Source organism: Lampetra fluviatilis, chromosome 32 (assembly GCF_964198595.1).
Source record: "Lampetra fluviatilis chromosome 32, kcLamFluv1.1, whole genome shotgun sequence".
In the NCBI taxonomy this organism is placed as follows: Eukaryota; Metazoa; Chordata; class Hyperoartia; order Petromyzontiformes; family Petromyzontidae; genus Lampetra; species Lampetra fluviatilis.
The window spans coordinates 6,087,136-6,159,224 of NC_136306.1; the positions used below are offsets into that span (position 1 = coordinate 6,087,136).

At 50.9% G+C, this 72,089-nt stretch overlaps 2 long non-coding RNA genes across 2 annotated transcripts; both read left to right on the forward strand.

Annotated features, from left to right (window-relative positions):
* The first annotated feature begins 19,969 nt into the window (after positions 1–19,969).
* Positions 19,970–27,241, forward strand: LOC144943827 (uncharacterized). Its single transcript, XR_013639536.1, has 3 exons — positions 19,970–20,241; positions 23,332–23,433; positions 27,182–27,241. It is a non-coding gene; the product is annotated as an uncharacterized LOC144943827 (long non-coding RNA).
* A 5,020-nt stretch (positions 27,242–32,261) lies between these two features.
* LOC144943828 (uncharacterized) lies at positions 32,262–35,932 on the forward strand. Its single transcript, XR_013639537.1, has 3 exons — positions 32,262–32,284; positions 32,755–32,830; positions 35,816–35,932. It is a non-coding gene; the product is annotated as an uncharacterized LOC144943828 (long non-coding RNA).
* The last annotated feature ends 36,157 nt before the right edge of the window (positions 35,933–72,089 follow it).

Below are 72,089 nucleotides of genomic sequence, written 5' to 3' on the forward strand. Positions count from 1 at the left end.
GATGTCCCTGTGTATTTGCTAATTGCCCTGCCAATCATCATAATCACTTACGCTACAATTTTGGCACGGCACATTTCTCTTAAAAAAGCCCCGCGGCGCCCATATGCATGGGGGTTTTTACGGAAAGAAATCGAGGAAGCGCGTAATCCGATGTGTTTTCCACAGCCATCTCCAAGATGTTGAGTTAAACATTATTCAAATTCACAATTCCCATGGCAACTGTGACCTACAATGCACGTGGTCAGTAATCCAGGGGCTGCGTGGAGGCAGCGGCGACGGTTGGCGGATCGCCGCGCACAATGTTGCGAGACTCGCTGCGTTCCCGTGGACGTTGAGGATGAGCCTCGAACCCGTGCATGGTTCGCTGGGAGAAGGCGGCACAGCAAAGTGCAGACGAATATCATCCTGCCGCGTCTGTATGGGATACGAAACTTACACAATTTTTTTTTATTTGAGAAGGGAGGATACGGTGTTGGTTGTCCCTTCGCACGCGTGGGTTTCCTCCGGGTACTGTGGTTTGCTCCCACGTGTGTTGTAATTTTAAAAAACCTCATTAATTGGCTGAATGCATCTTGATATGTATAGGACCGCAGAGCGTGGAAAATTGTTGGTAGCACCGGCTCAACGCCTGACTGCTGCTGCATTACAGCTCGTCTGTGATTCCTCAGTGATTGTGAGAGATGCAATGCGATTGTGAGAGACGCAATGCGATTGTGAGAGACGCAATGCGATCGTGAGAGATGCAATGCGATTGTGAGAGACGCAATGCGATCCTGAGAGATGCAAGATATTATACTGGTAGGAACCTCCTGGTTCCACCAGCCCACAGGAGATGATTGTGTCCGTCCGTCGTGCATCCAAAAATGGGAGGGGTGGGGCTGGGTGGAGAGGGGAGGGTGGGGAGGGGCTGGGTGGGGAGGGTGGGGCTGGGTGGGGGGTGTGAGGGGTGGGGCTGGGTGGGGAGGGGCTGGTCACCCCGTGGTGCCCTTATAAAACTCAACGTTTAACCTACTCACGCCGGCTTGTGCCCGCCCTCACAGTCGGACATATTTGCGGAATACACCACGCCGCCGTTGACCCTGGCCATTGACCGAGCAACCCAACGTTCCCACCAGCTCTCTCCGCAGGAATGTGTTAATGGGAGAGATACAATGTTTTACGAACGACGACAACGCGACATACAGTATACAACTAAACTGTAAACATCGCATGCCAATGGCATAGCCTTAATCATAATCGGTGCATTCACTGGTGAAATAGTAAAAAAAAAATAGTTTTCCTTCAAAGACACTCTCCAGTAGATGGCGATGTCTCCCTCTGCATTCAGAAATTGGAAAATCAGAATCCGCCCACTCTCGATCGGTTAGGAATGTGGCATGCGCTCAGATTTATTACATTCATATTGGACTTACGAGGCTGGGATATGCTTTTAAGCCTGATTCATAGTTTAAAGGAATGTTCTCTAAATGGTGCCAGACATTTTAAAAAGCGCACCTACACAGGCTGGTGCAGTGGCGAGTGGCGCGCTGCACTTCGAACCCGATTCCCGCTCACGACCACCACCAGCGACGATTAATGTAAACCGGTGCTGGGCCTCTCCTAGGTCGACTCGGCCTCAAACGAGTGCCTGGTGCCGTGTGCAAACATCGTCACTAGGGAGACAAAGGTGGGCGGGCGTTGCGCCGGACAACAACCCCCAAATGTTCCGCGCCAGCCTTCATAGGCGCTCGCAAACGGAACTTGCCACGTGAGGCGTGACGATTAGAACGATACCCTCCCTCCTCTCCAGTGATGCGCCTTTGAAAAAGAGACTCACAGCTCACGGATTTCTGCCGGATAAATACAGATTCTGATTCTCAAATATTCAGATTCTGCCCTGCAGTGCAACACAACGTGGATTTAGAGGGCAGTGGGGGCAGCGGAGGGACAATGAGCGAATTCCTACTGGTCCCAAATTGACTGGAGGCTTCGACAGAAAGCCCTGGTTGCGAGAGTGGAGAGTGCGTGGAGGGGAGTGGAGTGAGATGAGAGGGGAGAGGTAGGAGAGTGCGTGGAGGGGAGTAGAGTGAGACGAGAGGGGAGAGGTAGGAGAGAGCGTGGAGGGGAGTGGAGATGAGAGGGGAGAGGTAGGAGAGAGCGTGGAGGGGAGTGGAGATGACAGGGGAGAGGTAGGAGAGTGCGTGGAGGGGAGTAGAGTGAGACGAGAGGGGAGAGGTAGGAGAGTGCGTGGAGGGGAGTGGAGATGAGAGGGGAGAGGTAGGAGAGTGCGTGGAGGGGAGTAGAGTGAGACGAGACGGGAGAGGTAGGAGAGAGCGTGGAGGGGAGTGGAGATGAGAGGGGAGAGGTAGGAGAGTTCGTGGAGGGGAGTAGAGTGAGACGAGACGGGAGAGGTAGGAGAGAGCGTGGAGGGGAGTGGAGATGAGAGGGGAGAGGTAGGAGAGTGCGTGGAGGGGAGTAGAGTGAGACGAGACGGGAGAGGTAGGAGAGAGCGTGGAGATGAGAGGGGAGAGGTAGGAGAGTGCGAGGAGGGGAGTAGAGTGAGACGAGAGGGGAGAGGTAGGAGAGAGCGTGGAGGGGAGTGGAGATGAGAGGGGAGAGGTAGGAGAGTTCGTGGAGGGGAGTAGAGTGAGACGAGACGGGAGAGGTAGGAGAGAGCGTGGAGGGGAGTGGAGATGAGAGGGGAGAGGTAGGAGAGTGCGTGGAGGGGAGTAGAGTGAGACGAGAGGGGAGAGGTAGGAGAGAGCGTGGAGGGGAGTGGAGATGAGAGGGGAGAGGTAGGAGAGTGCGTGGAGGGGAGTAGAGTGAGACGAGAGGGGAGAGGTAGGAGAGAGCGTGGAGGGGAGTGGAGATGAGAGGGGAGAGGTAGGAGAGTTCGTGGAGGGGAGTAGAGTGAGACGAGACGGGAGAGGTAGGAGAGAGCGTGGAGGGGAGTGGAGATGAGAGGGGAGAGGTAGGAGAGTTCGTGGAGGGGAGTAGAGTGAGACGAGACGGGAGAGGTAGGAGAGAGCGTGGAGGGGAGTGGAGATGAGAGGGGAGAGGTAGGAGAGTGCGTGGAGGGGAGTAGAGTGAGACGAGAGGGGAGAGGTAGGAGAGAGCGTGGAGGGGAGTGGAGATGAGAGGGGAGAGGTAGGAGAGTGCGTGGAGGGGAGTAGAGTGAGACGAGAGGGGAGAGGTAGGAGAGAGCGTGGAGGGGAGTGGAGATGAGAGGGGAGAGGTAGGAGAGAGCGTGGAGGGGAGTAGAGTGAGACGAGACGGGAGAGGTAGGAGAGAGCGTGGAGGGGAGTGGAGATGACAGGGGAGAGGTAGGAGAGTGCGTGGAGGGGAGTAGAGTGAGACGAGAGGGGAGAGGTAGGAGAGTGCGTGGAGGGGAGTGGAGATGAGAGGGGAGAGGTAGGAGAGTGCGTGGAGGGGAGTAGAGTGAGACGAGACGGGAGAGGTAGGAGAGAGCGTGGAGGGGAGTGGAGATGAGAGGGGAGAGGTAGGAGAGTGCGAGGAGGGGAGTAGAGTGAGACGAGAGGGGAGAGATAGGAGAGAGCGTGGAGGGGAGTGGAGATGAGAGGGGAGAGGTAGGAGAGTTCGTGGAGGGGAGTAGAGTGAGACGAGACGGGAGAGGTAGGAGAGAGCGTGGAGGGGAGTGGAGATGAGAGGGGAGAGGTAGGAGAGTTCGTGGAGGGGAGTAGAGTGAGACGAGACGGGAGAGGTAGGAGAGAGCGTGGAGGGGAGTGGAGATGAGAGGGGAGAGGTAGGAGAGTGCGTGGAGGGGAGTAGAGTGAGACGAGAGGGGAGAGGTAGGAGAGAGCGTGGAGGGGAGTGGAGATGAGAGGGGAGAGGTAGGAGAGTGCGTGGAGGGGAGTAGAGTGAGACGAGAGGGGAGAGGTAGGAGAGAGCGTGGAGGGGAGTGGAGATGAGAGGGGAGAGGTAGGAGAGTGCGTGGAGGGGAGTAGAGTGAGACGAGACGGGAGAGGTAGGAGAGAGCGTGGAGGGGAGTGGAGATGACAGGGGAGAGGTAGGAGAGTTCGTGGAGGGGAGTAGAGTGAGACGAGACGGGAGAGGTAGGAGAGAGCGTGGAGGGGAGTGGAGATGAGAGGGGAGAGGTAGGAGAGTGCGTGGAGGGGAGTAGAGTGAGACGAGAGGGGAGAGGTAGGAGAGTGCGTGGAGGGGAGTGGAGATGAGAGGGGAGAGGTAGGAGAGTGCGTGGAGGGGAGTAGAGTGAGACGAGAGGGGAGAGGTAGGAGAGTGCGTGGAGGGGAGTGGAGATGAGAGGGGAGAGGTAGGAGAGTGCGTGGAGGGGATTAGAGTGAGACGAGAGGGGAGAGGTAGGAGAGTGCGTGGAGGGGAGTGGAGATGAGAGGGGAGAGGTAGGAGAGTGCGTGGAGAGGGAGTAGAGTGACAAGGTTCGTTTTGTGTATACATTGTGGTGAAAGCTGCTGTCCCTAGTGGCTGCAAGATCTCCGTGAACCTATTCCATGTGAAGTGTACTAATTCAGAGACACGAGTAGGAGGCGTTATCCCTCTTGTTCATTCCGGCTCTCACAGCCGTAGGGGATAACTCCATCCCGGGTCGGCACAGCCAACATGCTTTCAGACCCACAGCTTGAAGAGGCGAAGACCACGACGACAGCAGGACGACGAGTTCCACACCCGATTACAGCAGCCCCGACTGTGAGTCGGAGTTGCCTTTTATTCTCCCCAGCGTGGCCAGGCTCCGCCCTCGACCACGCCCCCTTCTGGATCCCCCAGAAGGCTCCGGGCTTGGCCCACGGGTCCAACTGGTAGAACGGGCCGCTACCCCTAATTCCACGTGCTCCAGTGACTCATTCAATGTCTCCACACATACAACACGCGCGTGCGGCGGGGCTTCTCCAAGGGAAATATGCCACGTCGGGAGATAGAACCGGCAACCACTCGATTGCCAGTATTTTCATTATCCACAGCAGCATCTCTGTGGTTACGTAATTGGCATTATGATAATGAATTATTCATTCATTATTATTATTATTTAACGCGTATGCCGCACAGGGTCCGCTGTGTTCTTGTAATTCCCAGCGAAAAAAAAGCAACAACAAAAACCCACACGGGCGAACCGGGCAGCCGTAGGCAATGAACTCTCGACCCCTGCGTGCAAAGTGGCTCAGTCACGGCTAATGAGAGAGCTAAGCCGACCTCAAATCCACTCGAAAAAAACATACTGTATATCATGTCCATCATCATCATATCCATCATCATCAACACCACCACCGTCGTTATCGTCATCATCACCATCAACAACAACAACAGCAGCGTGGCGATCATGGCTCCCGGACGGCCGAGACACACAACTCGCCGCGAGGTCACTTCTGCGTGTCGTGTGTTCTTCCTCCTTCTCGGCGCCCGGCGAACGTCCAGACGCGGCGTCGTTGGGGTAGCGCGTTGATTGGCGGCCGTCTGGGTTCGACTCCAGACTCGGGCGCCTTTCCGCGTGGAGTTTGCATGTCCCCACCCCCACCCCGCTCTCTCTCTCCCCCTGTTGTGCAGGGTCAATGAGTGTATGGGGTTGTGTAGTGGGGAGCGGTAGTGTAGTGGTTAGCGCGCTACGCTACGACCCGAGTTCGATTCCCGCTCACGGCTAAAACCAGTGACAATTATCTGTACCCGTCTTGGGCCTCCCCTAGGTCGACTCAGCCTCAAATTAGTACCTGGTGCGGTATGTAAATATTACCACTCGGGAGACAAAGGCGGTCGGGCGTGGTTGGTGGCCACCCACCCTATCGTGTGCCGTGCCGGCCTTCATAGGTGCTCGCTAACAGCACTTGCCCCAACAGTCTGTTTAGGCTATACGGGGGATCATTGTCTTTTATTTTGTTTTAAGGTTGTGTATGTTCTCACCTTGTTCTGCAGAGTGTCAGTGAGTGAGTGGCGTTGAAATATGTTCACCCTGTTCTGCAGAGTGTGTGTAAGTTTGTGGAATTCGTATGTGGTTCCCCTGTTGTGTAGTGCCAAGTCATGTATGGCGTTTGTATGTTCTCCCCCTGTTCTACAGTGAGTGAGTGGAGTTTTTTTTTATGTGTTCACCCTATTCTATAAAGAGTGAGTGAGTGGAGTTTGTATGTTCTCCCCCTGTTCTGCAGAGTGTGATTGTGTGAGTGCGTGACGTTTAGATGTTCTCTCCTTGTTCTGTATGGGTTTACAATGGATTTTTCCAGTTTCCTCCCATCGCAAAAAACCGACCAACACATTGTAACTGGAATTGGCCAAACATCCGAAAATGATGAAAAATTTACCGGCAAATTACTGAATTGGGATTCCACATCGCCCCCCTCCCTCTCTCTCTGAAAACTTGGCAGGACCCTCCTGATAAAAGAAAAGTTTGCCAATTCACCGGCAATTGGATTGAGCAAGCCTGACCGACTGATGAGACACTGCATGTCAAAACCCCGCTTCAGGGTTTGCTTACGTTATAATAATTATTATGATTAAACAAATGCAGCTGAAGATGAATCACGACCCAGAAGGCCGTGCGTGCGGTTTTGTTGGGATGTGCGCAAAAAAATAATGTTTTTACTTTTTGACGAGGTGAGACGAACACGGATGTGAGGGGGTAATGTCGTGCTTATCTATTCCACGGGTCAGGAAAAAACCACGGGGTACTGGTGAGCAGAGGTGGGACAAAGTCATTGTTATGCAAGTCCAAGTCGAGTCGCAAGTCATCAAATTCATGACTCGAGTCTGACTCGAGTCCAAGTCACATGACTCGAGTCCACATCTCATAGGTGGGACAAAGTCATTGTTATGCAAGTCCAAGTCGAGTCGCAAGTCATCAAATTCATGACTCGAGTCTGACTCGAGTCCAAGTCACATGACTCGAGTCCACACCTCTGCTGGTGAGGTAGCAACGGAAGCAGGTGAAAAGTGCGCAAAGAAGGGTGGACAGGGGCGTGCTTAAAAAAAATCGCACAGCGAGCACAACTGAGAAACTTCGCTTACGCCGTACGAACAGCAATTGAATCGTAATAAAACACACAGTGTTAAGTTACTACTGTTATGAAATGGGAATACATATATCCAAGCCAGTGTGCCTAATATCCCCCTGGAGAATGCTGACAGTGCCTAAGCTAAGAATGCACTTTCTTCTTAAAGAGGATTAGGGAATAACGCGGGGGAACAGAAGTCCCCCCCCCCGCCCCCTCCTCCTCCCCGCACTCCCTCCCCAACTAAATAACTCAAAAAAATATCGTCAGACGCAGTAGTTCTCTCGATTCTTTTTCTTCTTTCTACATTCCTACGAAGCCGTGACGTTTAGCTGGAATGAAATAAAAAGTGTGGGGGGGGGGCAAAGAGAGGTGGGGGTTGGGGGGGGGGCGGTCAGAGCGTAGCGGGAGGCGCGGGGGGAGGGGCTAGAGCTTACAAGCAGTAGCACGAGTGAACAATCAACAGGGCAAGAGATGACATGAGTTTTGCTACAATCGTTATTGATGCTTGCGAGTGAACGATATATAAAAAAAACGTGCTATGCCCCTCCCCCGTCCCTCCCGCTCGGCGAATGTCAACAGTGGAGAAGGCTCGATGTGAGTTTGTGGTCGAGCAGGGAGCGAGCGGTTTCGTCATTGTTGCTGCTGCTGCTGCTTGTGCTGTGTGCTCCATTGCTAGTTCTAGTGCAGTGTTCTTCTTCGCAAGGCGGCCCCTGGGTGGCCTTGAATGTGGCCCCCGAAAGTAACCGAATGTGAAAAGACGCCTTGCAGGCGGTGCGGCCACCCTCACACTGAAAGTGCCCTCCCCCCCCACCACTTCTGAGTACAGGACTCTTGTTCTGGGTAGCATAGATGTAGGTTAGCTTCTAATAAGCTCAGATTTATGAATAACAATAAAACACTCACACGTGACTTAGGTAAGGCCTCCTTCCCGTGCCCGTGATGGCAATGGGTGTTTGACCACCGTGGCTATACAGTGCCGGATTATCCTAGTAGCAAAAGTAGCAAATGCTACGGGTGCCGCACTTTCAAGGGCCCCGCGCTAAATGCTTTCAAGCTATCAATTCCGATTCAGTGATTCTGCACTTGCTCTATTACTATAGTACTATACTGCCTTCAACTTCTATGAACGACTGGGTGTTTAAGGTTGGCGATTTGTCGTATTATCTGGCTGTATAGCAAATGAAAAAATACAATTACTTTACTATGCAAGTAATACAATTGTGTTTAACATTTGTGTGTGTTTTTTTTATTTAGGGCCCCTTTATAACACATGCTACAGGCCCCGCACTAGCTTAATCCACTGAAATTGTAAATTGTTGTGGATTTACTCTCCAACACACCGGTGGGGTGAAGTGGTAACTATTTGTCGTTTTGTGTACGTGACAAATCCCTTACTAATTGGCTGTGTCGGGTGGTGGAGGGTTACGACATATTTATACTTACGCGATCTAACCCAAAAACTTTTATTATGAATCTCTTCATCTGACCTCTTTCCCACGTTAAACAAACCATTTGGTGATGCTGCATTGGCAGTAGTGCACAAGCACACGGAAAATAAACGTAATAACTCAACACATTCGCCAATAACACCATGGCCTTAAAAAGAAAAATCTAACAGGCGACGTTTCAGGCAATAACCCTTTATATAGCACATGACAATTATGGTTAACTTTTAGTCTAACCCTTATGCTATGAAGAAGGGTCATTGCCTGGAACGTCCGCTATTATTTATTTTTTCTTTTTCAGGCCGCAGTGTTTTTAACGAACTTGTGGATTTTTTTTTTATTCTAAAGGAGCTTCAATTGCATCGTTTCGTAGACCAGGGGCAGGCTGCTAAAGTGTATAATTAATATATTTTCGTTACTTGTTAGTCAAACCAAAATGTTTAATTCTCAGAGCTGGAATAAACTGAAACAAAAAGGAATAACGTGTAATACGGCGGGGTTCTTTGTTGGTGTGAAGTCATTGGTAATCTGAGCTTCGGCCATCAATTCGGCAGATATTGAAACTTCCCAAGATAGGGGGGTGGGGGGCGCGGGTTGGGGGGGAGGGGCTGTGGTGGAGGGGGGTGGACAACTCTGAAATTTAAGGTTTCAAAACAGGGCCCTGCATTAATAAAACAAACAATGCCCTACATTGATAAGAATTGGGCCCTATATTAATAAAACAAACAATGTACTGTATTATCTCTGGTTAATATCAATCATATACCAATTTTTAGGATCTCTAGGGGGTGGTGGTGATGGGAGAATTACTCCAATTGCCCCCACGCAACTGACATTCGAGAATCTCTCTACTAAAACTAAACAAAGATATCTATTTTACCAGGTAAGGCCCACTGAGCTATATAGCTCTTTTTCAGAAGCAGCCTGGCCAAAAACGATAGCTCAACGAAGTGGCTGATCACGTGGAAATGTATAGCAGCCAAATGCTCTAAATGGATGTTTCTAAATGTAGAGGGAAAATCTGGAAGACCCGGAGAAAAAAAAATCCACGCAACCACGGGGAGAACATGTAAACTCCAAATATACAGCAGGCGTCGGGGTCGGGATCGAACCCATGCGCTCCTGCATACCAGGCGAGGTTTAACCACGGCAATGTCTAAAACGCATCATTTTCACCCAGAATCTCAGTGGTGTCCGCTCAGTCTCTGATTCCTGAGCCACCCGGCCATCTCTCCCCATAGGATTTTTTTCATCTAAACATGTGACGAAGGGTAGTGTTTTTAAGGGTTAGAGGAGGGTGGGGGTGGGAATGGGTAAAAATTGGGGTGGGGGGGGGTCATAGGGGCGTGGGTGGGGAGGGATCTGCCTGGCTGTGCTAATTAACGAGATTAGTGTCTGGTACGGATTTAAGAAGCTTGTGTCTGTGAATCCCAGGTTTAGTTTTTCACATCAGATAAGTTTTTTTTGTGTGAAAGAATCTTTTCAATTTTAATTTTTTTAAGCGTGGACGTAGCGGGGTGGGGGGGCGGGTGTTAGAGGCAGCCTGAGTCAAGGAGACAGCCGGAAGATTTGTGTGTTGTTTTCACACGTCGCGTTACAAACTCGGCGACCTCCGTTAGATTCTCACTCACGGCTCACTCCAGCAGGGAATATCATCTGAATCTGATCCTGAGCTACTGGTCAGCCGCACCAACCTTATCATAATAATAAAAAACTCCTATCCAGGGGCCTACCCTGGCTCCTCCCCCCTCAACCAGTATATATACAAGGTCGGATCTCTTGGAATTTCCCATTTACTTGATACAGCAAGCGTGCTGTGACGGTTCCACCTGAAGACGGAAGCTTGTGTTGTCTCCGAAACGTCGTGATTTTTATTTTATTTTTTATTTTACTTTTATTAATTTTATTTTAAATTTTTAACTACGTGACTTTACCGAAAAAAACCTAAGAATATATACTCCTCGCTGACCATCATGGTGAAGTATTGCTGAACAATCCCCATGATCAACACGGTGTGGGGAGGCCTTTATTCTGCATTGGATTGTGCGGCTTTCTCCCTGCAAATATCTGTGTCAGCGTAATTCTGATCGCGTGATCGTTTGTGAAGGTCTATCAACCTAAACTCTCCTCCTCCCCATAGTTCAGGCGGAATCCTAAGAAACTACGGCCCACTGAGCTGCGCAAATCTTTATAAGGAAGCAACAAATGATAGCCTAACGAAGTGGCTTATTATGTGGAAATGTGTATCACAGCCAAATACTCTAAACGCATGCTTCTAAATGGGGAGGGGAAAACCAGAGGACCTGGAGTAAAATCCACACGACCACAGGGAGAACATGCAAACTACACATATACAAGCTTCAAGGTTGGGATCGATCCCACAACCTCCTGTATACCAAGCGAGACACTTAACATCTCGCCACCACGGCATAACCTAGTAAACATGCCAACATTGGGTAATCGTTGGCCCAAGGTTCCATGTTTACCGGGAATGATGCTTCTGGTAGAAGTTTAATTTATTAAAACGATCCCCCTAGCTTCAAGAGAACAGGAAATAGTCAAAATTGCAAGAGTGACCTGGGGCATTAGTCTGCCAGTAAGGGGGCAATGATTGCGGCTGTGCATAATCCTCGAGTAATTTGCGGTGTAATTTTCGAAAATATAAAGTTTGGACTTAATGAAGGGGGGGGGGGGGTGTAAAGTTATCAGACGTAGGAATAATTTTCATGAGAAATCTTTCAGGCAAACGGTACAGTCTTCCAAGCAAATTTAAACGAGGATTCGCAAACTTTATTTGAAGTTTTCGTGACTGCAGAAATTACTCTTTGGTTCTTTCGGTAAAGTCACGTAGAAAGAAAATAAATTAAATAATAAAATACGACGTTTCGATTGCGACGTTTCGATTGCAACACAAGCAACCGTCATCATTTGCTTGCGTTGCAATCGAAATGTCGTATTCTATTATTTAATTTATTTTCTTTCTACGTTACTTTACCGAAAGAACCACAGAGGATTCGCAACTTTCAACCCCGCGGAGGTTGGCGTCCATCTTGTGGAGACGCCATTTTGACAGAGAGTGGGGCACGAAACTTGAACGAGCCTGGAGCTGCACCACACTCGGCTTTGGCGAAATGTACCCGGAGACCGCCAGAGGTCACCCACCTGGAGACACCCTGACTGATTCTGGCCACCTGCGGACAGCTTGGCAAACTCTGCTGTCAACTTTGACCCGTGACGCCTTTGAGGCCTGCGACTTGTGTTGTTCAGCCCTTGCTCTTGACTGGAACTACTGCCTGGCGAGCCGCGATGGTGAAAGTCACTTCGGAGTGTGACCTTGTTTGCACCTCGGGCGCTATCTTGTCAAGTGCCTTTGGCGCTATCTCATTAAACATCGCAGATGCCTCAGCTCAAGTATGTTGGTTGCTACCGCACCAAGTACCTCCTGGACATCTGTGAAATAGAGCTTTGTAGCTCATCGGATTCCCCCAGTATAAATAAATATTCGGATTCTGGCCTCAGGTGCCACATCATCAAGCACCTTGGACAATACCTTGTCTGAGTTTGCTGATACCTAAAGATGTCAGGAAATCGTCAACTCACCAGTATCTGGCAATGACCGAGGTGTGACAAGAGAACCCTCGTCCCAACTACAAAACTGTGACCTGGGACGCAGCAAACCTCTCTTAGAAAAAGCAACGACAGACCTGGGCACCTTGGTTGAAAAGCTGTGTTGTGAGTTTCGTACCAATTGGCCCTGGGGTTTATTAAATTTCGGTGAAAACTTGCAATGTCCCGGCACTTACAGACATATCGACAATGGATGGACCTGCAGATGAAGGAACGGGAATAATATTGCCTTCGCATAGCAGTAAGTAGCTGCGTTGGCTCCCATAACCACCGCACACCGCACGTTTGTCCCCTTTCACATCCATGCTCATTCTCTGTTGCAGCTTAAGACTGCCTTCTGCACGAATTCAAAGGATGGTTTAAACTCCTGTTAAATGCGTCCATAATCCGCGGTGTACTTTTTAGTATGCATGGCCTAATTGGTTAGCTTCTTTGTGTCTTTTTAAGATTTGAACTTTCTTTTCCAATGTGCGTGAACCCAAAGCGGCACATACAAAGCCACCACCGCCACCACTAGACCAACACCACCACTGCCACCACCACAACCACCAACAACAATAATGATAACAACACCCGCCATTCGCCACTAAGTGGCAGTGACGTGACCACGGTACTTGTGCCAGGCTAGGTGCACTCTGCCAACTCCTGCTAGGAGTGAGCAGCAATTACCAAATCATCAGAATGATCATGATGATGAGCTATGCAATTTTAAATCTAGATTGAAACTAATTTATTTTCGAACAGCTCTTTCTGCTTAGCTTGTTGTCCTTCTCCCGTACCTCCGATTAGCATGGTTGGCTACATATAGTGCAAAATAAGTTCAACAACATACAGCATATATAACGTAAGGTTGACCAGTACGGAGCGATGCATTGATCAAAGCAGAACAACCACTGTCGCCACTACTGCTGCCAACACCTCCAACCAGCATTGTGACACCGCAGTTAGCCTTTTAAAACTTGTTTCGTGTTGTGTTTGGAGTGGGGAGGGGGGTGCTGCTGGCGGATTATTTACATCTGAGCCGCGAGCGTGAAAATGGAAGGCGTAGTCGTAGAGGCAACCAAACCGCCGGGCAAAAAAAAAACAATCCGCAATGTCTAGCGTTTGGAACGCACTCAAGTTTTGTTTTAAATCGACCAAAAAACAAAGCACGACCTCCCCACTCCCCCCAATAAGGGCATCGACAACTGGCTCATCATGCAGCAGCAGCGGCAGCGGCCGTCCACCAGCCCCGCGTCGCCCGCACATCCCGGCCAAACGTTGGAACAATTGCAGCAAACCCCTTTCTGTTTGGGGTCCTTTTTGGGCAGGGTATTTTGAGAGGGGCTTCACGTACGTGATTTTTTGTTAATTCTTTTCCTCCGCTTCCAATGTTTCGGCAAGCTGGAGTACGGGCGGAAGCGACGGGAAATTTGTGGCGAGAGGCATGGTGATGACGACGCTCCATTCTGACTTGACATCCCAGATTGCTCGTGACGGACAGCAACACTCGTGCTTGATGTTGCGCCATCACAAAACGCCTCAGCGCAGTTTTGTTTTCTATTCACCTAGGGGACCCTTCTATTGGCAAATTGCCCCGGTGAAACACAGCGCCGGTCTGCAAGTGAGCGTTTCTCTGTAAGGGTGGGCGATGTTGACAATCGTTCTTCCAATAATGTTTGTCTGTTCTGCTATAGCGCGTGTTTTCATTGCGCGAATTGGATAGAACGCGATGAATGTATTCGGGAACACATTTTTCTAATGACGCGGATTGGATACAATGCGGTCGAGGGAACAGAACACGTCGCGCGCGTAGTAATACGCGGTTGTTGTACGGGTGCCTCGGGGTAGCATTACGCAAGTGCGGGATGCTGCTGGATGCTTCTCGATGCTACCCACGCACTTCGGTCTTTGTTCAGCCTGCGGACGCATAATGTGTGTTATCGCGGACTGTGTTTTTACCCTAAATTATACATTATTTATAACGCAATTTTCCCAGACCACAGTGTTCTTCAGGAACGCGACTGCCGCACCACAGGAGAACGGACGGTATTTGCGAATCATTTCCCGCGTTTGGCAAATTCTGATTCATGATACCCCCACACACACACGTGACCTACTTGTTGCGACGTGACATGTTCACTTGACGCAGAGCTGTCCGCACTCTTCATAGAGAGCCACCCTGGAGGGTATTTGGCCTACTCTTCCACGCTGGCCTAACTTTATCCCACCGCACCCGAACTGCCGATCGGCTAACTGGTGGCAAACTCATATATTTTTCTGGGTGGACTGTTAAAAAAAAGATTTCCGATATCCAGGCAGCAAACGCTTCTATAGCCGGGCATGCAATACGGCGCGGTGCCATTCTCGTGTGAATAATAGGCAACTGAGGAACCTCAGAAGTAGTTCTGCGACATCAACTTTCTCCAGCGCAAGGTGGTGCACTGTTCGCAGCGAGGGCGACACGAGCTCCTGTTCTGATGAAGGTGCGCAGCTCTGGAATTGTCTGACGTCGCGATGGCCGATCGCATCCATCCATCGGGTGCGGTGCCCGGGTATGCAGTGACTAAAATCGGCGCTGGCGACGGTGAGCTGTGGAGCCCTTAATCCTATTTCTCCACATTAGCACGGCGCTCCTAATTAATTGGATTAAATTGTCTCAGTGCGGCCCGACAATACGGCAAATCTGGGAATGCCGAGTTTGGCTCCGGTGGTTTTGCCCGGTTGTCTGCGACGCGTTACAACAGATGCGTTCCTCTAAATCGTCGTCAGCCATGGTCTGTCACTGCTGGATGAAGGCCTCCGCCCTACATCGAGTAGATCATGGGGGTTGTTTGACCACACTTCAACCATATGTCACCTCGCGCTGCGTGAGCAGCCGTTTGAGAACATTCGAGCGAATCTTTATTCGGGCTTGCAGCGGGCAACAAAAGGCACGCAATGCAATGATTAAGTTGTGGGCAAATTATATCAGGATTATATAATTCGTCGCGCCGTCGAAACGGACATCGCATCGTGAAACATGATATCACGCGAACGCTCGCTTTGAGACGTGAACAAGTTAACGCCACTTCACTTTAGTGAACGACTTTTGCTCATTTTGGCTGATTTCTTTCCGTGAAAAGCGTGACGCTGGCTTGCGCCGAGCGTGCCAACTCAAGCAAGAGGCGCGGACATTGATCAGGAGGCATAGGGACGAATTCTCACGGTTGGAACGAGCGCAGCGGAACGCATTTTACGAGTGGAAATGTCATTCGGGGTAATAAGAGGGCTTCAGGGCAGAGCTGTGAGACATCGGAACAAAAAAACTGGAGAGAGGAAAGAAAAAGACAAACGCGTTATTATTTATTAATTTAAGAATCAATTCACTTTTTAAACAAAAAAATCCTCCCCTTCAATGCTTCTTGGTCCAGAAATAGACGCCGGCAATCTGTTTGTTCAAAAATGCGTGACGGATCTATATTTAGAAAGCGCGATGAGAAAGTTCATCTTCTGTCTCCGCGCATTGGCGAGTTTTTTTTTAAAATAAATCTTCAGTTGCTGCAATCGCCGAGACGTTGCGAGTCTTCGTGGGACTGCCGACAAATGCTCTCGTTCCGTGGCGCTCGCGTCACGTGCGACAAGCATCGGGCGCTACATCGCCCCTCGCAAACCAAATTTACCGGCTCGCATTCAAACACGGCCCCCAGGCAGCACAACCACTGGAAGCCCGACTCGGGTACAGAAAGAGGGGGGCTAGGCCCCCCACTAGCGGAACGGCCGTGGTCGATCGACACAATCGCTGAACCTCTTCTCATGCCTGGGTCCACCACGTGTTTTTTTTTTCTTCCGCAATTGGAAATTCATTTTTGTTTTATGAAAGAAAGTAAAAAAAAAACGGATTGCTTAAAAATTATGTTTTTATTTGTTTTACTTGTTTAGACATGTAATGTGCAAAGTTGAGAGGGTGTAAGATTACTACTTTGGCAGGACTCGTTACATGGAGCAGTGCATTGCTCTCCTCGAGAGGTCCAAATGAAAAAAATATATCTTAAAATGTAATTGTTCGGCAAATTGATCTCAAATTGCTTTGACCGCCCAATGCACACCTGCGTAGTCGTGCAAATAAAAGATGTGGCTCATTAGTCTGAGAAAGTCGAAGCTGGTTACGTTTTCCTGCTTTAAACATGCTTCTGGAGTTTCGGAAGTCTCCTAGGCAAATGGTTAAAAATTATTTAACTTTATCAAATGTAAAATTTTGATTTAAAGCTTTCGTGACTGCAGGGATTCATATTCTTGGTATATTTCGGTAAAGTCACGTAGAAGGGAAATAATAAAATAATACAAAAAAACTATCAAAATTATCACGACGTTTCGACTGCAACACAAGCAATCATCATCAGGTGTGAAATCCACAGCAAGAAAATTTGAACGCAATTTTTCTTAATAAATTCAGACAACAAACAATGAGCTTGTGTAAGGTATTGCTCTTTGCATTGTGCAGTACCATAGTTTAAATCGGGTGATCCTGCCAATAAGATTTGTTAAATGCAGCAAAGGCCTGCTGCTTTTTGCCAACGGGACCCAGACGGTCGAAACAAGCCCAGCGTTGGCTTGCTTTAAACAAAATCCACTTCGTAATATTCGTCTGCAAAACCTGATGGAGCACAACGCCAATAGCCTGATGGATTATACACTAATACAATTCATTGCATATGCAGAGACATAATTGAGTTTCGCTTATATTACGTGCTTTTTTTTTAAACAATGACAAATGGTACAACACAACACATTTGTAACGTTGCACAAACAAATTTACTGAGTCACAGTGACTTGAACTTTCTCCAAGTGCCTCTCATTTAAATTATTTTTGACTTTTATATTTGCATTGTCCCGGGTCATAATTTCTGATAACCCGTTCGTTTTCTACGAACAAGGGGGGGGGGGGCCCGCGTGCCCCCCCCCACCCCCCGTCTGCTATAAATAGGAGACAGCACGGCCTCGGCCAAGGAGTCACGCGTAAACACACACACACGCAAAGTTTCCACGCGTCGTCGGAGCACAAACAGTCGCGACTGTGTTAAAAGAGCGAAGAAAAATTTGTTGTTAAGCGTTTCCCACTGCTTTAAGCTCGTGGGCCCGCCGGCTCCACGCCTCTGAATTAAACGCTGTGTAAGTTAGCGGACCCCTCGCGCTCATGCCCTCGGGCAAGTGGTGAGAAAAAAATTAACGTTTGTCAGAATGCATGAATTCACGTGATTGAACCGTGGTGATGGTGGGTGGGTGGGTGGTTGGGTGGGTGCCCACAAAAACCTAAACATGAAACGTCCGATTGGAAGGTTGGTGCCACGTCATTCCACAACAGGTATTCCAAAATGTTTGGGATTTATTTAAAAAAAAATTTGTAACATAAAAAAATTGTTGCACACGTGACTTAATTCCACAAGTACATTTCTTTTTTCCTGAGATGCTGCTCGATCCGAGAAAGGTGGGCATATACGACTCGCTGCCACAGCGACGGCCACATCTAGATGTTGACTAGGTGTGAAATATTTTATGGGTCGCCGACCCGGCTGAAATGAATCCCTTGCCGGAGTTGTGGTCTCTCAACGTGGTGGAGGGGTGGGGGGTGCAAAATCTGTAGAGGGCAAATCCAACGAACCGATTTATTTATTTTTCCTTCCGTCGGCCAATAGGATTTTGGCGGAGGCGAGAGCCCGATTGACCAATGGCATTGGCTCGGCCCAGCTGTTAAAAGACTTGGTCGGCACGGGCAGCAGCTGGCACATGACTCTCAAAGCCAAGAGCAACACGGACACAACGTTGTTTTGTGTGTGTGTGGGCGGTAGTGGGGAGGAGGGAGGGATAGCGTTACATGTTCGCCGATCGACTGGGATTATTATTATTTTTTATATGAAATTCGTTCGATCGACTAAGAAGAAGAAGAGCTGAATCGATGTCAGCTTGCGCGTATGAGCGTCGTCGAGTCGCTGTGCCCGGAGTGGCGTGCGTGCCATCGCACGGAGAGGTGAGGGCGCTGTTTGTGGTTCGTCACCGGCTGCTGCTGCTGGTCGTGAAAGGTCACGCCCAGTAGTCGATCTCGAAAATGTGACAGTGGCCTTCAAAGGGCTGCTGTTGCTGCTGCGGCTGCTAATAAGGCAGTGTCGTTGCGGTTATAATATTTTGTCAACGGATTGAATTCAAAACTCATTCGCCGTTTGTTTTTGGACGAATGTAATAATGGATTTAAAAAAACACACGTGAGCACGGACCAGCGTGGTGATGTATGGTTAAACCAGCCACCCGTGACCGACGCGACATTGGGAGGTCGTCATCCACCAAGTGGATCGCCAAAGGGGACTGCAAATTACGTTTATTTTCCGTTTATGTCAAAGAAAAGCTAACCAGTGGGTGGGTGCCTGCATTAAACGTAACCGAGATAACGTCCACGTTTAAACAGTGCACCTTCAAGGTCACTTATTTATTATCGCTACAATCAGCGGCAACGTTCAAAAGTAAACTCAACCGCGTGTTTATTAGGATTAAGAGTAATACGAACAATGTCCTTTATTTATCCAGGTAAGCCTCACCGAGCCTCAAGACTCGTTAGTCAGGAGGGTCCTGCTCCATTGGGATGTTTGGCCCATTACGTTAAATGAGACTTTGGCTTCGTGTGACATCAACCCGGAGAACCCGAGAGAGAATCCACAAACATGATGGGATTAAACTCAGGAAAACAACTTCTGATTATGTTTCTAAACACTCAGAGGTATTTGTAGTAAATGAGAACTGCTGTGTTTCATACTGTACTATGTATTTGTCATATCAGAATGAGCGAACAATGTGTGTAGTTTATTTGGGTGACGTGCGTGCATTATTGTGTTACTGAAAGTTCGGGTTCGACTTTTGTCCCAGTTTATATTTATTTATCTTGTGAAACTTCGTCTGACTTTGCGGCTCTTGACGCAATTCCATTCTTCGCCACCGAGGTGTTTCTGTGCTGCCCGTTCTCTGTTTGTACCCCAGGGCCTTCCGAGCAATAGACGCCTTCGTCCCAATGGGTTCTCAGTTATAATTTGTATTGCTTGATTACTCCGATTTGTTTACCCAAGAAAGCCGAGCCAAGTCTCATTACCCCAAGAGACTCACGCGTTCGTGTGTATGTCGGCCGGGCGTGATGTTGGCCACCCACCCCCTCGTGCGCCGTGCCGGCCTTCATGCGTGCTCGCTAAAAACACTTGTTCCAACAGCCTGTTCAGGCTATACGGGGGATCTTTGTCTTATAGCTAGCATCGTTTTTAGCGCACCCCACCTGCTCGGCCGAGTCTACGTCTGACCACAGCTAACATCTAACATCATTGGCGAATTATATCCGAACCGATCCTGGGTACCCCCCCCCCCCGCCACACACAGATGTCGCCAGTTCAATCTCTCCCGCTGTGGCAGTTGAAACACGGAGCCCTTCCACCGGCAGTTGCGCGAGCAATGCGTTTCAGGGCTGCACCTTTACCTCTCCGTCCAATCGCTTTCGTCGACGGATCGTCGCGGCTGCGAATTAAACCTTTGCTTTCCGACCCTCCTCTGGAGGGGGCCTCTCTCCAGCGGGGAGGCCCTTCCGCCAGCAATGCAGCAGCGACACGAGCAAGCACATTTCAGGGCTGCGCCTTTATCCCTTGTAGCTGGATTCCAACCCGGGGAGCTTTTCCCTGCACCCGGCGACCTCCGCGAGCCCGGACCCCGCGGAGCCTGACGCGGCACACCCGCGTCACGCGCTCTCCTCTCCACCCCCCTCCAACCACCAACGGCCCCCGCACGGCTCCCACGGCCGACCTCTGCCCTTCTGCTGCCCGCTGCCCTCGACTCCCCGCCACGTGCCGTACCCGGCGGACGCCCGTCACCTCCGCCCGGGGCAGCTGAGCCCAGCGGAGAGCGACGAAGTCCGTCTCTCGGCGTGGGGTCCGCTGGATGGAGGAGGCGGTGGCGGCGGTGGTGGCGGTGGTGCCGAGCGGTGTCAGCTGGCCCCACCGCGTGGGCCGCTTTACGGAGACCTTTCGGGCTGGGCCGGGGTCTATGGGCAGCAGCAGCAGCATCACCATCAGCTTCCTCTGCTGCCCCATCCCCCGCCACCCCCTCCGCTGCCCTCCCTGGTGTCTGCGCTGCAAGCCGAGGGCCCTGCCGTGGCCGAGTGGCTCGCGATGGCCGCGGCGGTGGCGCACAGCCCCGGAGCTGCGTCAGAGGCTGGGTCGAGCCATGACGGAGAGGTGATTTATTGATTGCTTTATTGATCAAGTAATTAATTAGTTGCTTAAATGATTGGTTTTACGATTGCCTGACCGGTTATTTAAATGGTTGATTGATTTTTCTGGTCTGATCAATTGGTTTGTTAGTTGATTGGTTCATCAAATAATTGGTTTATGGATTGATTAATTGGTTGATTAGGCGATTGAGGGGTTAATTTATTAGCTTGATTAATTGTTTGCTAAATTAGTCTACTGATTGAATGATGAACATTCATTCTAACGCTCACGGCACAATCAATTCACACGTCTAAGAATCGATTATTGACAACGTATGCAAATGCGTCATTATATGCTCATGGAAATCGTACGGCTGACGGAACCGAGAGAGAGAGAGAACATAAAACACCGGAACGGGTGAGCCGGACAATCCAATGGGGCAGAGTTTTCCAAACTCCGGTCCTCGCTACCCACGACCACCACGGCTCCGTCTTTCCGCGCTTACCGAATTCCCTCTCCCCACCCAAATGCAGTGTAACTAAAACTCGTTCCACTCGGCGCGCGCGCCGGATTATTGTTAAACACACGTCCCACGTGACGCGCTGTGCAATTAGCGCTGTCTGCGACAATCGAGCCGATTCAAATAAAGATTGAGATCTGGTGAGGTCAGCCGACAACCTCGCTGCGAAGGTGTTTTGAGTTTAAGCTCACGGGCGAATAACGAGCCCTGCTGGAGCGGCGTGGGATAGGGCGCCACTGTGGCGAGGTTGAGGACGATCTCGCCAGTAGTACAGGACGTTGTAGGTTCGATCCCGACACCCTGGCGCCTGTATATTTGCAGTTGGAATGTTCTACCCGTGGTCGCGTGGATTTATTTTTCTCTGGGTCCTCCGGTTTTTCCATCCACATTTAGAATCAACGTGCGTTTAGAATGAGAATAGGGTTGCCCCATTTTTTTTTTATCTGGCAACAGATAAAATGAATCATGTTTGCATTTTAACCACAATACTTGTGGTCAAAATGCAAAAAAACATACTCTGATAATGAATGCATTGTCTTTGAACCTGATTGGTCCACACCAGAGACAGCTTTCTTTTGGGCCTCGTCTCAAACGGTGTTAGACCAGAGGACGCCAAAAAGGCGTACAGCTCAAAGGCAATGCACTATCAGAGTAATGAGAGCTCGGGCTTGAGCATCTACATCATGGGACCTTCTTTGCCAGTACCAAAATATGAGAATAGGGTTTTCCCCATTTTTGGCTGCTGTAGATTTCCACGCGATAAAAGCCACTTCGTTGGGCTTTCATTTGTGGCCAGGTGGCTTCTGAAAAAAATATCTATATAGCTCAGTGGGCCTTACCTGGTAAAATATTATTATTTTTGTTTAAAAGAGTTGCCCAATCTCACGAAATGTCATCGCTGATCGTGGTGCATGTTTGTCCAATGGGGAGAGGTAAGCGTGAGGATTGGCAATGAGTGCGGGGCGGTGCGCGGCAAGCTACATTGGCGGCCCTCCAATAGCAGGGTGGATATTCCACATTCCTGTGGCAGTGCGCCAGTTTATCTCGACAATTACTGTTGATTTCAAGCAAAGTGCTGCCACTCGTATGACCAAATCACCGTAGAGCTGGCCCCATCTCGTGGGATCTCATAAGCTAAGCAGGTTTCAGCCTGGTTACTATGAGCAAACTAGGCTCAGCAAAGCCACCAATGGTTTGTTTATGGGTCCCACGTGTAGTATGTGGGTCCTGTGTTAGTCTATGGGTCCAATGTTAATCGATGAGTCCCATGTGTGTCTATAGATACTATGTTAATCTATGAGGTTTATGGTGATATTTGGGTAATGTGTTATTAGGTGTATCTTATGTTAATGTATGGTACCTCTGTTAACCTAAATGGTCATGTGGGGCCGTCCATAAATGACGTCACGCACCTAGGAGGAGGGGTCAGACATTTGTTACGCACCTAGGGGGAGGGGTCAGACATTTGTGACGATGTGTGACCGGGGGGGGGGGTTGAGAAATGTGACGTCACATCAAAATGGGCAACTTTAAATAAATAGACAATTCGTTCCACTTAATTAAATATACTTTTTAATAAATGTTTTCTCCCACAACATCAGAGTGCAGCGGCACATTAAATACGCACTACAATAACAATAGTTTAAAGCGATTTGAAGCATGTTTTATTTTTTTTGGGGGGGGGGGAGCTTTGTGACGTCATATTTGAGGGGGGTCTGACTTTTTGCGAAGCTGTGTGACATTTATGGACGGCCCCTTTGTACATCTATGGATCCGATGTATGTTTATGGATCCTATTTTATTATATGGGCCCTATGTTAGTATATGGGTCCTGTTCATGTTAATAAGTTCTATGTTATTATATGGGTCCTATGCATGTCAATACGTTATATGTTCGTATATGGGTCCTGCGCATGTCAATGGATCCTACTTATGTTATCAGTGCATATGGGTCGTGTGTATGTCTATAGGTACTGTGTTTTTTCAACTCACAATTGCTGAGCACATGCCTCAAGACGGAAACAATTCGCACTGTCAAAGTGGCGTTATATTCTTAGGTTTTTTCCGGTAAAGTCACGTAGGTAAAACATCAAAATTAAAAAAATAAATAAAATATTATTATTATTATTTTATTATTATTATATTATTATTTTTTATTTTTTTTATTAATTTTGATGTTTTACCTACGTGACTTTACCGGAAAAAACCTAAGAATATGAATCCTTGCAGTCACGAAAGCTTCAAATCTAAAAGTGGCGTTAGTACGTGTTTTGCATTGAGGAGTTGATTCGTCTCTTACATTGAGCAAGGCCACAGGAACTTGGGAGAATAATAATAATAAATTACATTCATTTGACTGGCGCCTTCCACTAATGTCTCAAGGCATCATGTAAGAACAAGAGAAGGTTAAGATGAATAGAATAAACTCGCTTAAGAAAATGTACAAGACTTTAAAATATCCGCATTAACGATGGTGGGAGATGGTGGGGGGGGGGAGAGAACTGCAGCAACTTCAGAGGTTGGTGACTCATCCAGGGATGGGCACGGCGGTGACGGTGGCTCCTGCTCGCTCCGCTTGTCTCCTCGTGCGCCAGATGATGATGGGTGACATTATGGACGACATCATGGGGCTCGAGTCGAGCTACAGCGACGAGGAGCTGGGCCGGGCGCATGCGGCCCTCGTCGCCGCCGGCACGGTAAGAGCGGCGCGGTCGTGGTGGTGGTGGTGGTGGTGCCATTGGTGGTGGTCGTGCCATTGGTGGTGCCATTGGTGGTGGTCGTGGTGTCATTGGTGGTGGTGTTGCCATTGGTGGTGGTGGTGCCATTGGTGGTGCCATTGGTGGTGGTGGTGGTGGTGCCATTGGTGGTGGTCATGGTGTCATTGGTGGTGGTCGTGGTGGTGGTGGTGCCATTGGTGGTGGTCGTGGTGCCATTGGTGGTGGTCGTGGTGCCATTGGTGGTGGTCTTGGTGCCATTGGTGGTCGTGGTGCCATTGGTGGTGGTGGTGCCATTGGTGGTGGTGGTGGTGTCATTGGTGGTCGTGGTGTCATTGGTGGTGGTGGTGGTGGTGGTGCCATTGGTGGTCGTGGTGTCATTGGTGGTGGTCGTGGTGTCATTGGTAGTGGTCTTGGTGCCATTGGTGGTCGTGGTGCCATTGGTGGTTGTGGTGGTGCCATTGGTGGTGGTCGTGGTGCCATTGGTGGTCGTGGTGCCATTAGTGGTGGTGGTGGTGCCATTGGTGGTTGTGGTGGTGCCATTGGTGGTCGTGGTGCCATTGGTGGTGGTGGTGTCATTGGTGGTGGTCGTGGTGCCATTGGTGGTTGTGGTGGTGCCATTGGTGGTCGTGGTGCCATTAGTGGTGGTGGTGGTGTCATTGGTGGTGGTCGTGGTGTCATTGCTGGTCGTGGTGCCATTGGTGGTGGTGGTGGTGCCATTGGTGGTTGTGGTGGTGCCATTGGTGGTCGTGGTGCCATTGGTGGTGGTGGTGGTGCCATTGGTGGTTGTGGTGGTGCCATTGGTGGTCGTGGTGCCATTGGTGGTTGTGGTGGTGCCATTGGTGGTGGTGGTGCCATTGGTGGTGGTCGTGGTGTCATTGGTGGTCGTGATGGTGCCATTGGTGGTCGTGGTGGTGCCATTGGTGGTCTTGGTGCCATTGGTGGTGGTCGTGGTGTAATTGGTGGTGGTCGTGGTGTCATTGGTGGTGGTCGTGGTGCCATTGATGGCGGTCGTGGTGCCATTGGTGGTCGTGGTGTCATTGGTGGTGGTGGTGCCATTGGTGGTGGTCGTGGTGTCATTGGTGGTCGTGATGGTGCCATTGGTGGTCGTGGTGGTGCCATTGGTGGTCTTGGTGCCATTGGTGGTGGTCGTGGTGTCATTGGTGGTGGTCGTGGTGTCATTGGTGGTCGTGGTGCCATTGGTGGTGGTCGTGGTGTCATTGGTGGTGGTCGTGGTGTCATTGGTGGTGGTCGTGGTGTCATTGGTGGTGGTCGTGGTGCCATTGGTGGTCGTGGTGCCATTGGTGGTGGTCGTGGTGTCATTGGTGGTGGTCGTGGTGTCATTGGTGGTGGTCGTGGTGTCATTGGTGGTGGTCGTGGTGTCATTGGTGGTGGTCGTGGTGTCATTGGTGGTGGTCGTGGTGTCATTGGTGGTGGTCGTGGTGTCATTGGTGGTGGTCGTGGTGTCATTGGTGGTGGTCGTGGTGTCATTGGTGGTGGTCGTGGTGTCATTGGTGGTGGTCGTGGTGTCATTAGTGGTGGTCGTGGTGTCATTGGTGGTAGTCGTGGTGTCATTGGTGGTAGTCGTGGTGTCATTGGTGGTGGTCGTGGTGTCATTGGTGGTAGTCGTGGTGTCATTGGTGGTGGTCGTGGTGTCATTGGTGGTAGTCGTGGTGTCATTGGTGGTGGTCGTGGTGTCATTGGTGGTGGTCGTGGTGTCATTGGTGGTGGTCGTGGTGTCATTGGTGGTAGTCGTGGTGCCATTGGTGGTGGTGGTGGTGTCATTGCTGGTCGTGGTGTCATTGGTGGTGGTGGTGGTGTCATTGGTGGTGGTCGTGGTGTCATTGGTGGTGGTCGTGGTGTCATTGGTGGTGGTCGTGGTGTCATTGGTTTTGGTCGTGGTGTCATTGGTGGTGGTCGTGGTGTCATTGGTGGTGGTCGTGGTGTCATTGGTGGTGGTCGTGGTGTCATTGGTGGTGGTCGTGGTGTCATTGGTGGTGGTCGTGGTGTCATTGGTGGTGGTCGTGGTGTCATTGGTGGTGGTCGTGGTGTCATTGGTGGTGGTCGTGGTGTCATTGCTGGTCGTGGTGTCATTGGTGGTGGTGGTGGTGCCATTGGTGGTGGTCGTGGTGGTGCCATTGGTGGTCGTGGTGGTGACATTGGTGGTCGTGGTGGTACCAGTGGTGTGTGGGGAGCGTTGGCGCAGTGGTTCGCGCGCTGCGCTTCGAACCCAGCGAGCCGAGATCGATTCTCGCTCACGGCCACCACCAGTGACGGTTATTTGAACCGGTCCTGGGTCTCCGCTAGGTCGACTCACCCTCAAACAAGTACCTGGTGCGGTGTGTAAAATTGCCTCTAGGGAGACAAAGGAGACCGGGCGTGATGCTGGCCACCCACCCCCTCGTGTACCGTGCTGGCCTTCATTGGTGCTCGCTAACAGCACTTGCCCTTAACAGTCTCTTAAAAGTTATTCGGGGGATCTTTGTCTTTGGTACCATTGGTGGTGGAGTCAGTGGTGGTAGCGGGGGTGGTGGTGGTGCTGATAGTGATAGTGGTGGTAGTGCCAGTTGGCACATTAGGGAGGCACAATTGGTGCATCTGTCAGTCATCTCAGTCAACCCATGACACCTGGGTCTGTGCCATGACCTCCTGTCAGCGAGCCTTCGACACTTCACGTGGTGCACCTGGCCTGGCACCTGGCCTGGCACAGGCGCCAATGTGTCGTCACCGCCACTTAGTAGCGAATGACAGATGATGTTGTTGTTGGTCGTGCCGGTAGTGGTGGTCGGTGGTGGTGATGGTGCCTGTGACGTGGTAGTGGCGGCTGTGGTGTCGGCGCCGGTGATGGATCTTGGATGTGGGATATATTCCTACACAAAAAATCCCAGAGTGTAAATTTGTTTTAAAGTTTGCTGTAATGTTTGCATATGTTTTAAGTGCTAGTGTATGATTCCCATATATCAGTATATGGGTGCTATATTCATTGACATCTAAGTCTGTATGCCCAGTACAAGTCTATTGGCCCTTTATAATTCTGTAAGTCCTGCTGTCAAGGACTGTGGAAGTGTATGGGCTGTATGTCGGTCTATAGACATTACGTAATTATGTTAGCCTCTGGGCTCTGTGTAGGTCTATTAAGTGTATGTTAATCGATAGGTCCTGTAGGCCATATGTAAGTATATTGATCTATTGATCCTTTGTGTATATTTTCTATGTAAAGCTACAGTTCCTATTTAAGCCGATGGGTCCTACGGCAGTCTATGGGTTCATCTTCTTGGTTCTTTCGGTAAAGTCACGTAGAAGGGAAATAATAAAATAATACAAATAAATAATAATAAAATAATTCTCACGACGTTTCGGCCACAACGCAAGCAGCCGTCCTCAGTTGAAGAACAGGTCTGTCGCTGTCTTTCAGACAGAAGAACAGGTCTGTCGCTGTCTTTCAGACAGACCTGTTCTTCACCTGAGGACGGCTCCTTGCGTTGTGGCCAAAACGTCGTGAGAATTATTTTATTATGTTTTATTTTTATTATTTTATTATTTCCCTTCTACGTGACTTTACCGAAAGAACCAAGAAGATGAATCCCTGCAGTCACGAAAGCTTGAAATCGTCTGTTGATGCTGTGCTAGTCGATGGGTTTAATTATTAAGCTGCAGGTGCTGCGTTAGTCTTCGGGCTAACAGAGGCTGGCGTCTGCCCCGTGCGCCACCCTCTGCTGCCCGCATGCAGGTGACACCGCGGGTCCGAGCGGGCGGCTTCAGGGGCCACCACGCGGCACTGGGACAGATGCACACGCTGCCACCCATGGCGTTCGGCGACTCCATCAAGGTGGAGATCACGGGTGAGCACGGCCCGTCGTGTGAGATCGATCGCCCGTTTAGGATGCGACGAGAAGGAAAAGCCTGGGAACCGCTGCGGTTTGCGAGGGTTTGACCGGCCGCCGTTCACTTGCAATGAGGTCTGATAACACTGGTCAACACACTTTTTCTGGCATAAGGTATTCCAACGGTTTTAAGGTAATTTTGGGGTGCTGATTCCAAATCTGGCATCAGTTTTTGTCTATTACGTCAGGTTTTTGAGATATCAAATATTGCATTTTCAATAAAAACTGCATAAGAAAAATATTAAATAAATGTGAATATCTACATAAAATGATATTATAAACACACTATTCTAAAAATACAGCACCATATTTTAACACTAAAGCAGTCACTGACTCGCAACAACTTGCAATCATAAGTGACAGTGTTAATTTCGGGTAAAATCAATGAAAATGAGTTATGATGATAGCATAAAAATGAGATGTGATAGAGCAAATCAGATTTGGAATCAGCACCCTGAAATTAGTCTAAAACAGCTGCAAAAGTCCAGGCCAGAATTTTTTTTTTGTTGACCAGTGTAATTAATTAACCATTCCGCCATTCCGACAATGTATGTGTATGTCATCAAAACTAAACCGGAAGAAAAACTGAAATGAAATTACTTCACCGGTACCGAGGCTCCCACAAGGCCGTGCAGGAGGGCGTGTGGCACAGTTTGGCGCCAGCTATCATTGAGTGCGGCGGTCGTGTCGCGACAGTTCTCTGCGGTGAGTAGAGTGTCTTTAAAAGCAACGGCGCAACGCCACTCTAAATAAAATAAACGCTGAGCCGCGTACGCGTTCCGAGATTCAGCGGTGAACGGGGACGCACCCTGCAACTTACAGGCGACTCGGAAACGGGATAGGGTTCATTGAGGTGACTCGGTCGCTCAGAGGTCAGAGAGTGCCGAGCTGGCACCGCTGAGATCCCGGTGTTGAATCTTGGCTTCAGTCGCCTGTGTAGTCCACTCAGTCCCCAATGATTGTAAACATTTTCAATTGCTTGAGGTGGTGTTGCTCTGCGCTGACGACGGCGTTGGTCGTGAATTCTCACTCAACAGTGTGGGCCGCGCGAAGGCCGTTGCCGTTTCGTACTCCCTGAAAATTTGTATTTCACTAGAATGAATTTGTCTACGTTTTGTTGACTCCCAGCACACCCTCAGATTAGCACGGTGTGCTACGTGCGGTGCAAAAGCAGTTCAATATGTGTGCGTACATAAGCGCTCAGGGTGGTCACCGATGACTGAGCGAAAAAAAAAACCCCCATCGCATTAAGCTTGGTTCATCGCTAAATTTGGATAAATTCCAACCCATCAAGCCACTTTGGAGCTCATCGCCGACCCCACGAATGTGACCTTAGTCCTCTGGCCTAATCGGACTTTCGCATGAACAATTAGCCACGTGTGCTCCCAAGACTCATTTCCATAATCGCTGCGTTTAAGATAAGATGCGATCGGCGGCAAAATCGGCCCGTCGGGGACGCGGCAGATAACAACAAAGCAGAGGCCGTTGTAAATCGCTGCTGCCCCCTTTTTTTTTAGCCGTCGCTCCTGCGCTCCGTACCCAGCCGAATCAGTGGTGCTTTCAAACCGCTTCCCAAAATATTGTCTCGGCTACGCCCGTCGGTTTAGCCCGTCGGTTTAGCCTCGCTCCCAAAATGAAAGAAACAGGAGGGCGGCCGCAATAATATGCATAACCCGTACAGCCTGGCGGGCGATCGGGAGAATCATCACATCTCCTCTTAGACGCGTGATGTCAAATCAATTAGTCACGTGGCTGAAGTGCGTGCACGTGTGTGCGAATGTGTTGTGTTTTTATTTTTAAGCAGTAGAGTAGTGGTTAGTGCGCTGCGCTATGAACCTTGTGAACCCGAGTTTGATTCCCGCTCAAAGCCAACACCAGCGATGATTATCTGAACCGGTCCTGGGCCTCCCCTAGGTCGAATCAGCCTCAAATGAGTACCTGGTGCCTATATGTATTGCTCCACCATGTTCTGAAGTGAGCAGTGGCTCCATCGCGGCAGCTGCGTTGGGTTACAGCTACTTTTGACTTTCAACAAACTGCTGCTCATTTTGTTAATCACAGAGGGATGATGGGCCGAGTGCTCTGAACCTGGCCACCTGATTTTGATTCCGGGCCGTGGCTTACACATCAGCGGCGAGTGATGCCTGAACCAGTCCTGACCTCCCCACCACATTCAATCCACACTGACCAGCATGGCGAAGTATGGTCAAACAATCTCCGTGGTGGGATGGGGCGGTCTTCATCTCGCAGTGGATTGACAAAGGATGGTGAAATGGGTGCCACGGTGGCGAGATGTTAACTTCCTCGACTTGTATCCAGGAGATCGTGGGTTCAATTCCAACTGTGACGCCTGTACAGTAAAACCTTGGATTGCGAGCATAATTCGTTCCGGAAACGTGTTTGTAATCCAAAGCACTCGTATATCAAAGCACTCGTATATCAGTTGTGATCACGTGACGCTGGGCAGACAAAGCGTACACACGTACTACTCGTATTGCAAGACCTCGCTCGTTTATCAAATTAATATTTATAAAAAAAAAGTGCTCGTCTTGCAAAACACTCGCAGACCAAGTTACTCGCAATCCAAGGTTTTACTGTAAATTCGGTGTTTGCATGTACTCTGAACATGTGTTCAGTGTATTTGCTTGTTATAAACTTCCACAAGATCAGCCACTTCATCGAGATAATCATTTGTGATGGGCAGGTCACTTCTGAAAAAGAGCTATTAGGCCTTAGCTGGTAAAATAAAAACAGTTTAGTCGTAGCCGTGCTGCTGTCGCCAGCTCTCGCGAGATGTTAACCGCTTCGCATTGTATACAGGAGGTCATGGGTTTGATCCCGACTCTGATAGCTGCTGTATATTTGGAGTTTGAATGTTCTCCCCATGGTCGCGTGCGATTTGCTCCGGGTCCTTCAGTTTTTCCCTCGCTTCTGAAAAAGAGCTATATAGCTCAGTGGGCCTTACCTGATAAACAGAACGTTTAGTTTAGTTTTAATTGTTATAATCAGTGATACCAATACATCAGTAAATTTTGATTTAAAGCTTTCGTGACTGCAGGGATTCATATTCTTGGTTCTGTCGATAAAGTCACGTAGAAGGGAAATAATACAATAATAAAAATATAAACAATACCATTTTCTTGCTGTGGATTTCACATCTGATGACGATTGCTTGTGTTGCAGTCGAAACGTCGTGATAATTTTATTGTTTTATAATTTTTCTTTTATTTTATTTCCCTTCTACGTGACTTTACCGAAAGAACCAATAATATTAATACATCAGTAGTTATACTCTGGGATTGGTGATGATGCAGTGGTTGGCATATTGCACTTTGAACCCCATGACCTGAGTTAATCCTTCACCGACCAATGCCGACCAGTCAGGTGAAGTATGACGTTTAAATTAAACCACAACACTGCCATTGTAGAGCTCGCCCTCAGTCGAGGCTCTTGTGGAAGCGGTGGCGTTCGCTAGTAATTGCAGGGCTGCTCCTTTACCCTATTGCCTTTACAAATGATACATTTATTCGAAATGTTTTTTTAAAAATCAGAATTGCAACGATTGCATTTTTATTTTTCAAAAGATGTTTGTTTTCATCGTCGTCTTTGTCGTCACGACATCCTCGTCATATTACGACTAATGACGAACTGAATGATGTTTCATCTTCTTGGTTCTTTCGGTAAAGTCACGTAGAATGGAAATAATAAAATAATAAAAATAAAACACAATAGAATAATATAGTATAATAATATAATATAATAAAATAAAATAATAATAAAATAAAATAATAAAATAGGGTTAGGGTTAGGTCCATTCTACGTGAATTTACCGAAAGAACCAAGAAGATGAATCCCTGCAGTCATGAAAGCTTTAAATCGAAATTTGAATGATGTTTATTGGTCATTCCGCCGTAGGGCGGCATGGCGGGTGCAGTGGTAACGCTCGTGACAATAAAGGGTTCTAGGTTAAATTCCTGACTCCGGCGCCTTTCTACCCGGAGTTTGTACGTTCTCCCATGGTTCTGTATGGGTTTCCCCCGTGTTCTCTGCTTTCCTCCCATAGCTTGACAAAACGGTGACAATTGTAACTGCTGTTGGTGACAAAACATCCCAGGGTTGAAAAATTACCTGGGATTACGCGCAGCAGCGGTAGCAGCATCATCAGCCACCTCCTTGCGAAAAACCTGGCAGGACCCTTCCTGATTAAACGAGCGTAAAACATTATAACAGGACCGCTTATAAATCAAGAACTAAAATTGGCACCGGGGGTGAGCTCCCGGGTCCACGAAGGCAGTTCACAAGAAATAAACGGTTCAAGTGCCAAACGTCAATCTGGCTGTTTACCCACTTGCTGACAAACACAATCATCGCAGCACACACAGCCACGCCGTTTTCCTCGAGGCACGCCGTGACACGGTGTGACACGCTGTCAAGTAACGAGCGTCGTCCCCATGATTTACCGGCAGCGGAAATTAAATTGTGCTGGCTTGGATGGATCGCTGCATTTTGGTGGCAGCAGTCCGTATAAAACTAAACAATTTGTTTTATTTTACTATGTAAGGCCTACTGAGCTATGTAGTGACATGGCCATCACAAATGATTAGCTCAGTGAAGTGGCTGATCATGTGGAAATTTATAGCAAGCAAATACACTGAACACATATTCAGAGTACACGCAAACTCCGAATATACAGGTGTCAGGGTTGGAATTAAACCCACGATCTCCTCTATACCAGGCAAGGTAGTTAACATTTCTCCACCGTGGCACCGGATTTGGGAGGCCTTCATCCAGCAATGGATTGACCATGGCTGATGACGATGATGGTGATGATGATGAAAATGACAAACTGCCAACGTTCCATTGTTAAAACATTAAATCGTGTTTTTTTCTAGAGTTGGAGGCTCGCGCGCTGGTGAAGGAGAGGAGGAAAAAGGAGAGCCACAACCTCAGTGAGTTTTATTCGTGGAAATCAGAGAAGTGAACAGCTGATGAGGATTGCGATCTATGTTCAAGCCCCAGGAACTGGATCCTCCGGGTTTTTCCTCCACATGTATAAACGTGCTTTTGGAGCATTTGGCTGCTCCTAAAAATTACCACGTGATAAGCTACTTAATGGGGCTATCATTAGTGGCCAGGTCGCTTCTGAAAAAAAGCTGTATACCTAAGTGGGCCTTAATTGGTAACATAAAATATGTTTTAGAGTTTAGTTTTATCTTAAGATCTCCGTTGTATAACATCTGTGCCGTCGCAGGACGCCCATGAAGCAGAGCTTATCAGCTCACTGGGCCCTTGCTTTGAAAATAAATAAAACCTCTGGAGGAGACCTTTGGAGCTCCCACTGTGGAGGCCTTCGTGCCAGCAGCGACGTGAGTAAGGAATTGCCGGGCCGCACCCTTCACCGTGTTTTTCTTCCCACCAGTCGAACGGCGACGAAGGTTCAACATCAACGATCGTATCAAGGAGCTGGGAGCCCTGATCACCAAGTCGAGTGATCCGTGAGTGCCACGCTCTTTCACTCCGCTCACAAAGACAAAGATCCCCCGTATAACCTTAACAGACTGTTGGGGCAAGTGCTTTTAGCGAGCAGCATCTATGAAGGACGGCACGGCACACGAGAAGGTGGGTGGCCAACACCACCCCCGGCTGTCTTTGTCTCCCCAGTGGCGATGTTTACACACCGCACAAGGTACTCATTTGAGGCTGAGTCAACCCAGAGGAGGCCCAGGACCGGTTCAGATAATCGTCATTGGTGTATATGCCGTGAGCAGGAATCGAACTTGGGTTCGTAGTGCAGCGCGCTAACCGCTGCACCACCGCTCCCGACGCTCTTTTACTGTGCTCACTCCCCTTGCACTTTGAGCAGTCCCCCTCCTTAGCCTCCATCCGTACCGCTCACAAAGCCTCACCTATTCTCCATTGCTCATTCTCTTCCCCTTCCCTCCACTCGCCCCTCCACTCCTTCCCAACCCTCCGCTACCCTTTCGTGACCCCCATGTGCCCTCTGCTGCGGTCACTCATTCATCAACCCTTGCACGCCCCTGCCATCTAAATCATTCTCGATTTTGTCACCGTTTGTTTTTAAACTACGTGAAGCGGCTTGAGTGAAGGCGCTCTATAAATATGAAGTGAGGTAAGGGTGGCTCCACACTATCAATTTAACATTAGGCAAATTAAACATCGTCATTGTCACGCCCGTAATCATCATCAACACTCATGTTCAATCCACTGCTGGATGAAGGCCTTCCACCCCTCGCGACCCAGCGATGAACTGATCTACCCGGCACCTACCAGCCCACGAGGTGATTTCATTGCTCCATCTCCCTGGTGGACACCTGCTTTGAACCGCAAAAACCATGGCAACAACTGGGGAACGTGCCACCACGAAACAATGTTAAGCCTTTCCCAGCACCAGGAGAAAGTCTCAACTTTATCGGTATCACGGCTCTCACAAGGCCATGCGGGAGGGCGTGTGGCACAGTTTGGCGTCGGCTCTCATAGAGTGCGGTTTGGTCGCTACAGTTCCCTCCAGTGAATACAACGTCTTTAATAACAATGGCGCTAGGCCTCTCTAAATAAAATGAATGGTGAGCCGCTTGTGGGTTCAGAGATTCAGCGGTGAATGGAACCCACCTTGCAACTTGCAGTCTCGGAACGGGAAAGGGTTAAGATCAAAAAAAGAAATGTAGCAGGCACTTCCTGAAAAAAAGTCCACAGACTCGGTGTGGTTTTTCGTGGATAAAGAAGCGAATATATTTGTTATTAGTTTATCCGTCACTGCAAGTATCTTAGCAGTGGCTGATGGGGTAATAGAGGGCTACAATGCTCACCTGGCAAAACTGCGTGTCTGATTTTAGCACCGTGCTCGGTCGCTTCCTGTCACTACAAGGGCCCTCTCACAGTGATAGCAGCGATTGGAATGTGTGTGGTGTGCGTCCTTGACCCTCGGTCAGGAAAACACTGCCCGCCCCATCAGTTTAAAATCCGCAAGACACAGCCCACACTTATCCGTCTCTGTCTCCCCATCCCTCGGTTTCCTTTTGGCCGGGAAGGGTTCATGACCAACACGACAGCTCCAGTATTTTGTCTGCGCGTGCCAGAGGAGTCGGCATGGGGTTACATTGTGGGGGGGGGGGGTTGCACTTTGCTGCGGCCGCACTAGTCGGCGCATACTTCACATGTTGTTACATTTAAAAAAAGAAAAAAACGTGACCAAAATAGACTTGTAAATAAGGTGTGATGAGACCGTGACCGCCCGCGTATGGCGCTGCGCTGAAGTATATCACGCGTCACATTTCTGCGGGGCGTCGGATTGCCTCCGCGTCCTGCGTGGGCCCTCCTCTCCAAACACCGGCACTCATCCCTCTGCAGCCGCTCGGAGAATCGTGGCTCCAACCACTCGGCGCGTGGAAGGGCCCATCGGCTCACTACATTTGAGAGCCCACTGTAAGCACGGGTGGTTGAGAACCGAATTCGAACTTTAGGATCTCAGCGGGCAATTCTTTATCCCCCTTTGTTTCGTCTCATCGGCGAGGGAGAACGCGAGCGGTGGCCAGCGCTGTTGGGTCTGGGTGGAAGGCGCAGCCCTGCAATGGGCTCGATCGCTCCACTGCTGGCAGAAGGGTCTCCACTTGCAGGGAGATCTAGAGGTGTTTTGGGCCTTTACACTTCTAAGCCATGGAACGTCTTGGACTGCGCTTTCCGCAGGAGTTAGCGTGGACGTTTAAATATAATCCATATTGTTCATGCTCCTGCGATTAGGGCTCATGTTACTGTTGAGGGTAGAATTCTGAGATGGCCAGGAGGGTCGAGGGGCTTCATAATTGTTGTGTCAGAGCCTTTGAGCTGGCACTGCGTACATCCTAAGTGCAAATCTTGGTTTTCAGCTTGCGACATTGCGAATTTAGTAAATGGTCACCAATGGTCACCAATCACTGCACAGCAATCTTCCTACTTTATACTGTCCTTCATCTACGAAGCCACAAGTCCCATTTCTGCATGGGGGTCGGCTGCTCGGATTTCTTTCTCCATGTGCTACTATTCTGTGCCTCGTCTCTTAACTCAATCTCTCTCCTTGCGTAGAGGCCCATAGATGCCTATACACTTACACGATCCATAAGCAACCTCTAAACTCATATACACTTGCATGGTCCATGGATGTACGTGAGACCCATCGAGTCATATACACTTATATGATCCATAGGCTTACATGGAGACCCAGACTCATATGCGCTTATATAATCCACAGACTTACATCGAGATCCGTAAACTCATATACGCTTACATTATCCATAGGCTACACATAGCGACCCACAGACTGTACTGTACACTTGCTGTACACTTACATGATACATGGAAGTACGTAGAGGCCCATTGTGAAGAACAAAAAAATGTACGCTCACTCGCGACACCGTCTGAATGTCTCTTGTGGCCACCCGCCCTCCCACCTACCCGCCCCCATCCGCCCACTCGCCGGGCCACAGGGACATCCGCTGGAACAAGGGCACCATCCTGAAGGCGTCAGTAGACTACATCCGCCGCCTGCAGCGCGACCAGCAGCGCTCGCGCGACATGGAGACGCGGCAGCGGCTGCTGGAGGAGGCCAATGCCATCCTGGGCCTGCGCATACAGGTTCGGCGCTACAGGTGCCAGCGTTCGAAGGGGGGTGGGGGGGGGGGGCTTTGGTGGGATCCACTTGGTGGGCCGTTCCTGGTGGGTCCTAACCGGGTGGGCCGACCCGGTGGGCCCTACCCGGTGTGCCCTATTCGGTCGTCTCTACCTGGTGGGCCCTATCCTGGTGGGCCGTACCTGGTTCGCCCTACCCGGTGGACCCTAACCCGGTGGGCCCTAACCTGGTGGGTCCCAATCTGGTGGGCTCAACCCGGTTGGCCTTACCCAGTGGCCCCTACCTGGTGGGCCCTACCGGACGACAGTGACTGTACTTTGCCAGCAGAAGTTACTGTCTGGGGTTGTACTCAGCGTGTTCTCAATTGGTTTGAGGAAATCGACCACCTCCCTGCCTTACCTGTCAGCCTTCCTACAAGCGTGCATGCCTACTTACCTTCATGACTGCCAGGCTTCTTGCTGGTCTGCTTCCCTACCTAACTATCTATCACAACCGACTATGTACATACCTATCTGAATGCTTTTCTACCTGCCTGCCTTCCAGTTGACAAAAAAAAATTCATAAAATTGTACGTTAGTTTGCTCACTTTTTATTTTACTTTTCTTGTTACCACATTCTCTAGATTTTGGAGGGTTTGTATTAAAGTGTGAGGTGTGTGGCTGGGATATCAAATGTGCAGAGCTTTATTGACACTGGGCACACGTTTGGGGTGCATCTCATTTCCCAGAGCATCTTATAATCCAAAGCATTTGGTATTTGATAGTTACATTTTGACATGCAATTTTATTGAGGGATTGTGTGCTGTCTTGGTGTGGTCTGGGACTGTTGTTTTTGTTTTGCTGCCTTGCCCAAGATTGCATTTGGTATTCAACAATCTACAGGAATTTATGTCCTTATGCAATTTGTACTTACATGATTTATTTTCATTCATATTTCGTGACTTTCTTAGCTTTACTATACTTTGCACTCCTATCGGTTTTTGTATTGGACATCTGTGAAAAAGAGCTTCACAGTTCATCGGATTCTTCCAGTCTAAACAAAGATTCTGATTGTAATTTATACATTTTCTTTGCTCCCAGGAACTTGAGAGGCAGGCCCAAGCCAGCGGCCTGCCACTTGTCTTCTCTTCCAGCCTGGAAGAGGAAGAACAGCCAGGCTGGCTGGCCAGGCGAGGCTCAGGCACCGAGGTGGAACAGGCCGAGCCGCTGAGTCCCACGGCGACGGTTTCCAACGGCGGTGGCCATTGCCCGTCAGACAGGAGGCAGTGGCCCCACGTGGGCGCCTCCTCGTGCTGTTACGCAAGTCCGTTCAAGCGCAGCTTTGATAGTGGCGGATTATCTGCAGAGGGCAGCCTATCCCCATCGTAAACAAAAAAATGTGTTTGAAGCGTCGCCCGGAACAGGCGCCCGATCTCGTCGCAACTCACAAGCTAAAGCAGGCTCGAGCCTGGATAGCTATTACTTGGTTGTTTCTGGACACAGACCCAAAGGGCCCAGACGCATTGCGGTCAGCAACAAACGGCAACCATTAAAATTGTAGTCGACGAATCGTAATGCGTTTTTTGTAGTTGAGCAAGGGGAGGGGAGGAGGGAATTTCAATTGCAAGCGGTGCGATTGAAGACTCAGAAAGAGAAGCGTTGTGACCTTGTGTGGTGTTGTTAGTGGGTGAGCGAGTGGGAGAGCGAGCGAGTGGGGAGAGCAAGCGAGTGGGTGGCTGTGTAAGTCAGCGAGTTGTTGTGACGGGTGAGACGAAACAGTCTGGTGGTGGCAGAGCGAGTCCTCAATGCGGGCGGGGGGAATCAAAGAGTGGAGTTCACGGGAACAGTAAATCATGGTGGTAGCGATAGAAGAATGATTGTATGGGGGTAGACCATGAGGGTTGCCACCTCTGAGATATAAAAGAAAACAGGGGACATAGCATGGGAAGATGACTATCTCGCAATACTGGAAGAGGGGAGAACTACACTCAAATGCATTGCCTTGAGTTGCGTATTATTATGTAAGTATTCAAATGACCTGTGATTGTTAATGTCCTGCGAAGACTCACAGGGCAGCATCTGACTAACGAAGGGGATCATAGTGGCCACCTCACAAGCCAGGCAGCCGCGCCGGGCTACCCGATGGGCAGTGCGGCATGATACATTGTTGTACTCTACTGTCTATGTTCCCATCTTCTACGCTCCCCACCTTCACCAAATTAAACCCCCACGACCCGCGCGGCGCGGGGAGGCCCTCGTCTAGCGGTGGATTGCCAAAAAGGGGGCTGTGCATTTCGACTTGAAACTTTCGCGACTGCAGGAATTCGTATTCTTGGTTCTTTCGGTAATGTCACGTAGGGGCTGTGCATGTTCATAATTTCACAGGGTTGCCGCTTGTGCATGATTCGTATGGACAGAACTAACGGGAGGAATAGTGGTGCAGTAGTAACACTTGTGACCCACGAAGGGGCCCCGAGTTCAATTCCGGGACTTTCTGAGTGGAGTTGGTATGTTCTCCCCCTGTCCTGCATCGCTTTCCTCTGGGTTCTCGGGTTGCCTTCCATCACAAAAAAAGGAGATCCATGCAATGTAACCAGCATTGGCCAAACATCGCAATGCTGACATTTTTTTTTTAACCTGCAAACGACTCGGGATTACACACAGAGTAGCAGTAGAAACAGCAACATTGCCCTCCTCCTGTGAAAACGTGGCAGGACCCTCCTGAAGACGAGTTGAAACTCGTTGAGTGATATTCTTAGGTTTTTTCGGTAAAGTCACGTAGGTAAAACATCAAAATTAATGAAAATAAAATAAAACAATTATTTTTTTTTTCATTAATTTTGATGTTTTTCCTACGTGACTTTACCGAAAAAACCTAAGAATATGATTCCTTGCAGTCACGAAAGCTTCAAATCTAGAATCGTTGAGTGATGCTTTTCCTGGGTAAACAAGCGTAGATAGTAATAATAATGACGCGTGCCATAAGATGGGTCTCCAGAGCAATATTTGTACTCGTTTTGACCATTGAAATAGCTCGGCGTGATATGACACCGGTTTGTTTGCCAGGATATATCGTGCCTTTGAAGTACATGTCGTAACAATACTTTCATGCCTCATATCGCTGCCCATGTGTTGATGAACTCAAATGTGGCAACCCTCTTCTAACTCGCGGGCGAGTAACCGGCGGCTTGCGATCGGAAGTTCCACTGGTGTTGAACTGACTCAGCCCATCATCCCTCCGGAGCTCCATAAAATAATGACCACGTTGTGGGGAAGCCGACAGTGGTTGTCCAATGGATAGACCCGCCCCTGACATAGGAACGCGGAATTTCCATCACCGGCTCGGGACTGTGAATAGGAGATGAGCATGGGGTCAATGCCCTTTCAGGGCAGCGAGTCGCTCTGACACTGTTATTATTCTGTAGCGAAGCGTTGATTGACGGCTCACAACCGTGCAAGACGTCGATTATTTGCGGATTGCGCAAACGATGTGCACACGTGACATTTAAAGGTTAACGGGCGGAAGCCAAACCGCGCAGAGGAGTAACTTATAATACTAATAAAGCGACAAGCTTGCAAATCGGATTAAAAATATATATAAAATCGATTCTTTAATCGAATCGTGATCTCGATTGTGATGATGAATCAATCCTCTGGGGGGCAGGGGATGGAGGTGGGGGGTGGGGGGCGTGGGTGAGCGGTGGCGCAATGCTCATAGTGTTAAGTTGTTTACAACGCCATTATTATTGCTGTCGTTATTTTCGGGGGTTTTGCTGTAATGTTTTACTGGTAATTTGGGCAGCTCATTACTATTATCACTATGACTGTTCTCAAAAGTCCTGCTGCAACGAGTTCGAGCTGACGTGCCTTGTTTTCTACTGAATCAGAAATTTAAGACGTTCATAAACGTCTGGCAGTCATTGTTGTGCCTAATTACTAGCGACGCGTAACGCAACAATGCGACCCCTCTGTTACGGATATTAGGATTTTATTTTTAAAACTAACCAGCTCCTTTCTCAATCCGCTGCTGGACCCAAAGCCATGCCATGTCGGTCGTTGAAGGCTGTGTGACCGTACTTCACCAGCCTGAGGGCCAGGATCAGATCGGATATCACTCCTCCTCCTGTTGATGTCGAGCGACAGCTGTGATTTCACATCGAGGTGTGTGCTTCATGAGCCGGATGATTGCGTCAGGATTCGCGGAGCGGTGCAGCGTCGCTGCGATGGTGACGATGCCGACCCTTCGTCTTTGTGAATCGAGGGCACCGAGTTTGCGTTCCACGGTTCTCTTCTGGGTGGCGATCACGGTCGCACCGCACACTGCGGGAGAGAGTTATTGATTTTCAACGTGTGAATTGTCATCATCGTCGCCGGGTATCTGCGTCCGCTGCCGCCACCATGGTTTTGTCGGGCTTTTTGATGTTAGCCGTGGTGAGGAATCTAAGAACTCAGGTGGAGTGCTGGGGCCAACCCCTGCCGCTACCACTCCATCCAGGATGAAGTTGCCCGATGGATGATGAGAGGACCCTTCGTAGATAGATTCTGGTTGTGGATATACAGAGATTGCAGATGTAAGATGAGTCTGGATTAGAGGGTTTCACTAAAAGTTATTTCTGACATTGCTAGTGTTTATGCGGAGTGGTGGCGCAATGGTTAGCGTACTTCACGTTGAGATTGCCGACCCGAGTTCAGTTCCCGACCACGGCTGTCACAAGCGGGGAGTGCTATCTGAACCGATCCTGGAACTTCCCCTTCTTCGCCAACCCGCACTGACCAGCGCGGTGAAGTATGGTCAAACAAGACCACCCCCCTCTCCGATGACCAACACGGCGCGGAGAGGCCTTCATCCAGCAGTGGATCGTTGACAAAGGCCCGAACGTTATTACTGTTACTACTGCTCGCGAAAGTAAATGCCATTTTATAATGCTTTGATTAATTAGCGTGATACGTTTTATATGCGAATCTACTACTGGATTTGTTTTTATAATATTGTAATACTGTTGGTGTGATATTTTATACGGTGTAAAAACTATCCTGTAAATATTACTCTTTCGGTGTAAGCTGAACCACTATTTTGCTTCTCTTAGATACAATAAAACAATTAATGCTTCCTTTTCCAGGCTCAAATAAAAGTTTTTTTGTATGCATGTGTAATGTAGTAACTCGGCGGGAGACGACTTCACGGGTAACACACTCTTTATTTTATCAAACTTGGTTACAGGTGACTAACACCTACTTTGTATCTCGGGTGACAAACACCCACTTAGCTCCTTGGCGACTAACGCCCACTGAGCTACTCGGATGACCAACATCCACTTAGTACTCGGGTGACAAACACCCACTTAGCTACTTGGCGACTAACGCCCACTGAGCTACTCGGATGACCAACATCCACTTAGCTACTCGGCGACTAACGCCACTGGGCTACTCGGATGACCAACATCCACTTAGTACTCGGGTGACAACCACCCACTTAGCTACTTGGCGACTAACGCCCACTGAGCTACTCGGATGACCAACATCCACTTAGCTACTCGGCGACTAACGCCACTGAGCTACTCGGATGACCAACATCCACTTAGCTACTCGGACTAAGTCTCCAGCTCCGTCTTCGGGTCTTCAACTAGGTAACTCTCCCCGAGTGCTCTCGCGCGTCCCCCTTTATACCCCACCTGCGGACGTCGCTGCGAGCACCCACTTATTCGACCAATCGCCGGGCGCTGGCTACGATCCTCTTTTCCCACATCTCATCGTGCCTCACCACTCACTCCGCGCCGCCCCGTCATCTGTCACTCCCGGCGCGCGCGTCCACACCACGCCCACAACGCGTGCCCAACCCCGCACCCCGCGCCGCCCCGTGATCCATCACTGTCACAGTCGGCGCACGTCAATACCACCACTACATCACCCCCTACCACATAGCTCGCAGCCGCCCCGGCTGCTATAAAAATATACAAACCCCTCCTGTGTGCCCCGTAACACAACACAACAACAAGAACAACAACTAAGCTAACAACACAACACGACGCGAACACTACCATCCGCAACCCTCAACCAATGCCACCGCGACAATAGAACAATATATACAAACCGGCGAGTGACAATAGCAATGTGTATGCAAAAAAAATATAAACGGAAATTTTTTTTTTTTCTTTCGACTCGTGCAGTGTCCCCTTTTCTTCCGAGCGTCCCTACAACGGGACATTACCCCGGCAGAGGAGAACACCGGGCGAGCTCGGTGTAGAGCAAAAAACGTCTTCATGAAAATTGTTGAGACCTAGCCCGAGTCCGCCTTGCCGGTCCGTCGTACGGCACCAGACGCGGTTGAACGTCCGGTGGAGCCGGCGGTTCAGGAAGACATCGGCCAGGCATCGAGGACTCGTGCGTGCCCCGGGGTTCAGGCTCTCGACGGTCAGCAGCCGTCAAGCCCGAGGCACCTGGGGGTGGGTCAGGTGGAGACACGTGAGGATCAGCCTGCGACACCTCCCTCCCCGAGTCGACGGTCACATCACACGCCCGGTCGTCACGGCACAGAACGGGGTCACACGGTGCCGCATAGGGCTTCAGTCGGGAGGGGTGCACATACCAACGGCGTTTCCCCCATTTAATCTGTATACTCTGGGGTCGTGCAACCCGCACAATTTCCACCGGTCCCCTCCAAGGTCTCAACAACTTGGGGGACGTAGCCAACGGTGCATGTGGACAATGCAGCCAGGCCTTATCGCCTGGTTTCCAATCATGCGTATGCACCCTCCGCTCATGCAATTTCTCGTTTGCAATTTGCCGCGACCGCGAATTCAACCTTGCCGCCTCCCGCGCTTCAGTCAATTTGGCGATATTAAATTTGATGTGGTCTGCCAATTTAGATTTTGCACGTGGCTGGGAAATCCCCAGTTGGACGTCCATGGCCGGATCGGCCTCCCGCCCATACATAAGAAAAAATGGGGAAAACCCCGTCGCCGCATGAGGGGCCATTCGATAGGCCGCGAGTACCCCCGGCACCTGTAAGTCCCAATCAACCTGATCGTCGCAGACCTGTTGGCACAACATAGACGTAATCGTCCTGTTCAGACGCTCAACCATCCCGTCAGTCTGCGGGTGGTAGGGGGAAGTACGCACTTTCTTTGTACCCAACAGGTCGCACACCTCGCGCAACAAAACGCTCGAAAAATTCTTCCCTTGATCCGTCAGCAAGCGTTCGGGGGCGCCCTTGTCCAACACATAACCCTGGACAAAGGCGTCCGCCACCGCCGCAGCCGACTGGTTGGCGAGCGGCCATGCCATAGGCCATCGGGTGAAGTATTCCACGCCAACCAGCAGGAACCTATTTCCCCTGGGTGTAACCGGAAAGGGCCCCAAGATGTCCAACGCTACCAATTCGTTTATACGCGAAACCTGAATGGATTGCAGCGGTGGATTAGCTGCCAATGGTGGCGGTTTCCTTTTGGCGCACCCTACGCATCCCTTAAGAATATTCGCCACGTCGTTACCCATCCCCGGCCAATAATAGTCTCGCTGGATTAGGGCGAGCGTTTTGTGAAAACCCAGATGCATGAGCCGTTCATGAGCTGCCAGAACAACCCTACCCCGCATAGCAACAGGCACAACGAGCACGTGACGCCGGGACATGTTGTCCCACCTCATCAAAAGGCCCTGTCTGCACACCCAGGAACCGACCCGCGCCTCCCCTTCTTCGGGAGCGCCAACTTTCCGACGTAGCGTAAGTAGGGAGCTGTCGGACATCTGGAGGCGGCCCCACTCAATGAGGGGCAACGACAACAGCGAATCCCTCCCCGTGGGGGCGTCCTTTCCCGGGGTGTCCGTGGCGGCGAGTGCAACTCCCGGGGTGCCGGCGGCCGGGGGTTTGCACCGCGCTGATCCCAACAAACATGTGCAGTCCGTGCACGGCGGCAACCGCGACAAGGCGTCCGCGTTTGAGTGCCGCATCCCCTTGCGGTAAATCGTCGTGAATTGGTAGTCTTGAAGGACCTCCAACCATCGGGACAATTGGCCCGATGGCTGTGCCACGCGCATAGCGTATTGTAGAGCCGCATGGTCCGTCCGGACCGTAAAATGACGGCCGTAAAGATACGGCCTGAATTGCTGTGTAAAAAACACAATGGCTAACAATTCACGACGAGTTACGCAATAGCGTTGTTCTGCGGGGGAAAGAACCCTACTACCGTAGGCGACCACCCGTTCAACCCCCCCGACCACCTGTGAGAGCACCCCCCCGATACCCGTATTGCTGGCGTCCGTGTCAAGCAAAAACGGTTGTGTGAAATCGGGGTAACACAAGGGGGGAGCCTGCACCAAAGCGTCACGGAGGGAGCAGAACGCAGCCTCCTCTTCCGCCCCCCAGTGAAATCTCACACCCTTAGCCGTCAAAGCGTGCAGGGGCTTGGCTATGGTGGCAAATTGCTTGACAAAACGACGGTAATAGGAGGCAAAACCAATGAAACTACGAACCTCCGTGACCGAGGTTGGCGTTGGCCATGAGCTGACGCAATGCGTCTTAGCAGGGTCCGTCGAGATCCCTGAACGACTCACGATATGGCCCAAATACCTGACCGATTCCCGAAGCAGAAAACATTTAGCCGGTTTAAATTTAAGCTTAGCGGAACGCATCCTGAGGAACACCGCTCTCAGTCGCTGGAGGTGCTCCTCGAAAGTCCGACTAAAGACGATGATATCGTCAAGATAAATCAAACAGGTATCCCATTGGAGGCCCGACAAAACCAATTCCATGAGTCTCTGGAACGTGGCGGGAGCGGAATGTAAGCCCATGGGCAAACGGTTGAATTCAAATAGGCCCCCAGGTGTCCGGAAAGCAGTTTTAGGTTTAGACTCGTTATCGAGTGGCAATTGCCAAAATCCAGAAAGCAGATCGAGTGTGGAAAAAAACTGCGCTCCCGCCAAGGCATCCAGCGACTCATCCATCCTGGGGAGCGGATACGCATCCGCCATCGAGATTTTGTTTAAGCGGCGGAAATCGACACAAAACCGCAAGGACCCGTCCTGTTTCTTTACTAGGACAATAGGAGCACCCCACGGACTAGAAGAGGGCGAAATGATATCTGCCGCCAACATATCATTAACCGCCGATTGCACATGTTCCTTCTCGGCCGGGCTGAGCCGGAAGGGATTCTGACGAATAGGGGCCGCGTCCCCTGTAGCTATGTGGTGGCGCAACAGGTCAGTGCAGCCGATATCGTACTTATGTTTGCTGAACACGTCAGCAAACTCGATGAGCAAACCCCTCAATGCTCCCAATTGCACCCCGGACAAGTTAGCAGAACCCGCACACAGCGAGTCCAACCACTCAGTCCCCTCATCACTTTGAGGATGCGACTTGACAGTGAAATCTGCTTGAGCCACGAGCCGTTCCTCAACGGGTAGCGGCGCGGCGTGAGCCAGCACCGTTCCCTGCGCAATTACGGCCGGCCGCGACCCCGTATTCAGGACCATTACGAACGGCTCACTGTCCCCTCTCACCATGGTTTGAGCAACCGCTAAGTCGAGGCCCTTACTGGCTCTGTTTGACGGCCCCAACAGCACCCCCTGTGCCTCTGCACCCACCTCGAGTGGCTTCCTGAACCGAAGGGGCACTAACATTTGCGATCCCGGGGGCACCCGTACAGTGTGAGTCGCCAGCGCCTGCACCGTCGCACAAACCGTGCGCACTTTGGTAGGGCTCGACAAGAAGGCAACCCGCCGACCTGACGGAAGCTCTATGCAGGCCTGATCTATAAGAATTTTGATGGGCATTTTTGACAAAAAGTCCGTACCTAGCAAACAGGGAACGGCCAGCGATGATGATACAAAAATAGGGCCCGCTAATTTAATGTCACCAATGCAAATAGTCGCCCGAATCTGGCCGATGATCCCCAGGGATCCCCCATTTGCCGCATAAAATGGCACGTCTACCGGCAGAAGGGGTCTACTTTGGACGGGAAGAATGTTATAAATAAGGTCCGAGATGATGGTGGCCGACGCACCCGTGTCAACAAGCACCCGGACCTCAACCCCGTCAATGAACCCCGTTACCACGGACGACCCGGCCGACGCAGCCACGATCCTGTGGGCCAATTCGGACCACTCGACTGCTTGCGGGCCGCGTACGGACCCCCCTCGCCGAATTGAACCCCCGGCACCCGGCCGCGAACCCCCCACCGCGAAGCGGCGACCCGAATGTGCCGTGTTTGTGGACCGAACGTGTGAGGTGCCGCGACTTGCCGGGTTTTGTTGGGATGACTTGTGGCCCTGGTCGTCGTCCCGACGTGGTCCTGCGGCGCGCTGACGCGGGGCCCGGCACCCGGCTGCGACGTGACCCCGAAGGCCGCAGTTGTAGCAGACGACGGACGTCGTAGGTTTCGGTTGCTCCAGCTTGCGGGGCGAACGTGTGGGCGAACGACCTCCCGTTCTCCACTCCCCGGGACGCGATGCAGCGAAGGCCTGCTCCTGCACCGCAGCTGGCTGAGGTTCGGCGATCGTGGCGGCCAGTGCCGCGTTCCCCGGCCATTTGCAGACGACCCCCGGCTTGCGTTTGAGGACCTCGTACGCGTGAATGCTCGTGGCGATCGCCAGGGAGCAGATCTCCATCTCGTCTGCCACGTTGATGGGGACCCCCAACTCGTGGGCCAACACCAGCAGCTGCTCCGACACCATGGCGTCCTTCCCCTCCTTATCCATGCGGGGAAAAGCTGCGTCCGCCAAGGCGAGTAGTGCCGTGCGGTAGGCTAGCGTCGTTTCCCCAGCCACCTTCCGCCGATCGTAGAACTGGTGGCGACACGTGGAGGGCGGCCCGAACACCTTCGCCATCAGGTGTAGTGCGGCCCGGAGCGTAGAGCGGGACGACCTTGCAGCAGATGTGAAGGCTGCAAGCGCGTCGTCGTCAAGCATCGCTGGCAACGCACGCAGGGCAGTGGTGTCGGACCACCCCGACATCTCCTGATGAGCGAGGAACCTTCGTTGGAAGGCTCCCCAGTCGCCCCCATCCGCCTTGAACGCCGACAGCGCGGGCAATCTTTGCTGGAGGACCCGATCGTCGTCGACGTCGGAGAGATTTTCCCGCGCTCCGCTGGAGTTGTGTAAAATGTCGGCTCGGTTGTCAGGCGCAAAATGGAGGGCTCCGGCGCGCGCTGATGACGTGGGCTGCGCTGCGCGGAGGTGTCCGGCCACGTGGCGTCCGTCTTTCCCGCCAATCGGTGGCGGCCCCCCAAAAACGGCGGCAACTTCCAGACTTTTGGCGCGAAGCGCCTTTTGGCGGGAATCCTCCAACGTCGCTTCCTCCACGACCCCCGCAGCCGTTTTTCCGCTCGCCGGAACGGAGATGTCGGCCAAGACAGCGGCGGCGGCGAGTAGCAACTCCGCCAACCGGGAGTGCGCGTCCTGGAGGCTGGTGTCGGAGGCAAGCGGAGCGTCGGCCATCACCGCGAAGTGCTGCATCGGCGGCAACTCCTCGTCCTCTACTCCCGAGGTCGGTGTCCCCGGTACGCCGTCGTCATCCCGACCTCGCTCGTGGGTACGGGTAGTCTTCCTTGTGTCCATACTTCTTGAAGACAGGTTTACTTCTGACGCCAGTTGTAATGTAGTAACTCGGCGGGAGACGACTTCACGGGTAACACACTCTTTATTTTATCAAACTTGGTTACAGGTGACTAACACCTACTTTGTATCTCGGGTGACAAACACCCACTTAGCTCCTTGGCGACTAACGCCCACTGAGCTACTCGGATGACCAACATCCACTTAGTACTCGGGTGACAAACACCCACTTAGCTACTTGGCGACTAACGCCCACTGAGCTACTCGGATGACCAACATCCACTTAGCTACTCGGCGACTAACGCCACTGGGCTACTCGGATGACCAACATCCACTTAGTACTCGGGTGACAACCACCCACTTAGCTACTTGGCGACTAACGCCCACTGAGCTACTCGGATGACCAACATCCACTTAGCTACTCGGCGACTAACGCCACTGAGCTACTCGGATGACCAACATCCACTTAGCTACTCGGACTAAGTCTCCAGCTCCGTCTTCGGGTCTTCAACTGGGTAACTCTCCCCGAGTGCTCTCGCGCGTCCCCCTTTATACCCCACCTGCGGACGTCGCTGCGAGCACCCACTTATTCGACCAATCGCCGGGCGCTGGCTACGATCCTCTTTTCCCACATCTCATCGTGCCTCACCACTCACTCCGCGCCGCCCCGTCATCTGTCACTCCCGGCGCGCGCGTCCACACCACGCCCACAACGCGTGCCCAACCCCGCACCCCGCGCCGCCCCGTGATCCATCACTGTCACAGTCGGCGCACGTCAATACCACCACTACACATGGATTAATTGTAGTGGTTGTTGTGTCTATGGGACCCGTTTTTTGTTGCCAGTATCAAGATGATGATATGAAGAACAGGGTTCACCCTCAGCGGTTAAGATGCTCAAACACCAAAATAGATACACCTACTGCAAGGCATCACGTCTGCATTTTTCTTGATCACCAAAAGCTTTTAATGGTTTTTGATATTTACATTGTTTCTGTGCCACTCGGCTCTTGGCATCGTTCTCTGGTCTTACACTGGTGTCGGGACAAGGACACGGATGGAGGCTGTCTCTGGCGTAGGCCAATCAGTTTTGAGGACTATGCGGACATTATCATCAAAGCACGCCTGCATGTGTTACCACAGGCTTGTGTGGTTCGTGCAGACTTGATGCCTCGCATAAGGCGTGTCTATTTGGTGTTCGAACATCCTGTATTATTGCGGAAAAGGCTAATGTTTATTCCTTTTTCACCATGTTATTTTGCGAATTTTTATTTTTTACCGCTAATTAATCAAATAATCGACCATTATCTATTTTTGAGCTCATAACACGTGCATCGAATCGCCGTGAGAACCGATGTTTTTTTTGTTCCTTTGCCATCGATGGATTCGCGTGCTCTTCAGTGCGAGGCCCGCGGGTCACTGGCGGCCCCTGGCGGCCTTCAGTGCGGCCTCGTGACAACTCAGACGGTGAAGCAGAGGTCGCAAACGGGTTTTTATTCCTTACCCGTACCCGTAACCTACCCGAAATGAGTGACAACCGGTTACTCACCAGTGACTCACGGCCTACCCGTACCCGGCCGCACAGGGTCACAAACGGCTACCCGTACCCGTACCCGGCCGGGTACGGGTAGCCGGGTATCGGGTAGCGTACGGGTATCGGGTACCCGGTTGCGACCTCTGCGGTGAAGACACTCCTCCCCGTTCCAATGAGAAGTCCCACTGGTGTTGAACTGACTCAGCCCATCATCCCTCCGAGACGGGGGGGGGGTCGATAAAATGAATACCACGTCGTGGGGAAAGTCCACATTGGCTTTCCAATGAGATAGACCCGCCCCTGACATAGGAACGTGGAATTCCCATCACCGGCTCAGGACTGTAAACAGGAGCATGGCGTCAATGCGCATTCGGGGCAGCGAATCACTCTGACATCTGCATTATTATTATTCTGTAGCAATGCGTTGATTGACGGCTCAAAACCGATTATCGCGAACCTATCGTGCTGTCACAAACCTCCAATGGTTACAAATGTGTGGCGGACCTCACACTGGCGATGTCTCATCGGCGAAAGTGCAACCCCCCCACCCCCCACCGATGAAAATGAGTGAAGAACACTGGTGGATGCCACGAACGTTGCGGCTTTACAGGTTTGCATTACCCCCTACAGCCACTGGAGGCGCTACCATCACCATTCGTGGGATCGTTATCGCTGGGGGCTGGCGAGGTCTCGTCTCAATATCGTTCGTTGTTTGCCACGGTTTACGAGTGTTGCTCATCGTACGCGGTGTTCTATTGTCCACTATGCGTGTCGTCTATGTTGCACGCTTTAGCCTGAGTTGCCCATTGTGTGCCTGCGTCAAGGTCATGACCCAGCGGGTAGCCCGCCCCTCACCCACCCGTCCAGAAATAGAACCCAAAATTGACCCTCCCCCCTGTATAGCCTCAACAGGCTGTTGGGGCAAGTGCTGCTTGCGAGCACCTATGAAGGCCGGCACGGCACACGAGGGGGTGGGTGGCCAGCACCATGCACAGCCGCCGTTGCCTCCCGAGTTTCGATGTTTACAGATCGCATCACGTGCTCATCTGAGGCTGAGTCGACCTAGGGGTGAGGCTCAGTAATTGATTCAAATGATCATCACTGGTGTTGGCAGTGAGCGGAAAATCGAGCTCGTGTCTCTGGGTTCGTAGCGCAGCGCGCTAACCGCTACACTACCGCTCCCCACCCATCCAATCACCTACAACCACTCAACAACAACAACAACAAACGTTTAACACTAAGTAGCGGTGGCGTCACCACAGCACGTGTGCCATGCTAGGTGCACTGAGGCCACGTGAAGGCTCGCTGGCAGGTCACGGGAAAGTCCCAGGTGCCATGTGTTGACCGACTGAGATGACTGGCAGATGCACCACCTGTGCCAACTTGCTGTGCTTTAGCCACCCGGCGCTCCACTCGTTGTTGTGATCGTCGCTCCCCTTGCCTTCCGTTGTTGCTGGAGGGCGACTGCCTCCAACTGCCCAGTAGCAGCGTCCTTCACGGACCTCCTCCAGAGAGGCCGATCTCGACACCGCCGCTTGTGCCATAAATTCGCGGTTCGAATCCGGAAGGCAGCGCTAATTAATGCTGCGGGTTTATTCATCACAAAATACACGCCATCAGCTGCACGGTCGACATTAAAACCCCCCTGAGGTCGTTTGAAACGCGTAGGCTATTGTGCGCCGTTATGACGATCGGAAATTTTGCCAAATGATAAAAAAAATGACACGGCAAATTACTCAACTGGGATTACACACACATAGCAGGAGCAATCATGGTTCCCCTGCTGTAGTTGTGCTACCATGTTCTGCGGATTATCAGACGCACCCCAAACTTACAAAAATAGCGCGTCTTATAATCGGGTAGGTTGTGTGTGTGTGATCATATTTGTAAAAGTGTATTGACACCTGGACATATCTTCGGGGGCTGTGGTCGTGGTGGTGGTGGTAGTGGGGGATCTTACTTTCCAGACCTTCTTATAATCAGGACAATGCGGTAATTACGTTCTTGTGTACATTTGTTGGCTGCTGTTTATTGTGTTTTGTTTACCACTGTTTTTTGTTCATCGCGTGAGGTTGTGATTTTCGTTTTGTCCTTTATTAATCACGCGCATTCTTTATTGGGATGTCTGCTGTTTCCCGTCCTGGATATTTTGTTTATCGTTTGCGTTTATTGTTTATCGCCGTGGTGTTAACCGAGCAGCGTTGATATGCGTGGCGATGTGTGTTTTTTTATTGTCCATATTATTTATCGTGTTTATTGTGACCACCTTCACTGCCGTTGTTTACTGTTTGTTTACCCCACGTGCAGACTTACGTGCAACCGTGCAGCCAAGTCTCCACTCGTGGAAGGCGTTCGTCGTTTAACATCTGTGCGTCCACGACCTCACTCGCGTACATTGCGACAATGATCAGTTCTTCATCTACCCACTGCTGGATGATGATGATGATGACCACTCCCACGCAGTCGCCGTGCCGCGTGACCGTTGGCGCTGGAACAGCTTATCGATCTCGTGGTTAATGTTCACTCGCTCTCGACCTGAGAAGGAGAGGCACGAGGAGGAGGAATCGCGGACGATCCAGAAGGCGGCAGCAGGAGCAGCAGCCACGCGCTATCAACAATTGCCCAAGCTCTGCCGTCCTCTATATATTAGGATGTTTTCAGACAAACTTAAGCGGTTGTGCTTTCGCTACGTTGTCCCCACCTGAAGAAGGACGCTTGTGTTGCGCTCGAAACGTCGTGATTTAATTTAGTTGTTTTCATTTATTTAATTTTATTTTGTACCTACGTCACTTTACCGAAAAAAACAAAGAGTATGTTTTCAGACAATGTGTGCGTGTTTATGTAGGCACGTGGGAGGAAACCCAGGCATGCCTTGAGAAAACCCACGCGTGCGAGGGTGCAACACTCTATCCCCATCCTGAAATGGCAGGTGATAGTCCACGTTCTGCTGTACCGCTTTCTCCTGACGAGCCCAGGGTACGCCACCTCCCCGGGAAAGGCGATTAAATACATCTGTGCGTGATCCACCAACCCTGGCTGCCTCCACAGTGCTGGATTAGAGGCCACGTGTGTAGCCACAAGCGCGTGGCTAATATTCTCAATGCTATTTAATGTATCCAGGTTTCCCTCGCTTTATCCGGGGTTCGGTTTGTGCAAATTCGCGTATATGCGGCTAACCTATTTCAACCCAAAATTGGCTATAATTCACTTTGCATGAGGCTGTGCGGTCGGACGTGGGATAACATTGTGTGTGTATATTGTGTGTGTGTGTACTGTGTGTGTGTACTGTGTGTGTGTGTACTGTGTGTGTCTACTGTGTGTGTGTATACTGTGTGTGTGTACTGTGTGTGTGTACTGTGTGTGTGTATATATACTGTGTGTGTGTACTGTGTGTGTGTACTGTGTGTGTGTACTGTGTGTGTACTGTGTGTGTCTACTGTGCGTGTGTACTGTGTGTACTGTGTGTACTGTGTGCGCTACTCGGCAGGCAGCTGGCTTGTGCGGTTTTAGTTTGTGCGGACTTTCTTTGGAACACATCTACTACTGCCGCCTAAAGCGAGGGAAACCTGTATATTTAAAGCATGGTTGCGGCCAGTAACAAACAGCACCGCTGTAGGGTTAACACGTAAGAGTTATTTGTTTTTCTTTAGCAGGGTTATACGAACTTAGAGAGGGAATTCCAAAGTTGAGCAGTATGGTGATGATATTTATTTGGGGAAATGTTTAAATATATTAACAAATAATACATATTTAAACAAACATTATTTCGTGCAAATTAAATTTAAACGCCTTTTTCATACTCTGGATTTATTCTAATTTAATTAATTTAACAATGCACATATAAATATTGCCACCTTTGGAGTCTAATTACTGTTATTTAGGAGGGTCCTGCAAATGGGGATTATTGGTGAATGCTAATAGATGAGTGCGTGGCTTGGTGTCAGAGGACACTGGAAAACCTGGGGAAAACCCACCAGGCACATAGAGAAGATCACACTGGCAGCTCCACAGACGTTCGAACTACAGCCCCAATGCAATGAGCAGACCAAATCTATCTATGAACAACACCCATTGTAATACTGCCCTCTAGTGGACTCCTCGCAATCCTCGAAGCCTCCCGAGAATTAGCAATGACTGCATTGCAATGGTGCGTAGGGGTGGAGCGGTGGCGCAATGGTTAGCTCACTCCGCTACTAATCCAGATTCTAAGGGTTCGATTCCCAGCTATGGCTCACACGTGCGGCCTGCAATCCAGCACTTGCGGAGGCACGGGGGTTGGAGGTTCACAGAAATGTTGCTTTATGAAAACAAAACCCTTGCTTAGGGGCCGTCCATAAATGACGTCACGCGATTTTGGACGATTTTATAACCCCCCCCCCGTCGTCACATGGCGTCACAAAAAGTCAAACCCCACCTCAAATATGACGTCACAAAGCTCTGCCCCCTCCCCCCCCAAAAAAATATAAAACATGCTTCAAATCGCTTTAAACTATTGTCATTGTAGTGCGTATTTAATGTGGCGCTGCACTCTGATGTTGTAGGAGAAAACATTTATCAAAAAGTCTATTTAATTAAGTAGAATGTGTTGTCTATATTTATTTCAAGTTGCGCATTTTTATGTGACGTCACATTTCTCAAACCCCGCCCCCCTCGTCACACATCGTCACAAATGTCTGAACCCTCCCCCCCTAGGTGCGTGACGTCATTTATGGACGGCCCCTTAGCCGTGGGGCGTCGAGGAGGTTGCACAGCCTGGCCCCCGATGAGAAACGCGTGCACGGCAGTGTGTGGACAGAGTTACCATCTGTCCCCCTTCTGTCTGGCATCAGAGTTGCATCTCCCCCGCATTGCACGGGGGTTTCTCTGGTTTTCCACCGGTTCTCCTTCCCACACGTGCATGTATACACACACACCCTCATTCGTTGGCAACAAAAAAAATCTTGCTAAATACATCGAGAGAGGACCGCAGAGCTGGGGCAATTGTTGGCGGCGCAGGCTGCTCACCAAGCCTAGTTGCTGCCATCCTGCTGGGTCTATGCTTCCTCGGAGATGTGAGAGATGTGATGCACAATAGATGTTGAACACGTAGGATTTCGCGACCAATATTATTCATAATGAACGTTTTTGGGTTAGATCGCGTCACTTATAAATGTGTCGTAACCCTCCACCACCCGACACGGCCAATCAGCAAAACAAATGTCACGTTGACAAAAAGACAAATAGTTCACTACTCTAGCCCACCGGTGTGTTGAAGCTTGAAACCACAACATTTACAATTTTTGAGTACGACGTTTCGCTGGTAATTGCATCCAGCATCATCGGCAAATTCGCCAGAATGGTGAGGCTCTGCTCTTGCTCCCGATCTTAAATAGAGGTTATTTGGGGGAGGGGGGGGGGGGTTAAATCGCGTAGATATAAATGTGTCGTAAAACCCCGCCACCACCCGACACAGCTAAATAGTAAGGTTTGTCGTGTGATCAGGCTGGTTGTAATAACCGGCGAAACGTCGTACTCGAATTGTAAATGCTGTGGGTGTACTCTCCAACACACCGGTGTCCTGAACTCGTAATTAATTGAAGTGTTTTGTTTACGTGACCAACCTTACTAATTGACTGTGTCGGGTGGTGGCGACTTGAACGGCCCGTTTATATTTACGCGATCTAATAATCAAACAAACCCTTTCCATTGTGGATAACATTTGGTCGCGACAACCCCTTCTACTACGCCACAGATGTGATGCAATTTGCTTCCAGGACGACGACGCGATGTACGGAACGAAAGCATTTTCATTCAGAACTAAACATTCTAATCTACAACTCTGTCGAAGCTGCGCATTTTTTTAGAAACACACTATGCAGAATGGACGTCAATAACACGATTTTTTTAGAAACACACTATGCAGAATGGACGTCAATAACACGATTTTTTTAGCGAAGCCGCTGGGTTTTTTGGGGGGAGGGTGGGTGGCTGGGGGAGGTGTGGATTGGGGGGTGCACTGGGGTGGGCTGCGGTCTTGGGTCTTGGTAAACTGATTTGTGGGGGGGGGGGGGGGGAGAAGGCGGGGTACGGGAGGGTATTAAATATTCATGGGGAGCCTGGAAAAAATTATAATTTTTTTTGGTGTGGCTTGATTCGATCTGACTGGCGCGCCACTACTTTCAGACCTCGGCTGTCGCTCCCCCCCACCCCTTTCCTTGCTTTGCACAAAATCCTGAAGCCGCGGCAAATGAAAAATAAATGTTGATCTCACCTCGACAGCAAAACCCGAAATGCTGGGGCCAGCAAACGAGCGTGTAGGGATGGTTGCGAAGCAACGCGGCTTTGCAGCAGCAGGAGACGAGCAGAGAGGAGCGACGCTCGCAACCCCGAGCGGAGCCGCAAGGAAGGTGCCACCAAAGCGGGTTGCGACGGTGGGGCGCACGGGTGGGGCATCTGCCAGTCATCTCGGGGCCGTCGACCCATGACCCCTGGGGGAGTCTGCCGGGTTTACCTCTTGGCAGCGAGCTTTCGACATCTTCTTGGTTCTTTCGGTAAAGTCACGTAGAAGGGAAATAATAAAATGAATAAAATAAAACATAATAAAATACAATTCTAAATATACGCTGCTAAGCTTGGTGGTGTTCATTCAGACGCTGTCTTTCCGACAGACTTGTTCTTCACCTGAGGACGGCTGCTTGCGTTGTGGCCGAAACGTCGTGAGAATAGTATTTTATTATGTGAAATTTTTATTATTTTATTATTTCCCTTCTACGTGACTTTACGGAAAGAACCAAGAAGATGAATCCCTGCAGTCACGAAAGCTTTAAATCGAAGCTTTCGACACTTCACGTGGCCTAAAAGTGCACCTAGCCTGGCACGAGCGCCGTTGTAACGTTACCGGAACGTAGTGGCGAACGGCTGTTGCTGGAGATGCGAATGCTTTAAAAAAAAATTGGCCACACGACTGCCTACATCTTAATCGGACAGGGCCAGCTGTACCCTTTTTCAGTCATAGCCGAGATGTTCCTTGCCTAATTCCCTGCTATCGGACAAGGTGATGCAACACAAGCTGGCAACTGGCCATCACGCTGTCTGCAATTTTGCAGTCGTAGCTGTTGGCTATTCCAGTTGCTGAGTTATTCTGGAATAGCATTGTGAGGGGGTGTATATATACGCGCGCATGGTCAACTTCTTTCGCACCGTACGTAGCCGACCGTGCTAGCCGAGGTGCGGGGGAAGGACGACAAGCTAAAAGCAGGAATTCATATTCTAACAAAAAACTACGTTTCAATCGCAACATAACCAATAGTGTTGCGATCGAAACGTCGAATATAAACTAAAAGCAGTTCTAAAGACATTATTTCTCAATCTATGGGGGGGGGGGGGGGGCGAGGAGTTAGAGAACATACTCAAGTTAGTTGGACGTAATTTTTTTTATCTTAATGCAGCAGTGGATATGATTAGATAATAACAGCACGGAGGGATGCAAGCTTGGAATGGCATTGAGATTCCCAAAGAGGGATGAGCTGGCGCATAACGTAGGTCGGATACATCGTGTTGTCTTAAGAAACCGCACCTTCGATCAGCACAATTGGCTCGGTACGGTGCGAAAGAAGTTCGACATACTGTACATACGTACACGCACGAAACAAGGGCTTGGATAGGACGCGTCTCTAAAAACACGAACGGTGACCAGTGGTCGAGACTAGCGACGGAGTGCCAGTCCAGGGAGGTAATGTTCCCGAGAGGACGTTCATCACGGAGACGGAGCCATACAATCGACTCTTCAGTGGATCGTCGCATCCCAGAGATGCTGAGGTGTGGGGAAGAGACCTTAAACGAAACTACTAAGCTATTCTTTATTGTAGCAGGTAAGGCCCGCTGGGCTATTTCGACATTTTTTTCAGAAGCTACCTGGCCACAAATGATAGCTCAACGAAGTGGCTTATCACGTGGGAATTTATAGCAGTCAAACACTCTAAACGCAGGGTTATAAATGTGGAGGGAAAATCCGGAGGACCCGGAGAAGAATCCACGCGACTACATGGAGAGAACATGCAAACATACAGCAGCAGCAGGCGTCAGGGTCGGGATCGAACCCACGACCTCCTGTACACCAGGCGAGGTAGTTAACATCTCCTAGCCACCGTGATGATGATGGGCGAGAGAGAGACACGCAGACTCCAAATACAAATATACAGCAGCAGCAGGCGTCAGGGTCGGGATCGAACCCACGACCTCCTGTACACCAGGCGAGGTAGTTAACATCTCCTAGCCACCGTGATGATGATGGGCGAGAGAGAGACACGCAGACTCCAAATACAAATATACAGCAGCAGCAGGCGTCAGGGTCGGGATCGAACCCACGACCTCCTGTACACCAGGCGAGGTAGTTAACATCTCCTAGCCACCGTGATGATGATGGGCGAGAGAGAGACACGCAGACTCCAAATACAAATATACAGCAGCAGGCGTCAGGGTCGGGATCGAACCCACGGCCTCCTGCATACCAGGCGAGGTAGTTAACATCTCGCGCTCCCTGGCGCATCCAGCAGTGGATAGAAAATGGCCCGTGATTAGTTATCACGATTGCCTTTTATAGGAGACGTTTTTAGCGACGAGTCAGTCACGATTGAAAGGTGCGTCACGTTTGTGAAACACATTGCGATGATAGCGATGTCCTGAATGTATTTACATTAACAAGCCATGAGAAAACAATGATGAACACTGGGTGACGATTGGTGACCATTCACAACTCATAACGAGCACGCCGCACGCTGCGTGGTCTCGGAGGTGACAATCACGGAGCTGGTTCAGATGAGAGCCTGGGTTCACATCCATGACAGGGTTTGCCGCCTGTTATTAACACCGGGTTCTCATCCGCCTTAGGTCTCAGCCCGATCACAAATGACTACACACGTTATATGATGATATACACTCGGGGTACGATAAAAACAAAAATACTTGTTAAGAAAATGCATCGCATTTAATGTGATTGTGAGAATTATTTAAAAAAAATCGTATTTGTTGACATGCGAAGATGGTATTACTCGTTGTCGAAGGACATGAAGCGAAGTGTCACTCCGGCTGCTGTGTGGAGGGCATTTAAATGTATCCCAAGAGTTGCTTCGGTGACGTCTACTTCCACGGGCCGTTTCCTTCAACACGGAAGGTTCACACCGCTCCGGGAACGTTCATCAAACGCGGAGATCGTTTTCACGGCTCCCAATTAAGCAGCTCCCAGCAACTAAAATAGAACTTCACGACTCCACCGCGGTGGCATTGCCACCACCCCCGCCCCCCTCTGCCGCATCTCACTAATTAAGCATCTTTTGTTCGGGGTTATTGCTGCCAAAATGTCTCTTCCCTACCGCCTCGCCACCCCCCTGCATTTTTAGTGTGGGGGGGGGGAATATTTATCGTTTAATGATGCAAAGGAGACCGCGTATGCTGACATGCGTGGTGGTTGAGGGGTTTTTTACGGTGCATTCATAGAGGGCCCGCGACAAATGTCTTCCTCCTTGCTCTACCACAGGCAACACCACCAACCATTCACTCACCACCAAATACACCAACCCCCATACCATCAACTACACCACTGACCCCACCACCATCAACCATCTCCACAACATCAATCACACCACCAACTACACGAATCCCCATACCATCATCAACCACACCAACATCAACTACATCACCAACCACATCAACCTCCATACCATCAACCAACCCGCCATCAACCATCCCCATACCATCAACGACACTACCAACAACCACCACCCCCCAGCATCCCCACACCACCAACTACCACCATCATCCACGCCATCGAATAACCACCACACCACCATCCAGGCCACCAACCATCACCACACCACTCCAACATCACTATAAATCACTCCACCAACCATCACCACACCACCCCAACACCACCACCATCAACTACTCCACCAACCATCTCCAACCACACCATCCCAACACCACCACCACCATCAACCACTACACCAACCATCTTCAACCACACCACCCCAACACCACCAACCACTCCACCAACCATCTCCAACCACACCACCCCAACACCACCAACCACTCCACCAACCATCTTCAACCACACCACCCCAACACCACCACCATCAACCACTACACCAACCATCTCCAACCACACCACCCCACCACCACCAACCACTCCACCAACCATCTCCAACCACACCACCCCAACACCACCACCATCAACCACTACACCAACCATCTCCAACCACACCACCCCACCACCAGCAACCACTCCACCAACCATCTCCAACCACACCACTCCAACACCACCACCATCAACCACTCCACCAACCATCTCCAACCACACCATCCCAACACCACCACCATCAACCACTCCACCAACCATCTCCAACCACACCACCCCAACACCACCACCATCAACCACTCCACCAACCATCTCTAACCACACCACTCCAACACCACCACCATCAACCACTCCACCAACCATCTCCAACAACACCACCCCAACACCACCACCATCAACCACTACACCAACCATCTCCAACCACACCACTCCAACACCACCACCATCAACCACTCCACCAACCATCTCTAACCACACCACTCCAACACCACCACCATCAACCACTCCACCAACCATCTCCAACCACACCACCCCAACACCACCACCACCACCACCATCAACCACTCCACGAACTATCTCCAACCACACCACCGAACTCTTCCTCGACTCCACATCATCGTGGTTGCTCCTCTCTTCCTCCACCGTCACCCCCTCCCCCACTCCACTCTAGCCGCCCCACTTTGGCGCAGTGTTTGGGGGCCCGGGAATGTGTAATGAGAATTGATGGCGAGACTGGATGCGCCCGCATTACGCTGCCTCTCCGGCGCCTAATGAGGCTGATGAATGAATCGTGGCGGCGGGAGGTAGTGGAGGGGAGGTGCAGTCATGGGTGGAGGAGGTAGGGATTAAGGGGGCGGGGCGCAGGGGGGGTGAATGGAGTTTGGGCGAAAATAAACAAGGAAATAATTGTACCCGTCCGGGGCCAACCTACCCCTAGGTCGACTCGGCCTTAAATTAGTATGACTTGCCGCGCGGGATGTGAGCGCGTTTCGTTAGCGCGCTGTGCTGCAATCCCGGTGACCTCTAAGTTGGTTTCCTGGCCATAGATCGTCCGAATTGTTTTTTTCCTGGGGCTCCTCTAAGTCGACTCGGAATCAAACGAGTACGTGGTGCCGATGTACAAACATCGACACTGGGGAGACAAAGGCGGTCGGGCGTGGTGCAGGCCACCCACCCGCTCCTATGCCGTTCCGGCCTTCAGAAGTGCTCGCTAGCAGCACTTGCCCCAACAGTCTGTTAAGGCTATACGGGGGATCTTTGTCTTTGTGTCGCCCTGTAGCAGCGGATGACGCGCGGCCCCCCGGGGTGGCTTCTCGTTTGGTGGCCTCGTGGCCCCTGGCCGTCGTGAAATTATCGTTGAAGCGCAAAATCCGATTTCGTGAATCGAAAGCGCCCGTGATCCGTCGATTGTGTTCAGCACGACATTTCGTCCGGCGGCCGTTTGTAAATCGAGGTATTACCCGTAGTATCGTGCCTCCAATTTTTTTTTAAACAAAAATATTCGTCAATGCCCGCACGCGTAATGCATCGGCAACATACAAAGCAGGACAATTAATCCAGTGGGCTGCAACATTTATACAAATTAGTTCAGTTGGTATTGCTGTTGCTGCTGCTGCTGCGTTGCCAGTGGTGCACAGCCAACAACAACTCGACACCGGCATCAATAACAAGACTGCGTTGCCTTTAAAGCAAACATACAGATAAGCGACGTTTCGGGCAATTACCCTTCTTCATAGCACATCATATATGTAGAGTTTTCCATACACTGTCTAAACCCAACAGACGAGTCAACAACACTGCCTTAAGAGGCAGATATATAATATTCGACGTTTCGGGCCGGTTGCCCTTCTTCATGGACATATACGTTGCGGTTTTGTTCATTGTAATTTGTGCACCACTGCCAAACGCAGCGTCACCAAATAATACAATGTCTGGCTCTGGTATTCGTTAATTTAATAGTGTAACATTCACTAGAGTGTAACATTGGAGTCTATTAGAGTGTATCGTTCATTCAGCAGGAGGCGCTGTTACGCCACGGTGAACAATATAAAATGTCCACAAACTCCTCCGTAACATTGCCACTAAACCTCCTCCTCTCTACCATCACCACTCCTTCACCTCATCATCGGCAACATCATCTTCCGTAACCGCCTCCATATGCACACCCTCTTTCATATACACAAAGACAAAAAAACCCCGTGTAGCCTTAATAGACTGTAGGGGAAAGTGCTGTTAGCGAGCACCTATGAAGGCAGGAACGGTACACGAGGGGGAGGGGTGGCCAGCACCACGCCTGACCGCTTTTGTCTACACACCGCACCAGCTCCTCATTTGAGGCTGAGTCGACCCAGGGAAGGCCCAGGACCGGTTCAAGATCATTTTTACCGGTGTTGGCGGTGAGCGGAAATCGAACCCGGGTCGCCGGGTTCATAACGCAGCGCGCTAAACGCTACACTACAGCTCCCAATATCCTCACCCACACACGCACACACTCTATATCTCGCGGTCCTGCAATGTAATTAATAATCCACCTGGCATCCGCTTATGGCCTGATCATATCGCTCCATCTCCGCGGTGGTAGCCCTCCCGGGTCCATTCTCTCGCACACGAGATGATTAATCTTGCAGACCGAATACACAATGTGTGGTTATTTATTTATGCGTCTTCAGCGGCCAGGTGGCTCAGCAGAAGAGCAACGCGGCTCAAAGTTGGAGGGGGATGGTGGTGGTGGGGGGGTTGACTGAGCCCATCATCCTTTCCACCGGGGTCGATAAAATAGGAACCCACCACTTGCTGGGTAAGCCCCAATAGTGGTTGTCCTATGGACATGAGGTGTAACCACCACTGACTCTGCACGGCTGTAAACATGAGATGAGCCTCAATGCTCATTTGACGCAGGAGATCACATTTGACTTGTTATACGTACAAATTAATTACGTTATCATCAACACGTGTGCACACAAAGACCACTGCACCACGCGCTCACGTCGCCGCAATGATCATGCTACTCAATTGCAGCATTTCAAGTCTCTTACGGCTACACGGGAGATCTTTGTCTTTGTGGTCATGGGCTTCCCATGAGGTCCACTCAGCCTTAAAAAGTTACCTGTTACGGCGTTTAAATCCATCAGAACTGGGGAGACAAAGGCGGCCGGGCGTGGTGGTTGACCACACTCATCGCCTCGTGTGCCCGTGCCCGGCTCATTATACGTGCTCGCTGACAGCACTTGCTCCAAACAGTCCGTATTAAAGGCTACTCGGGGGATCTTTGCCTTTGGATATCTGTGTGTGTGTGTGTTTACACGCCAGGTTTGTTGATAAAACAACGCATCATCGTGTTGACGGACGGTGCCTGATTTTAGATTACAACCCCAGGCTCGCCTGGACCGCTGCGATCGTCTCCCCGGCAATCCTTCGCGAATACAAAAGGAATAAAACTCTCATCGGCGTTTACATCGCAGAACCCACTCCCTCCCTCCCTCCCTCCTTCCCACTCCACCTTCCCAACCACCCTTCATCCCCGTCTACGATCAACTATGACACAGCCAACCCCCCCCCCCCCCCGACGAACCACACTGATCATAGTCATTTGCAGGGCGCAATTACGCGTAATTAGTCAACGTATTTATCACCACCGCGCGCAAAAAGGGTGGAATTAGAGGTAATGACTCGGAGGGTTTTGTGTATGTGTGTGTTGTTTTATACTTGCACTATGATATTGAGTGCGTGTGTGTGCAGGGGAGCGGTGGTGTGGCGGTTAGCGCGCTACGCTGCGAATCCGGCGACCCGAGTTCGATTCCCGCTCACGGTCAACACCGGTGACGATTATCTGAACCGATCCTGGGCCTCCCCGAGATAAATTCAGCCTCAAATGATTAGCTGGTGCGGTGTGGGAACATCGCCACTGGGGAAACAAAGGCCGCCGGGCGTGGTGTTGGCCATCCACCCCCTCGTGTGCTGTGCTGGCCTTCATAGGTGCTCGCTAACAGCACTTGCCCCAACAGTCTGTGCAGGCTATACGGGGGATCTTTGTTTGTTTGTGTGTGTGTGCCCCCCCCCACCCACCACTCACCCACCTGCACACATCCAGCAACTCATACTATCTCTAGCTCCCTTCTCATCCCCTGCTCCCCCGTACCCCACCCTAACACACCAAAGACAAAGCTCCCCCGACTAGCCTTACCGACCTGTTGGGGCAAGTGCTGTGAGCAAGCCGCTACACCACCGCTCCCGCCCTCATCACCCGGTGTGTCCCTGCTGGGGTTGCGGGCTCCCATCGACCTCTGTCGCCGTGTACGGGCTCGAGAGCAACAAATACCACCACCTTCGTCAACAATGCTGCCCCCTTAGAAAGGAACGTGACATGTAATCGGTGACGTTTCGGGGAAGTGGCCCTTGTTCGTAGCCGAGCGATGAGAGTTGTTGTTGTTGTTGTTTGGTTCTTTCGGTAAAGTCACGTATAAAGATAAAATATTAAATTAAATAATAGCATACGACGTTTCGATTGCAACACAAGCAATCATCATCAGGTATAAATGAAATAGCAACAAAAATCTAACCAGAAAACTATAGACAGACATATAAGCAGACAGATATCACCAAGATACATAGAGAGAGAGTAACACATCTGTGCCTATGTGTTACTCTCTCTCTATGTATCTTGGTGATATCTGTCTGCTTATATGTCTGTCTATAGTTTTCTGGTTTGATTTGTGTTGCTATTTCATTTATACCTGATGATGATTGCTTGTGTTGCAATCGGAACGTCGTAGTATGCTATTATTTAATTTATTATTTTATCTTCATACGTGACTTTACCGAAAGAACCAAAGAGTAATTCCTGCAGTAACACGAAAGCTCCAAATTTAAGATCGTTGTTGTTGTTATTTGTTTAAGCGGAGAGATCTGCCAAGGGCGGATTGCCCAAACACGTCACCGCTCCTTCATATTTGCGTTGTTTGCGTTGCCACGCGGTGCGTCGTTTTTGGCCATGCGCGCCCGTACAGCCACTGCCCAACTGAGAATCACGATTTTGGGGGGGACCAGAGTTCACCTCCCATCACGGATTCGGCGACGTTCTTGGCGACGCGTGGCAAGAAGCGAGGGAAGAGGAGAATTTTGAACTTTGAGAGGGGAGATAAAAACGAACCCACCATTGACGTCCAGCGCCGACGTCGCCTCTTCGCGAGTCGCGCGCGTCTCTTAATTAATTGAAATTGACGACAAGTGGTTTAATTTAATTTAACCGCTTGCCGCTCGAGATGGCACCCCGGCGCTTCGCGCTCAGCGGCCGTGCACAAGAGCGGGCGTGGTTCGAGTTGGATTCTCAGCCAAGCCACTCCTCGCGTCGAGATGCTTGATTTGTAACGACTATACTCCCCCCTCCTCCTCCTCCTCCTCCCCCAATCGAGAACATTCTTCGACTGATTTAATTGTTTATAAAAAAAAAAGAGAGAAAGCCCAATTCTTCCCAATGCTATCTCTTGATTCCTGTTGGGAGTCAACAGCGACATTTCTGGAGGAAAATCTGGAGGAAAATTCCCTGCCCCTCCTGTTGCACGGACACAGTGTCTGCAACCTACTTGTCGTGCCCACATCTCGTGGTGATGTTTAACGTCTCACTGCTCACAGCGGCAAATCGTTTTCTTGATGATGCCCCCCCCCCCCCGCGGCTCCCTTTCACAGGCGGCCAATCAACCTCAGGCCGGCCAGAAGCCCGGGTAGCGAAACGATCGTCGTCGACCGATGTCACCCTCCGTGTTCATCGAAAGCGAGGAGCCGTGATCTCGAGCCCGGCCGGTCGCGTTTGGGATTGCGTGGCCCTTGAGCTCGGGGGAGCGACGCAGGGCGCCCACGATGGCATTGGGTTGAGTGGAGGACTCTTCGGTGGGGGTGGTGGGGGGTGCAATTAAACCCTCAACGAGGGGCACATGAGACGAGCGAAACTGGCAATTAAACTCCAGCGCAGTCTGTGGCAACCCTCCCTAATTGGCGGGTCGTCTGCACCGACCCGTTTAGCAAATTTCCACCGCGACTCGGGGTCTATATATATATGTGGACGAGGGGGAAGGAGGTTGCGTGGCCACATTAAACTCAGGGGAGCGGAACGAACGTTCAGAGTACAGGTGCACGCGGAGGATGAATAGGGATTTCATGCGGGGATAGGGCAAGCAACTTGGAGGTTCGAAATTGCACGTGGCAGACACGTGCGGTATAGATTCAATCAGCAATGGATGGGACACTTGTGCAGGATGGAGAGTAATGACAGGTTGCGAGATAGGCATTGGAGTAGGAGCGTCTAGAGATAGGTCTCGCAATCATAGGACAGACCTAAGGCTACGTCGACCTAGGGGAGCAGAGGATACCTATCCCCACTGATGCGAGCATTCCATTGAATGCTACACAATGTAGCATTCAATGGACCGTTGGGGCAAGTGCTGATAGCGAGCACCAATTAAGAGCGGCGCAGCACACGAGAGGGTGGCGGCGAGTCGCACGCCCTTTGGCGATGTTAACACACCGCATCAGGTACTCGTTTGAGGTTGAGTCGACCTAAGCGAGGCACACGACCAGTTCAGATAATCGCCACGGGTCGCCGGGTTCGTAGCGCAACGCTCTCACCCCTGCACTACACACCCACAGCTACACTCGTACGCACATACAACACACACACACAGCACGTATATATATAGAAAGAGTACAAAGATCCCGCGTGTAACCTCAGAGACCGCTGGGACAATTGCTGTTCGGGCAGCCCTCTATTAGGGACAGCGTGGCGCACGGATGGGGTGGCGTGGTCAGCATCCTGACTGACCGCGTGGCACTCGCGACACTCACGTGGACACACACAGCCACAGACACGCACGGCAACAACAGCCACCACGCGTGCGGGGGCACACTCATACACACAGCAACAGTAGCAACAACAACAGCAACCAAAGGCACACATTCACTGACACAAAGGCAAAGATTGCCACCCCCCCCTCCTTCCGTATAGCCTTCACTGACTTTTGCGGCAAGTGCAGTTAGCAAGCACAAATGAAGGATATCACGATGCACAACGGGGTTGGGTGGGCAGCACCACGCCTGACCGCCTTTGTCTCCCCAGTGGCGACGTTTACACACCGCACCAGCGTACTCATTTGACGTTCAGTCGACCTGCGGGAAGCCCGGGACCGGTTCAGATAATTGTCACTGATGTTGGCCGTGAGCGGGAATCGAAGTCGGGACGCCCGGGTTCGTAGAACAGCGCGTTAACCCCCACACCACCGCTCCCCACTATTCACAGACACAGACACAGGCAAACGCAGAAGTAGCATTCACAACAACAGCAGTGACGTTTACAGGCTAGACACAAATACAATAACACTCACAGTAGCAATGAGATAAAGGCAAAGATCCCACGTTTAGCCTGAAAAGACTGTTGGGGCAAGCGCTGTTAGCGAGCACCTTTGAAGGCCGACACGGCAAGCGGTGCAAAAGTCGCACACATAATTAACAAAGCACGAAACAACGCCCTGTTGTTTAGCCTTTTCGACTCCACGGGCAGGTGTTGTTAGCGATCACCTATTTAAGCCGAGACGAGTAATTTTGGCCATCACCCACAGCACGCCTCGCCGCCATTGTCTCCCCAGGTGGTCAACTCAGAGCTCAGTTGAACTCCGTGGCGGATCCGAGTGGGGTGGCGATGGGGGGAAAAACTCCCAACCCCCTACTCCGACATCCAGAACATTGGTATTCTATTGGTTTATGTTTGAGCACGGTGCTATTTTAAATGTTAGAAATGTTGGAACTGTCCTCCAATCCCCCCCCCACCCCGTCCGCCCCCCCCCCTCCATCTCACCTTCATGGAAGGTTTCTAGATCCTCCTCGAAAGGAAGGGAGACTCTGAACGGATCCCGATCACAATGTCATCGCGTGCAGTCGCGAATCGAAACCGCTTCGCGAAAGATTGAAGTGGTGTAGCGCTAACCGCGGCGCCACCGCTCCACCCGCAGTACAGTAATTGTATTTGCAAATATATTAATACGTCTCGAAAATGTTAACAATCGCCTTTGGTTGCAAGGGGGAGTTTGGCGAGGAAATGAACACGATTATTTTCCTTGGCGTCTGCTCCGTATGAGTACACAATTAATTCAATCTGATAACACAACATATACATATCATCCACGTTCAGCCACGTGGCCACTTGCATTATCTCCATCGAGTACACTTTGATTTGAAAAAAAACACCCCGCTCCTTTGAAAGTCACCATGCGAGTACATTGATCCGCTTTCAGATTTTCACGCGGTACTGAACTGGACAGCTCCCAACCATCGCCAGGTAGATCTCTCCAAGGGACTTTTCGGAGAAATCGGAATTGGTGCCAAATTTCCCACGAAATGACAAGTCACGGCTACGTAAAGGGATGATGAGCGATGGTCAAGACTAATGATGGAATGACAGCCAAGGACCGCACCACCACTACATATACACACGCACGCCCATAGACACTCATATACACGGACACACATCGCCACGATGGAGAAAAAGGTGATCGGGCGTGGTTCCGACCACCCACCCCCTTGTAGCGAATCGCTAACAGCACTTGCCCCAAAAGGCTATGCGGTGGAATCTTTATGTCAGTGAATGTGTGTTCTTGTTGTTGTCACTGCTGCTGCTGCTGTGTGTATGGGTGTGTCCGCGTAGTGTGGTGGCAGTTGCTGCCGTGTGCGTCTATGTGTGTGTGTGTGCACGTGAGTGTCGGGAGTGCAACGCGGTCGGGCAGGATTCATTCCACACAATCCCATCCGTGCGCCACGCTGGCGCTACAACGTCTGTTAAGTCTATCCCGGGGTAGGTGGGGGGGTCATTGCCTTTTTATTATTCGTGTTCTTTGTTAGCCCGTCTCCGTTAAGGAGATGTGGCTCGCTGGGTCTGAGTGATCAGTGTCATTCCCTTCGCGTGCGACAGCTCCCGCGGCCTTGTCGCGCGCTCACCTTGCGACACACGCGGCCCCTGAACGTCATCACCCGCGCCCAGGGCCGGCGAGCGCGTTCCGTGTGTCTCATGACGAAGCTTCCCACCAGAATCCTCTCCTGGCTTCCACCACCGCGACCGTATTGTCATAACCACCACTATCCACCACGCAGATCATAACCACCACCATCACTATTACTGTCATAACCACCACCACCACTCAGATCATAACCACCACCATCACTATTACTGTCATAACCACCACCACCACTACTGTCATAACCACCACAATCATCATCACCGCTACCACCACTCAGATCATAACCACCACCATCACTATTACTGTCATAACCAATACAATCCTCATCACCACTATCACCATTCACATGACAACCACCGCCATCACCGCTGCTCTGAGTGACCGTGTGTTGTCTTGGTGTGGACTGGGACTGTTGATGCTCTTGTTTTGCTGCCTTGCCGAAAGCTTAAGAATTGCTGTACTTATGCAATTTGAACGGTACTTTATTTTTTATTGTGATTTGCTTACCTTTGCTACTTTGCACTCTTATTGTGTTGCTGTATTGTTTGTTACATTCTGACACGCCACGACTGGACATCTCTGAAAAAGAGCTTCATAGCTCATCGGGTTTCTCCAGGATAAAGAAAGATTCTGATTCTGGCACTCTCATAACACACAGGAAGGCAGCAGCAGCCAGGCGGCGATGAGCCGACGCTACAAACATTTGCCCGAGCTCTGCGTTCCTCTACGCATCAATATATTCTCAGCCAAATAATGAGCGTTTGTACCCTAATATAAAGTACAGGGACATAGAAATGAACTACACATTGTGTGAAGGCAGGGAATATGGGAACAGATGCTGATTATGCTTACGCGGCTGGGTATACCGCGTGTGTTGCTGTGTTATCCGCCTACCCAAGCATCTCTCACCTACGGGGGGTTAAAATAATTTTACTGCAGAATCTGCGAATTATTATTAGGCTTCTCTCTTGTTCACTGTTTACACGTGTGTGTGTGTGTGCGTGCGAGATGGGGCTAACAGGGAAGAAGTGTGTGTGTGTGGGAGATGGGGCTAACAGGGAAGAAGTGTGTGTGCGTGCGAGATGGGGCTAACAGGGAAGAAGTGTGTGTGCGTGCGAGATGGGGCTAACAGGGAAGAAGTGTGTGTGCGTGCGAGATGGGGCTAACAGGGAAGAAGTGTGTGTGCGTGCGAGATGGGGCTAACAGGGAAGAAGTGTGTGTGCGTGCGAGATGGGGCTAACAGGGAAGAAGTGTGTGTGCGTGCGAGATGGGGCTAACAGGGAAGAAGTGTGTGTGCGTGCGAGATGGGGCTAACAGGGAAGAAGTGTGTGTGCGTGCGAGATGGGGCTAACAGGGAAGAAGTGTGTGTGCGTGCGAGATGGGGCTAACAGGGAAGAAGTGTGTGTGCGTGCGAGATGGGGCTAACAGGGAAGAAGTGTGTGTGCGTGCGAGATGGGGCTAACAGGGAAGAAGTGTGTGTGCGTGCGAGATGGGGCTAACAGGGAAGAAGTGTGTGTGCGTGCGAGATGGGGCTAACAGGGAAGAAGTGTGTGTGCGTGCGAGATGGGGCTAACAGGGAAGAAGTGTGTGTGCGTGCGAGATGGGGCTAACATGGTGGTTAGCGTTGTAGACGCCCGGCCGCCTTTGTCTTCCCAGTGACAATGGTTATAGGCCAGGCTAGGTACTCATTTACGGTTGAATACAACTATTGGAGGCCCTGAACCGATTCGAATATTCATCGCCGCTGATGTTGGTGGCGGTGGGGCGGGAATAGAACTCGGATCGCCGGGTTCGTAGAACAGCGCGCTAACCACTGAGCCACTGCTCTCCATACGCACACAAACAACAAACAACAACAACCGCCATTCGCTACCGGCGTTTGTGCCAGGTTAGGTGCACTTTTAAATGTCGAAAGCTGGCTCGCAGGAAGTCACGGGACAGACCCAGGTGTCATGGGTTCACCGACTGGGTCGACTGGCAGACCAAACTTTATCTCCCGAAGCGGCGACGTTGACACACTGCACCAGGTGCTCATTTGAGGCTGAGTCGACATAGTGGATGCCTGTTCAGATGATCGTCACTGGTGTTGACCTGGATCGTAGCGCAGCGCGCTAACCGCTACACGACCGCTCCACACCCGTAAAGGTCGCCCGTACAACCTGAACAGACTACAGGAGCAAGTGCTGTGAGCGAGCACCTATGAAGCAGCACCACGCCCGACCACCTTTGTCTCCCCGGTGGCTGAGTCGATCTAGGGGAGCCCCGGGACCGGTTAAGACGATCGTTACTGGTGTTGACCGCGAGCTGGAATCGAACTTTGGCGGCCGGCTTCGTATGCGCGCGGCGCGCTCACCGCGCGTGCCAGACACAAACAGAGCCACGCACAGGCAACACAAAGACAAAGATCCCCCAAATAGCCTTCACAGACTGTAGGGGCAAGTGCTGTTAGCGAGCACCTACGAAAGCCAGAACGGTACACGAGGGGATGGGTGGCCAGCACCACGCCCGACCGCCTTTGTCTCCCCAATGGCGATGTTTACACACCGCACCAGGTACCCATTTCAGGCTGAGTCGACCTAGGGGAGGCCCAGGACCGGTTCAAATAATCGTCACCGGTGTTGGCCGTGAGCGGGAATCGAACCCGGGTCGCCGGGTTCACAGCGCAGCGCGCTAACCGCTACACCACCGCTCCCCACAGCCAACACACACGCGCACGCGCACACGCGCGATCTCGCTCGCTGCTCTCCGACAAACCGGGTCATTGCGTCTCCCGCGACGTGCGTGAGTGCCGCACGCCGTGACCGACTCGCGTCGCTCTCAGCTTTTTAGCTCGGATCCCCCGCGGTGCGTGCGGAGAGATGCGAGCTCGGATGCGAGGCTCCCTCGCGTCTCCCCCCCCCCCCCCCAAAAAAAAAACACTCCCAAGAAGTCAGTCCTCGTCGCTCACCCGTGCCAACACTTTTACGCTCCCCCCCTCCCACTCCGACCCCCATCAAATTCATCGCCCCGAGCTTGGCGCTACTGCCACGGCACGAACGCAGCTCCTCTCATCTGGCTTTTTGCACTTTTTGCTGTCCCCACGTGTGCGTGTGAATAGGGCGAGGGGGTCCGTCCGTGTTGTGTGCGTGTGTGCGTGTCCGTTGTGTACGTGTTGACACACGTGGGGGAGCGGTAGTTTGTCGGTTCGTGCGCTGTGCTGCGCTACGAACCCGGCGACCCGAGTTCGATTGTCACCCACTGCCAACACCAGTGACGATTATCTGGACTGGTCGTGGGACCAGCCCAAATTAGTACCTGGTGTGGTGTGCAAATATCACCACTGGAGAGACAAAAACGGCGGGGTGTGGTACTGGCCATTGACCGCCTCGTGTGCTCGGTTGGCCTTCACAGGTGCTCACTAACAGCACTTGTCCCACGCTATACGGGAGATGTTTTTGTTTTATTTGATAGGGTGTGTGTGTGCGTTCATGTGTGTACGATTATGTGTCTGATGGTGTGTGAAATGATTTGTGTGTGTGTGTGATAGAGTAATTGCGCACGTGCCTGTGTGCGTCTGTGTGTGTGTGATGGCGTGGGTGGGTACCACGTGTCTGCGTGTTTGTTATTGTGTGTGTGCAAGCACATAGGGAGCGGTGGCGCGGAGGTTAGCGCACTGCGCTGTGAACGCGACGAACAAAGTTCAATTCCGGCTCACGACCAATTACAATTGCGGATATGTAATCATATCTATAGATACAGATATGATAGCAGTTTGCTGTCCTGGGCCTCCCCCTAGGTTGACTCAGCCTTAAACGCGCACCTGGCGAGCTGAGTAAAACGGCAGCACGTGGGAGACAAAGGCGACCGAGAAGTTGGTTACTGGCCGCACATCCGATTCAAGAGCCGAATGGCTCACAGGGCTATACCAAATAAATGCAACTGAAACATCCTTTATGGTGCCGTGCCGGCCTTCATAGTTCATA